Source organism: Podarcis pityusensis (genome assembly GCF_964106645.2).
Source record: "Podarcis pityusensis genome assembly, chromosome: 4".
Taxonomy (NCBI): domain Eukaryota; kingdom Metazoa; phylum Chordata; class Lepidosauria; order Squamata; family Lacertidae; genus Podarcis; species Podarcis pityusensis.
The window spans coordinates 78,374,723-78,435,670 of NC_138027.1; the positions used below are offsets into that span (position 1 = coordinate 78,374,723).

Genomic DNA, 60,948 nt, shown 5'->3' on the forward strand with positions numbered 1-60,948 from the left:
AAGGATTAATCTGACCCTGCCATCTTGTTTCTCTCAGTGGCTTAACAATTATACCTAAGTCTGATACAGTTTGCCCACACTAAGTCAATACAGAGAAATAGTTACAGATCTGTTGAACCAAACTGAAAAAACTAGTTGCTTTTAGAAAACACTTAGTGGGATCATTGACTACCAAACTTAAAGAGTGTGCATTGCAGGGCACAGAAAAGGCATGTGGGTTTACGTCCAGGACTCTGTCATACGCCACTTTCTTCGCCTTTCGTGTTACTCCCATTATCATAACCTTGACCACATAGATTCTCAACTGGTAATCCCATTTGCTCAAGCTGTCCAAGAAGAGCTTGTGTCATAAAGGCACCTGTAAGTCTCCTTTACTGGAACAAATCCCAAGGAATGTTCTCTTACAATAACCTCAGGCTCAGACCATCTCATTATCTGATGGTTTCATTACATCAGCATAACGTACAATCACTGTCATTTGTTCAATATGACTAACATCAGGTGTGCAGTCCAGAATAACTGAGTAGTATTCAGCTGAGTTTGCTAAAAAAATCTGCTTTATACCACCATATATATATATATATATATATATATACCACCAATCAATTCTATGGTCTATCTATTTTATATATGCATAAAAAGCCATTCTAATGTATGAATTGCTTCACTGCTCTGTGCCCTAACAGGCTGCCTAGTTGGCCTAATGATATCACCATCCGTTTTTATAATCAGAGGGGAAATTGTTTATTTTCAGTATAATCATGTACTTCTGAACCAGATGTTATTTGCTTATTGTCTCCTGAATAAATGATCAATTTGTGTTTATTCCAGTAAGCTTTCCTTTCTTTTCCTTTCCTTTCCTCTCTCACCTTGAAAACAGATGAATAAATGTGGGACTGACAGTCGTTTAAAACAAGTATGCTATGTGTAAACATAGCAATGCCTGAAACTTAAGTGTAACAAGACATAGGGCTCACTGTAATCATTTCGGAAATTGTCGCAAGTTATTAACTGAAGCCAACCTAAAGTAATCTTTTCTTTGTTTACAGATGTTACAAAATTCTAAATGATTTAGCTGAAAAGAGATACCATTAATTAGTTGGAGTAGCAGAATGCCCTTTCCATAACACTGTGTAAATGTGTTCAAAAATAAACATTTGCAGAATGCTTAATTTATGCAATCCATGTGTCCAGCAGCAAGGAAGTGATTGGGACTATAACATTACTGCACTACATTTCTAAAATTTCTGGGTTTTGCTATTTCATGTATGACTAGCACATTATGATGAGTGAGAGAATGTGCACAGCTTGTAAATTGCACAGAAGTTGCAGCTGTTTACTTTTCCCTGTTGGAAAGAATGGGAGCCTTGCATGTGTATAAGAGAGAGAAAAAGAATTCACTCAGGAACACCACCTGGCGAACCCCTGCTGACCCCAACCATTAAGAATGAATTTTGAGCTTATTTGCATAGCCTCACCCCTCAATGTACACAGCACCATTCTGGCTTCAGTTCTCAGTCACTCCAAAGTGTGACAGAATATTGGAAGAGTGGGATGGAGTGTTAAGAGTGAGTGTCTCCACCCCTATCATTCAGCCCAGACACTGAGGTCTACCTCTGAGGGTCTTCTGCTGGTTCCCTCCTCACTCGCTAGATCATCACCTTGTTGTGGTGAGTGGGCTTGCATGTTCCTATGACCCTTGTGAGCAAAGCCGTCAGGAGTCTTGTACTCCCAGCACGGTCACCCAAGGTGGTAAGGTCAAAGGGGAGGAGCTAGACAAAGAACGATCCAAAAAGTCCTCAACGGCAGAACAGGCGGAAGATAATAAGCAGTATGTTACAACGGCTGTGAAGGTGGATGAAGGCTGCAGCAGATGAGCATCTACCAGTCGCCATGATTACTCATGCCATCAGTATAGAACCTTACTGCGAAGACTGTGTGTTGGTCAGCGTGTACTGGTCCACACACATAAAACAAATTCACACACAGGCATCTTCCAAAAACGTGCTAAGAGGAAGGCACGCTTGGCAAACCCTCACCATGATCAACTCCCGCCCGGAAACCTGTGTCCCCACTGTGGAAGGATGTGTGGATCCAGAATTGGCCTCCACAGTTATTTACGGACTCATTTTTAAAACCGTGTTTACAGAAGACAGTCTAACTCAGCTATGAGTGATCACAGAAGAAGAAGAAGAAGAAGAAGAAGAAGAAGAAGAAGAAGAAGAAGAAGAAGGGGCTGGTTTCCTCACTGCAAGAAGTGAAGTTACATGGAACCAGGCAGGGGCCTTCTTGGCAGTGGCACCATCCCTGTGGAATGCTCTCCCATCAGATGTCAAGGAAAAAAGAACTACACAACTTAGGAGCTCTTCCAACTCTACGAGGCATGTGAGTCATGCGGGAGCACGGGCCCAAAAGACACACTTCCCTATTTTCCTCTGTGGCATGTTTAGGGTATGATACTGCCCACTGCCAAAATCACCCATGGGATGAGGGAGGTCAGAATCCACCCCACTGACAGGTTCCTGTTCACTCCCACCCCCGCTGTAAAGAATCAAGGGGGGAAAAGGGATGATGATAGGAAACTTCTAATGAAGAAAACTATTATATATAAGCACAGCCAACATATGAATCTAGGACAAATCATATAATATTGATCGGCAGGGTTCTTCATTTTATGTAGCAGTGACTATTTTTGCACCAACATAATACTGTTGCAGAAATGACCCGTCAGCAAATAGCACATATAACAAAGTTGTTGCCAGGAAATTTAGTGCCCTATTATATCTATGAGCCTGAAACATTACTGTGGAATATAAAAGACAAGAACATATAGGACCCAAAGTGTCATTATTCTTCAGAAAATTACTCACAATAAAGCAGGGATATAGTATATTGGTGAATAGGAGACAATGGGGACAATATTTGATACAGCAGCTCCTTAGATGATAACACCTGATAACAGAGGCCTAAGAAGTCTGCGGTGCGTGGAAGGAGTTTGTAGAACTGAATACATGTGAAAGAACTTGAAAGGCAACACGGCATTCTCAGTGGGTATACCTAAAGCTGTTTGCAAAATAGTGTCTTGAAATTCCCCACTAAATTTGTGAGCAGAGAATCTAGGGACAATTTCACCATATTTCTCCTGGGAAATGAAATATTCCCGGGGGGGGGGGTGCACAACTTTTTCCTGTTCTTCCTGCGGTTTTTAGGTTTTTCTCCTGGTGCAAGCAGCAGCAGCAGCTGTGTTACTGTCCTGGCCATAATTTTGCATTCTCTGCAATGTCCCAAATCTAGTATCATTCTGGGTCAATGAACCAGATTGGGGGAGGGGGACATGGTGCAGAATATTTAGTACCTTCTTGTTCTTGGTGTGGGAGAAAAAGAAAAATCCCAGGAATGTTCTCAGGAAATGTCTTCTGATAAATGTTGGCTCAGCTCGAGTTACACCTGAACTATGTCCACAAATGATCTGGTGACCCATGGAAGGCCATCAGAGGCTGCCTTTCGCTGAAAATTTAAGGTCAGTCCCCCCACAACAATAATTTTTGTGGAAGTTTTGAGAAGTTTAATACCATTGCCATTTTGGGTGGAAATGAGAGATACAACTAGATAGAGGAAGGAGAAGAAACACCGTATGTCTGGTCATCATTTCCTGAGCAAGTGGTATGGGGCACTTGACGGCCACGTGGCCAAAGTTTGGCCACAACTGTATGTTTCAGTGAGGAAATCACTGCATCAAGAAGAAGAGGAGGAGGAGGAGGAGGAGGAGGAGGAGGAGGAGGAGGAGGAGGAGTTTGGATTTGATATCCCGCTTTATCACTACCCGAAGGAGTCTCAAAGCAGCTAACATTCTCCTTTCCCTTCCTCCCCCACAACAAACACTCTGTGAGGTGAGTGGGGCTGAGAGACTTCAGAGAAGTGTGACTAGCCCAAGGTCACCCAGCAGCTGCATGTGGAGAAGCGGGGAAGCGAACCCAGTTCACCAGATTACCAGTCTACCACACTACACCACACTGGCTCTACAGTGCCCCATGGACCTGCCAAGCAATGCTCTCCAGTACAGAAGAGAGAGCCCTACTCCCTAGAAAGCAATACCAGGTTGCCATCTTTATTTTAAATGATCCCTGTGCCTCTGGATTTGACACCTCCCCCCGAATATTAGTTCACGCTCATGCTCATGCCCACATCAAGCACACCTCCACCTGCAGATTTGTGCATCTCAAACTGCTGTTAAAGGCACATGAAGAGAACAAGGCCATTCCCACCAGCCAAAGGCAGTGGTGATGTCCGGGTTGCGCAGTCGGCCCTGTTCCTTTCCGCTGCCTTTCCCCTTTCCCCATAATAGCTGAGAAATAAAAACATAATAAATGAATCGCTACCTATCAGGAAGATAAAAAGGTGGCTTAACTATATGTAACTAATTTTGAATTGATCTGCCGGAGTTGTTTGAAGAGGTAAGCGCTCCCGCGTGTCTGCAGGAGCCAAAAAGGGGTGATTTATCAAGCGCTAAGAATAACAAGCATGTTTACAAGCCTGCTATTATGTTTTAACTGCCAATTTCTCTTCCCCGAACTAAAGCAGTTTACTTTTACTATTATCTGAGCTAATTGGAACTTTCTTTCGGGGTAGGGAATGCAAAGCAGGTTGTCCCAGAAATAAAATCCACTTAACTCTCTGGAAATATTGGCCTTAAGACATCTTCACCTGAAATGGAATATGAGTCACTGGCCTCCCTCCCCCTGAACAAAAGTCTCTGCTTTTTAAAAGCCCTCCATCCACTTGCCTTTAACTGTCTCCAAGTGTATCTGTTCCCTGTGCCAACAAAGCCACTTCCGAGCTAGGGCGGAGGTGGGGTTACAGGCTTCACGCCCCTCCCCACCCCCGCGGGGCTGGTTTCAGGGAATCCTTGGATGCATCATCCCTGGCCCAGCCAATCGGCTGGGCTGGGGAGCGTGGCCTAGCTGCATTTAGGTCTGGCGCGGCCGAGGGTCTCCCTCTTTGCCGCGCAGCTTCCAGCCACAACTCCTCGGTATTGGTGGTTAGGCATTGGTAGGGGTATTGTTCTATTGTTATGCAGATGATGGTGGGGGGGAGGAAGCGCCATCACCTTCCCCCAAAACAAAGGGTAGTCCGGTAAAGGGTAGTCCTTACCGGTCTTCAAGCAAGCGGGCTGAAACTGGTTAGTGTTAGGACCAATGCCTAAGCCAATACCGCTCAATTCCTGTAATCAATAAAGTTGTGGCCTAATTTGATCCATTAACTCGAATTCTTGTGTCTCGTGTCTTTATTTCCAAGGGGGGAGGCGGGAACTCGCCACACAAACAGGCCTCTCTCCCACAAGATTCAGTTTTAAAACTCTTTCCCTACTTGGAGAAGCTCTTCCCCACCTCCACCATCTTTTCCTTGCTAACAACTGCAGGTTGTTGTTTTTCTTGCGGCATCTACTCTTTACATGTGCTAGCTCAGGAGTCTTCCATATTTTCAGACCTGCGACCCAAGTTTAATTCAAACATGCCGGGGGGGGCACATTTTTATTTTATTTTTTAAAAAAGTTACCATATATTTGTCATGAAAATTCTACTCAGTATAGATCCAGAACTCCGGGCATATAGTTAGCAGAGTAAAAACTTAAACACGTTGCAGGATTCCCCAAAAATAAACCAGAGGCAATTAATATTTCATCCAGCAGAGCTTTACTGCGACTGAAGGCAAATGGGCATAAGGGTCACAATCCAATACATTCAGGATTGGCACTGTCCATAAGAAATCCAGTTGCAGTAGACTTAACTCAAACTTAAAATAACTTATAATAAGTCTAAACCTTAACACTATATACAGAGCACTACACCAAAAGGAAGAGAGATAGAAAGAGAATACACAATCCAGGCTCCTTCTGGTCACTTCTTATAGTCAGCATGACTTTGAACAGAAGAGATAACAGAACCAGTTTATTATTTTTTAAAAAATAATATTTATTAAAAGTTTCAGAATTACAAAAAAAAGAAAAAAATAGAAAACAACACTACAATACATAAAAAAGAGGGGGGGAAAACAAAGCATAAAAAAACCAATACAACAATACAGCAAAAAAACAAAACAAAAAAACAAAAAAAAGACACAAATCCCATGTTACATATCTTTAACTTCCATTTGCTTGTTTCATTGACCTCCTCACACCTCCCTTTTTGTATTCTAGTTTAATTTGTTATTTCAGCAAATTCTTTCCATCTTTCTCAATTTTTATTAAATAATTTATCTTAACAATTTAACCTATTAATTAACTCAACAAATCCTTTCCATCTTTCCCCATATTCTGTTATTCAAATTGCCTTAATTTATTTAACCTTATCTTACCGTAAAATACCTTAGAACTTGAAACTTAATACTCAATTATACATAACTCCTTATATCATTTCTACTAAAGCCATATAGTTTCATTCCAACATTTTCCCTAATATTCATTAATTTTAGGCTGATTCCCTAAATAAAATTTTTTCTTAATAAATTTTCTTCCAATCTTCATCCAGTGTCTCTTCTTCCTGGTCTCGGGTCATGTCAGTCCTTACTGTCCATTCTATCTAGTCCATCAACCCGGTAATCTTATATCCGAGGCTCTTAAGTCTCTTCTATGTCCCTTCTGCAGATCTTCTTCTTGTTGTTTATACTTGCACTTTTCCTTGTCTTTTGTTGGTCTCTTTCTTAATTTCTTTCCTTTCTCATTGAGGAGTAGGTCTCTGGGAAGTTCCAGCCCAAAATTATCTCCATCTCCCTTCATCAAACCAGCCCATTCCCCACAGTCCCACTCCCCACAGTCATCAATGTAATCCAAAAAATATTTAAGAGCATATTTCACAGTCCCTCCAAAGTTAAGAACCTCCTCAGCTCCAGACTCCCCCTGGCCCACTCCAACTTCAATCTTCAAAGAGAGCGGCTTATGCTCCTGCAGGGCCTCGGATCTCTCCATTTGTATTATTTGAGGTGCAACCGCAACCTCCTCCATTATCTTCTGCACTTGCCCCATCAATACAGGTTCCTGAGTTGGTCCCTGAATGGTTTCTGTATCAATATTCCCTATTTGTCCACAGTTATTGACCATAACAGTCATCAAATCCGTTTTCTCATTCATCAGATCCATCTTCTCATGCATCTGTTCCAACAAAGCACTTGTCTTGCATAAAGCAAGCACCAAAACTTCCTCCCAGCTCATTTTTATTCAAGGTCAAAAGGACTGGTCCCACGATCTTAATCTCACAGCTGTGGAGTCCTCAAGTAGACTGCAGCAACAATTTAACAAGCTCCCTCTAGAGGAGACAATTTCTATTTGTATCCATCTTTTTAAGGCAAGTCCAACAAAGGAAAATTACTTTCATTTTTCAGATATTTTGTTTCTTTAGAATGCAAAAGGCAACATTGGAATCAGTTTATTTCTCTTCTTTAGCTATCTGTCAAAGTATTCCATTCACAGTCAATGAACCTCTCCAACAATTTCTGTCTCTGACCCCCCGTTCCCAGGTTTGAGACGGTGGAAGCTTATCTTTCTTCACTCCCTCTCCTGCAGGCTTAAACAAACCCCCCCCCCTTTTCTCCTGCTTCCAGGGGGGTTTTAGTGGTTATAAATGAAGGAAATTTAGAGTTTTTTAACGACTTTCCGGACTTTAGCTTACAAGGTTTTTGCTTCAGTCTATGTACAAAAAGCGGAAGGCGGACTTCCTGTTTGAACCTTCCCGCTTCGGTGCCAAATTAGGGTATTTCTTGATCCAATTTTCCGTTTCTACTCACGGGTACTTGTTTTAAATCCAGTTGTCCACAGGAAAAAGTCAGCGCTCTCCGGCAGTGGCTGTGCGGCTTCACTCCGTGAAAGTAGCAATCAGTTCGCAGCACCGCGCCGCTCACCCCACTTCACTCCGGAACCCCTGCTGGCCCAGGGTAAGAACTTCAGTACATAACACAGAGCTTTGTTGCTGCTGCCATCATTAGATAGTTGAAAGCCAGAAACATTTGTCAGTCTACTGCAGATCACCCAGAGATTTCCTAGTAGATCCTAATAACGGAAGAGGAACCCTGCTGGATCAGGTGAAAGGCCCATCTGGTCCAGCATCCTGTTCTCACAGTGGCCAACCAGATGTCCTTTGGGAAGCCCTCAGGCAGGACATGAACGCAACAGCACTACTTGCTCCTGCTGTGTGCACAAAGAACTGGTATTTAGAGGAATGCTGCCTCTGATTCTAGAGATAGTACACAGCCATCATGGCTAGGAGCCATTGATAGTGTTATCCTCCACATTTGTTCCCCCTAATTGTCTTCTAAAGCCATCTAAGTTAGTGGCCATGGCTGTCTCTTGTGGGACTGAACATAATTTCAGTATGCATAGTATGAAGAACTTTATTTTTTCTGCCCTGCCAACATTCAGCTTCATTCGAGGTTCTAGTATTATAAGATCTACCTTCTGCCCTATCCTACATACACACACACAGCATTTTGCAACAACCTAGAACCTGGAAGTGTTATATTATTCCACTGGTGTTCGGTCCACCACAGAAGGCAGTACATTCACAGAAGTTTAATGTGTTTTAGTGATAATGTTCTTTTGAAAAATCTATAGAGAAGCTATTTCTCCTCCATAGAAAGACCTATATACATCAGATTTAGGGGATAATTACATTCATTAGATTAATGGAAGAAAGCTGAAGTGCTCCTCCTACTCAGTATTCCTATAAATTATAAATAACATTCAATTTGCTGTAACTCCATGGAGGAGACAGTGCCCTTAATCTTCAAATGGATTTCAAGCTTGAGTTTTCATTAATCAGAGGGTAGGGAGGGGGGCAAAGAGAGAGAGAGAGAAAATGGTTCTTTCCAATGTATTTCATATTTTAGCAAGAAATAGCAAAGGTGACAGCAAGTCTTAGGTGGGGAATAAAAATAAAATCTTGCTGAGGAGAAGCCCACAGAAAGAGATTGAAGATTACTCTAGAGAACTTTCAGTAATGTAATAATATTCTGTGTCAAGAACAGCCTTAAGCCAGCGGTTCACATCTCATTATTTTAGAGGAGAGGCAGTCCGTGGTAGGTGACATTCCGAGATTCAAATCTGAGGGCACGATGGTGTTCTCATTCAGCTTTCTGATGTGGAGCTAAAGTCTCATGATGACCTGCCATATTTTGATTTAGCAAGCCATGGTGCGTGGCTAGAGTCACAAAGGCACTGTTTTTTTCAGGCTAATTCCAACACCACATTGGGCTTCTCGCTGATCTCGCCGCAGATAAATTGAGATAAAACAACTGGTAGAATTAAAGCAGCTAAAACTGATGGGATTATCTAGGAGGTAAAGAACTCTAAGCAGAGAAGAGGGGCAGAGAAGGAGCACCTGGGAGTACATTTTCTGCAGCATGGCATTCTTAAATAGACCATGCCCTGACCTCCTGAAGCAATTGGTGTGCATAGCAGTTGGTTATACAGCCAAAGGCCAGAGTGGAAGGAAGCTGGAGATTAGAACTGATGGGGAAACAATATCAACAGAAATTGGAACCAGGGACGTGATGGAATTCATGAAGGCTACTGGGCATGGTTCAGAAGTTCTACTGAGTTCAGTGGGTCTTACTTCAATGGGAATTAAGTCCAGGGTTCTTGAACTATTATGCAGATCACATAAATATGTGGATCTTTAGGGTGGCCAGAATCAAAAGAGGACAGGGCTCCTGCACTTTTAATAATTACGTGGAAATGAAACATACAGGGCAATGCTATACAGTAAGTCAGAAACGTACGTGAGGGTTACACTCTAGGGATCACACCTAAAGCCCAAATTGTGTATGGTCAGAACACATTGGGTTCAACAATGGGTGGGATTGCCCAAGTTATTTTCCCCTGATGTCTTTCCCCTTTTAATTTTTGAAAATATTGGAAAGCCCATAAAGCTGAATGCACACAAGTTCAATGTGTGCAAATTGCGGATTTACTGTACAGGTCTACTCAGAAGTAAGGCTCCATCTGCACTATAGATTTAAAGCAACATCACACCACTTTAAACCATCATGGCTTCTACCAAAGATTCCTTAGTTTGTGAAAGGTGTTAAGAGTTCTGAAAAGACCCTTTTCCCCTGACATATGTCCGGACAGAAATTGGAATATTGATTGCTATATGTTGTGTAAAAAAAGCTCAACAACTTTGGGGTTTTCCTAAAACAAAACACTCAACCATTTCTGTGGTTTCCATTTCCTACCTCACAGAGCTATAATAATTCTTGACTGTCAAAAAGTTCTTCCTGCTGTTTAGTTGGAACCTCATTTCTTGTAACTTGAATCCACTGGTTCAGGTCCCAGCCTCCGGAGCAGAAGAAAAGAAGCTTGACCATCCTTCATGTGAAGATGGTTATCCTATCTCCTCTCAGACCCCTCTTTTCCAGGCCAAACTCCCTCAACCATTCCTCATAAGACTGGCTTTCCAGACCCTTTATCATCTTGGTCTCTCTCAGTAAAGAGCTAGGTGTTGGTTGTTTGGTTGGAGGGAAGACTTGATCTTCTCTGGCTCAGGTTAAAACTTGGTCATACAAGAATGCGGGATGGAGGGAAAGACTGTAATCCTTGTTTCTTAAGCAAGCATTATGGATCACCAAGGTCATATCCCAAGCCAAGGAATTATGGCACTTGACATATCTACCGTATTTTTCGGCCCATAGGGCGCACCTAGTTTTTTGGGGGGGAAATAAAGAAAAAAAATTATTTCCCCCCCAGGCGCAGGGCTGGGACGGGGGAAGCCCGAGCTTCCGCTGACCCCAGCCCCCAGAACAGGCAGCTCTCCACAAGCCGTGGGAGAGCTGCACGAAGCCCGAAGCCTGCGACTTCGCGCAGCTCTCCCGCGGCTTGCGGATAGCTTCCTGAAGCCTGGAGAGGGAGAGGGGTCGGTGCGCACGGACCCCTCTCGCTCTCCAGGCTTCAGCGAAAGCCTGCATTCGCCCGATAGGACACACACACATTTCCCCTTCATTTTTGGAGGGGAAAAAGTGCGTCCTATAGGGCGAAAAATACGGTAATTATTAAGCAGACTACAAATATTTATTTTTGTACCTCTGATTTCCTTTTCGTTGCCCTTTCCCGTCCTGCAGTGTATTCCTTTAAAATGTTGTTTACAGAGCTACCTGCTTTATTGAAGATTAAAAATGCAAAATGTAGCCTGAAGCGCTTGGGTTCCCAATCCCTTTCTGAGCTACAAGTTGGGACCATCCAGCAGCTAGTCACCTTTTGCAACACTTTGGTATTTATAAACTATTTATACGGATATCCCACAGTTACATCACCGCCCTATCGTGTTCTCTGAATATACTGCTCTGCCTTGAGCCTGAAATGCAGCAACTATTTCTTCCCTTCTCTTCTCTTTTGTCCTTTGTTTTAAAATGTTTAAAACTCCCAGAAAGAAAATTCCGGACCTGCAGCTCCGTACTGCAGATCATAAAACCAACACAAATAATTTAGCTTGAATTTGTAAGTCTGTACCTGCTAGCGATCCATATTTCATGGCAATGTGCATTTTTTATGAAATAAAGAACAGCATTCCATTCCAGAACAGAAGGAAATGAAGAGAGACTATAAATGAAGAGAGTACGTTTCTGGGCACAATTCAAAGCCCTAAACGGCTTTGGCCCAGTATACCTGAAGAAGTGTCTCCACCCACATTGTTCATCCCAGACACTGAGGCCCAGCTCTGAGGGCCTTCTGGCGGTTCCCTCACTGCGAGAAGTGAGGTTACAGGGAACCAGGCAGAGGGCTTTCTTGGTAGTGGTGCCTGCCCTGTGGAACGCCCTCCCATCAGATGTCAAGCAAATAAACAATTATCTGACTTTTAGAAGATATTTGAAGGCAGCCCTGTTTAGGGAAGTTTTTAATGTTTGATGTTTTAGTGTGTTTTTAATATTCTGTTGGGAGCCGCCCAGACTGGCTGGGGAATGGGCGGGGTATAAATAATAAATTATTACTATTATTTTCTCTCTTTTTTAAGTGCAGCTCCTGAGTTTTCCTATTCAAAGTTCTTTGACTTCTGTTATGGATGAACCTTTCCCATACAGACCAGGTGAAAGGTACCAGCATCCTACTTGTGTCCACTCTGTAGAAGCTCAGGTATGGCTTGTTCTGGCTTGTTCTTTGGCTTGTTCTGCCAAAGGTGTTAAAAGCTTCCCATCTGGATTCTGCCTCCATAGGTCTGGGGAAAGGCTGTAGCTCCTTGGTGGAGCTTCTGTTTTGCATGCAGAACTTCTCCAGTTCAATTCCTGGTATCTCCAAGTAGCGCTGCTGAGAGATACATGATGTTGGGTTGATCTAACACATATTCCAGTCTGAGGCCCACATCTGCTTCTGGGCAACCTACCAGAGACCGCATTCCAGCAACAGGCAGGACAAGAGACAAAAAAACAACAGACATGGTCAGAGGCAAGAGCTGGCAGAAAGCAATGAATGTGAATTTTACCCTTGTACAGTAGGACAGTTTCTCTATCCTCCATCTAGGCAACCATAAGGCATTGTCCGATCTCAAGGACATAGTCCAGCCAGACAAAAACACTCAAAGAAAGTGCAAAGTGCATGACCCCTTCCATAGCTGTCAACTTACAGATTTGAAAATAAGGGACCAGCAGCCTCGAAAATAAGGGATCAGCAGCCAAAATAAGGGATCAACAATTACTTTGATAAAATACATATTTTGTTGCGTGCAAATGGCTTTAGATACCTATTAGGTCCATAAATTACCATATAGCATATATTCAACACAAAAAAAACCAGCAACAATTTGTTGTTGACAAAGGACAGCTGGACATAGAAAGGGCCCCATTACCTTCAGTAGCTTATTTAAGGGACATCATCAATAAGGGACAGCAGCGGGACATGGAGCTGAGATAAGGGACTGTCCCGCCAAATAAGGGACGCTTGACAGCTATGACCCCTTCCCATGATTCCTCCCCTTCAAACTACTGGCAGCTGTGTACTGTAGTGTTTTTAAGGTACTGCTTGCATAATATAGCACTGAACTATATATTTGTGGGGGAAATTAAGAAATAAAGAGTATATGTTTTACGAAGAGAGAGTGCAAAGAAGCAGGATCAATGAGGGATGTGACCTGCTTGGGGGAGAGTCAGGAGGACCAGACAGAGAGATCTACAGAGGAACCCTTTGGTCTGAGATTCCTCCTCTATCAATGCAGTCTAGAGGCTTTCTTCTGCAAGCCAGCTCTGTGTGCATTTATCTATATGCAGTGTATATTTCCAGAATGGCAATTAGAAAACCCCTTCTTCTGTGTGTGTGTGTGTGTGTGTGTGTGTGTGCGCGCGCACGCGCACACGCACCATATATATCATATGGTTACCGAATGACAATTGGAGGACTTGTTCCTCATTTGTAAGCCTCTTTCATCCAGATAATTGTATACATCGCCTAGGCAAGGATTTGCTATCTCCCTGCAGAAAGGCACACAAGCGAATCCCTTTCGCGTTCTTCTTTTTTCCCCCTGGATCACAGCCACTGCTGCTGATTCCTTTCGAGAACAGGCATACGATTCAGAAAGGAAGGACCCCAGTCTGTGAATATAAGTGGTGTTTTGTTTACTCCTCTCCACGTCCCCTCTCTCTCCCCCCCCCCCCATTTTCATACTCAGTTCAAAAGAGGATATTATCACTGTTAGAGAGTCTGCGCAAATGAGATTTGGAAGGGAATTAAATTGGCCACACGCAACAACAAAAGAAAAAGAAAAATGGAAAGTAGGCGCTTGCCTCTTACTTAAGCTACCTTTTGCATTTGGAACAGGGGGACTTTGGCAAGGCAATATAAGGTGGTGAGCAACTGAGCTGCAGATGTCATTGGCAGACCCCTCTAGAGGAGGAGGGGAAAACCCTCTCCTTTCATAAGAGTTGCACAAATGTGCAGTCAGCCATCTCCTAAAAGGAATAAGGGCGGAATTATCCAAGAAGTTGGCAGACTGCCATGTTGTTAGAAGGATTAATATACTGTATGCAGAGATACTGTATTCATATTTTGATTCCAAAACAACTTCCTTTTTTAAAAAATAAAATAAAATATTATTATTTTTAACGGCAGCTGAACCTCATTAGAAGGAAAAGGCTGGCGTTTCACCCTTCGGAAGAAAGACAAATTGTGGAAGCCGTCCCTAGAAGAAAGACAAATTGCAGGAGCTGTCCAAAGTGTCAGCTAATGGGGCCCCTTCCGTGAGGAGGAGATGGTTTGTGTAAACTTTTTAATTGGCTACACCAAGGCAAGATCAAACCCTCTAAACGTTTTTGCTCCTCGTGATAGATGAGCTCGCGGAACCACCACCAGAAGGCTTATTCTCCAGGCGGGACAGGGGGCAAGGGAAACAAATAGCTTGATTTGCCTCCATGTTGATTTGACATTTGAGCGGCAAGAGTCTTTTTCTGCAGTCGCCTCACACAGCCCAGACTTCAGACACATCCCCTTTTATTTGCTCCAGCTACCGGATCCTTGTCAAGATTCTTTCTCCTACAGCGCCCTCTGCTGAAAGGAAAGTGGCATGGAAAGGCCAGTAAAATGAAATAACCCCAGCCATTCTCCCTCAGAGCCTAATAAAGATATTGGATTTGAAATTAGGGCTTTAACTGTATTGATTAGGATTCGTATTAGATCACTTCGGACAAGTTCAGGCAGGCAATCCTGCTGCCAGATGGCCTTTCGTGTCAAAATTCGGCCAAGGACTTTGACTATAACGGCCATGATGTGTTTTAATATTGCATTTTTTGACATTCTTGTTACCTGCCCTGGGATCTTATAATGAAGGGTGGGTAAGAAATCAACTTTTTGTCATTATTATTAATTTGATGATCAGACTTAACTCCACCACACCTAGTTAGACAAAAAGACACGTATTCACTACCATAATCTATTTACGTTTTGCTTGTTTTTGTAAAAGACAAGGCTACAAATCTTTTTTATTATTATTATATTTTATTCCGTTTCGATACTTTTAGCTTATGCAGTCAAAACACAATTTTGTCTTTTCTCTTGTTTTTGTCGACTTCCCACCCCTTTCTCCATGGAGTTGTTTCTCTCCTTCTGCTGCAACCAATCTTCTATCTATCAAATCATAACCACAATATTATTATCTAATTACTTCTGTTGCCATAGCTCAAAGCCTACTCATGAGTTCATCATACTATAATATTTCTTTAAATAGTCCAAAAAAGGCACCCATTCTTCCATAATACAATCTTTGTTAGATTCTCTTAATTTTGCTGTTGATTTTGCCAATTCTGCATAGTCCATTATCTTGACTTATCCTTTCTTCCTTTCATTAGAACGTCTCCTTCCTCCCATTTCTGCACATATAGAATCCTAGCTGCTATTATTACATATATAAACAGCTTTAACATTTGGGGTGGGGATTTCTACCCCTATAATCCCCTAACAAAAACATTTTAAGCTTTTTATATCTATAGGTAAAGGTAAAGAGACCCCTGACCGTTAAGTCCAGTCGTGGATGACTCTGGGGTTGCGATGCTCATCTCGCTTTACTGCCCAAGGGAGCCAGCTTCTGGGTCATGTGGCCAGCATGACTAAGCCACTTCTGGCGAACCAGAGCAGCACACAGAAACGCCGTTTACCTTCCCGCTGGAGCGGTACCTATTTATCTACTTGCACTTTGACATGCTTTCGAACTGCTAGGTTGGCAGGAACAGGGACCGAACAATGGGAGCTCACCCCGTCGCAGGGATTCGAACCGCCGACCTTCTGATCAGCAAGTCTTACGCTCTGTGGTTTAACCCATAGCGCCACCCGCATCCCTTTATATATATATATATACAATCACTTTAAATATATATTTTTTTATCTCATTGTGTATCATTTCCCAAAATGCCCTTGCTTTCTTGCAAATCCACCACGTGTGAAAAAAGGAAAAGGGGAAAAGATCCATTTACCTGTTTGCACTTCTGACAATACTACAAATCATAAATAGCAAACTCATGAGAAAAATACCCCCAAAAGGTTGCTGGCAGGGCCATCTTTAGCATATGCGCCACAGGGATGCAAAGATCCGCCCAGCGCCCCAAATTGCCCCGCACTCCTTGGCCATCGTCCTGAGCCCCTGTGGCGGGGAAGAGGCTGCCTTGCGGCTGGCCAGACACTGAGAGGAGCTGCAGGAGGACTGCAGAGAGGTGGAGGAGGACAATGAGGAAGGTGAGGGCAGCAAATCTCTAGGGCGCCACCACATCAGATACAAGATCTTTGCTGACTTCACAGAGAGTCGCTTCCCAGTGGAGGCAGAGACACTCCTTCCCCTTGCTGCTGCTACTGCTACTGCTGCTGCCGCCGCCGCTTTCCCTCACCTTCCCTGTCATCATCCTCCACCTCTCTGCAGTCTCCTGCAGCTCCTCTCAGTGCTTGGCTGGACGCGAGGCAGCTGGCACCCCCGAGAATTTGGTGCCTGGGTTCCCCACACGCCTTACACCACCAGGTAAAGATGGCCCTGGTTGCTGGGTCAATGGCCATTGTCTGGTGGACCACACAGTGTTTCCCTGGTTTCTTGTTGTTGTTTAGTCGTATAGTCATGTCCGACTCTTCGTGACCCCATGGACCAGACCACACCAGGCACTCCTGTCTTCCACTGCCTCCCACAGTTTGGTCAAACTCATGCTGGTAGCTTCGAGAACACTATCCAACCATCTCGTCCTCTGTCGTCCCCTTCTCCTAGCACTGATGAGTCATGCCTTAACCATGAAAGTGTAGAGAATATGCACTTACTCAAACATTCTAAAGCACATCAGTGCATGGAAATCCTTGGCACAGGGGAGATTAAACAGATTGTGCCAGAAGACTGCAGTTAAGAAGACTTCTCTTCAGTGTGCCCATCCACCTATGGATAAAGTTTGGTATCTCCATCACAAGCCACTTGAGGAAATGGAGACTTCATAAATCAAATTATTTTTTTAGCAAAGAAGAATGCACAGAAGAACAGAAGTAGAATGTAGGAAAGGGCTGTCAGTCGTGGAGCTAATTGGAATTGATGTCTAAATGGTGTGCTGTTAGTCAGTTTAAAAACTCTATTGGAGTAGCTCTTGTTTCAGGCTTCGGCATCAGTTGTGTCTCAATTAATTTGAGTCACAGGAAGTAACAATGGAGGCCGGCAGCCAAGCCAATTATTTACAGCAGGCAGACAAAGATCTTCTGTGCAAAGGCATGCAGGGAAACAGAAATTTACAGTAGGTGAGTCATGAGCCTTTTCCTGTGAAATGTAGATTTACTGTGCAGAACCTTTAAAAGGGCCATGCAGGGCGGCGCATGCTGATCTAAGGCCAAAAATACATACTGGATGAGGTCATTTCAAGGCTGTTAGCTTACTATGGAGTATTGCACATGAAAGATATTCCATTTGCCTGCTAATGCAACACACATGTTAGTTAATGTCTCTCATCTTTATAGTTTTCAGGATTATGTAAGACACACAGCAAATATTCTTGGTGGGGGTCAGTTCTACCACCAAATAGCTTGGTACGGTTGCTGCTCATGACCAGGACAGTTAGTGGTGGGTGAAACCAACCACAGATCTCTTGCCATTCAAATCTGTCTCTGGAAACTGTTGAAAGAAAGAAAGAAAGAAAGAAAGAAAGAAAGAAAGAAAGAAAGAAAGAAAGAAAGAGCCAACTGGTTATAGATGATATAGATATAGATGACATAGATATATAGATATCCCTCCTAGACCAGTGGCTTCCAAGTGTCAGGCTGCTGCCACCACCTCCTGGCTGCTTGCCCAGGAACGTACAAAGACAAGGGAATGTTTCTTACCGTCCTATTTTTATTCAGTATTTACAGAGAGAGGCTATAGAACCCAGCCGCTTGGATAATGACATTGCCCCAAGTAAATCTCCACACACGCCCCGTCTCGCCTGCTTCCTCATTTGTCATCCCTACAGGTGCTGCTATGTGCCATTCTCCCATACCTTAAAGACCCATTCCAATGCAAGGCTACCTACAAGCACAGATAGCTGAATACTCAACTCGGTGTAATACAGTCATACCTCGGGTTACAGATGCTTTGGGTTGCGCAATTTCAGGTTGCACACCACGCTGAACCCGGAAGTACCAGAACGGGTTACTTCTGGGTTTCGGTGCTTTGTGCATGCGCAGAAGCGCTAAATCGCGCTTTGGGCATGCGCAGAAGCGCTGGATCGTGACCCACGAGTGCGCAGACGCGGCGCTGCGGGTTGTGAACGCTGTGGGTTGCGAATGTGCTTCCTGCAGGGATCACGTTCACAACCCGAGCGTCCACTGTAAATGCATTTTTCAAAATCACCTCCCTATCTTTCGGAGTATCTGCAGACTCAACCTATCACCAGCCATTTCCAAATCCTGAGGTCCTGAAGGGACGTCGTTGGGTCCCAGGCCTCGGGCACTTTCTTCCCTCAGATTTCACCAGTAGTGCTTACGGCGCCAGGACTGTTGGCATGGGAAGAAGGTGGAATGGGAGTGGAACTGGACAGAATGGGGGCAGGGCCAGGGTGGAATGGGGCAGGTGGGCTTCCACATGCTCTACCAATGCGCTATGGCCCAGAACAGAACCCGTGCATAAATGGGGGTGGAGTGGGTTGCCTGTACGATAGAACAATTTATATCAATTGTCCCACCCATTTCTGCCTGTAGCTTCACCCACTAATGGCGTGCAGTCCTCAAAAGGGTGCCCAGAAATGAATGTAGTCGCCAGGGTGCAAAAGGTTTCTCATCCCTGCTCAGGTCAATGCCACGTAAGCGGAGCACATGTGGCAAGAGAAAGGTGAGACCCGCCAGCGTCAGAAGAACCAATGAGAGGAACCCAGTGACCACAATATGCTCCTCTCCAGCAACCCTCACCCTCATACTTCCACACTGAGTCGTGGTTTGGCTTCGAATTGCACAAGAGCTGTGTTGTGTTTAATAGGGCTTTTTGCTGTGTTAATATCCATACCATAACAGCCTCTGTGTGAAGCAGCTCTTGCTTGTTATATTCCATTCAAAGAAGGAAGTAGGATGCCACACAGTCACGAATCTTAACGATCTTTATTTTCTGCCTTCTCTTTAGATTCAAAATATGCTACTTTTGTCCAGCAGGGGGCACTATGCTACCTATTTTACTGCTGCTTGTATCGCACATAGCAACTTTTGTCATGACGTTTGGGGAAAGAACTATGTGTTTTTTAAGTTTCCTGATAGACAATATTGATAATCAGTATGACTCTTTTTTTTAACTACATACATGAAGCTATGTGGCAAATTTGTTCCCAGCTCAGAGGTAAGAGGCCATTTTGAAATTTAACAGCAACCTAGTGACCCAGTAAGTCGTTTTAACAATTCCAAAGTCTGTTGTGTTCATTATTCCAAATGTCTATACCACGCCTGGTTGTTTTAAGAATGTGCCAGTGTGATGTAAATTGTATGTTGTATTTTTATGCAGTGAACTGACCTGAGATCTACAGATGGAGGGCTGTAAATATAATGAATAATAATAATAATAATAGCTTCACAACCTGGTCCGAAGTTTGGCCCTGCTGTTAGCCAAAGTGAAGCCACTACCTCTGGCAGAAATAGAGATGAGGCAGAAAATTGATTCCATTCGCATTTAAATGCAAACTTGCCTAACTTTCACTGTTCGAAACAAGATGAGGACTGAAGCAAAGCTGCAAGTTGCACTTCTCCAGGCAAGTACCATTTACAAAAATGCATATGCTGAAGTAAGGTGACACTAGTCAAAAAAAAAGGACATGCAGAAATGCATTGTATTGTGGGCATCTGCATATTAAACAAGATTGCATTCAAATATGTATATTAGGAGAATTTTGCAGTAAAATGCTGGTGGGTTTTCATGAGGACTTCTTTTAAAAATGCAAACTGGGCCAGAATGTGTAAAAGACCTAAACTTAAGAGTAGAAAAATGAGAAACTGAGATGAACCAAAATGGACAGACTCCCCGCCAATTACCTCTGTTGTCCCTAATCTGGCCTGCTGCCTCAGGTGTGGCAGACAATGCTGTCCTGTCACCAAAGGTGAAGCAAGATTCAACTGCCAATTCACTTGACTTCTGCATGATGCCTTCCTTCACCTCAAGCGTCAAAATATTATTGGCCTGCCCTAAAATCTCACTTTAAGTATTCTGCAAGGCGAATGGATTTTATATGGAACTATACAAGTTCTATAGGTATAGATATTGGTATAAGGCATTTTGTTTTGGTCAGTACTCCCAAACCTCAGTGTAACTCCACCCCCTCCCACAAACAAACAAACACCCCTAATTCCACACATTCCAGGGCCCTTTCTTTCTTTCCTTTTGCTCCTCACTAACCAAACACCCAGACGTCTCCTCTCCCACTTATTTCCTTACCCCCCTGAGCTCTGTGCCTGATCAGGAGTCATCAGCTCTCATGGAACTGGCATCCAGTAAAGTGTGCAGATGTTCCCGTCGGGATGATTTGCATGAGAACAAAACTTCAAATGTCGCATGGAAAAACCACGCAAAAGTCACAATTCAAAGCCTCACTGCCTCATCTGAGAAATGCATGAGGCAACGTTGTCCAGGAGTGCGGCTGTTTTTATCCCATTGGCATTTGTGTTTGGCAATGCTTTGTTTAATGATTTTATTCAATGTTCCTAACAAAATAAAATAAAAGCACATCATAAATCGGAGGGTGTTTTTTTGTTTCGTTTTTAAAGCTTTGGAATACTTTTTTTTAAGCCTCATGGTTCTGGTCTGAATTTCAAACAGAAAACATCGCTGAAGATCTTAACATAGGGTTACCAGACATCCCCAGTTCCCAGGGACAGTCCCCAGATTTGCAAATCTGTCCCCAGATTTGCAGATCTGTCCCCGGGAAACGTGGCAGTAGCAGCCTCAGCAGCCCAGAGCCGGCCTGGTAGCGCAGTTGGCTCTGGCTGGCTTCAGGAGCTGCTTGCTGCCCCCGCCACTACTGAAGGGGAACCAGGGACGTCCGGTGGTACAGATCTCCTGCCCCTTTCCCCCTTTGTTTTGACAGATCGGGGGAGGCTCGGGAGTCACGGGTGGGCAGGCGCCGCCCAGGAGGGGCAGAAGGCACATGGTTTCTCTGCCAGGCAAGGTGCAAAGCCCTTCTTTTGCACCCTGTGAAACATAAATGTGCAGAGGTTTTTTTTAAAAAAACTGGGCAACAGCCACCCACCTGTGACTCCCAAGCCTCCCCCAATCAGTCAAAACAAAGGAGGAAGGGGGCAGGAGATCAGGGGAGCACCGTTGCCCAGTTTTTTAAAAAAACTGCGCATTTATGTTTCACAGGGTTCGAAAGAAGGGCTTTGCGCCTTTATACAATATGCATATGTACTTGGGCCCAGGGTCTTTTGCCTCACCATCTCCACTACTGATTCCCTGTTGCTAAGGTAAAGGTAAAGGGACCCCTGACCATTAGGTCCAGTCGTGGCCGACTCTGGGGTTGCGGTGCTCATCTCACTTTACTGGCTGAGGGAGCCAGTGTACAGCTTCCGGGTCATGTGGCCAGCATGACTAAGCCGCTTCTGGCGAACCAGAGCAGTGCATGGAAACGCCCTTTACCTTCCCGCTGGAGCGGTACCTATTTATCTACTTGCATTTTGATGTGCTTTCAAACTGCTAGGTTGGCAGGAGCAGGGACCGAGCAATGGGAGCTCACCCTGTCGCGGGGATTCGAACCACCGACCTTCTGATCGGCAAGTCCTAGGCTCTGTGTTTTAACCCACAGCACCACCCACGTCCCACCCGTGTCCCTGTTGCTACTCAGCTTCAAAAAAAAAAAAAAAAGTGTCCCCGGATTTATTGAAAAAAATCTGGTAACCATATCTTAACAGTGATCTCAGTTCTCCAAGTGGCAGGACTTACCGCCGCCAAAATGGCACCCCCACAGACCTGCATGGGGAAACGTCAAGGGTTGCTGAAGTAAAACAACAACAACAACAATTAGAGAGAGAGAACACCTATGGGAGCAAAAACCAAAAAAGGAATAAAAAGCAGCCTGTCTTACCATGCTCAGTAAGGCATGGAAAGCTGTGGTTCATTACAGGGAAAATAGAACGGAGTATCTTGAATGATGAACTGAGGAACTCCTCGCTGAACCATGAGACAAGGTGAGGTGACTGCCTCAGGTGGCAGGATCCACAGAGGCAGTAGACTAGGCCTTCAAGGAATGCATCGCCTGCTTCAGTGGTGGTAGCGACAGTTGAAGTGCTTTCCTTGGAGGCCAGATTTAAAAATTAACCGCCACAGTGGCCTGTTGGCAAACAGGAAGCACTGCTGGTCTTCTTCCACACTTGCTCTCGATGTAGATTTTTATACTCCCCCCCCCCTTTGTTCCTGATACAGATCTTCACTCAATCCTTCTTCTCTGGCTTGGTGAGGCACCATTTTGTTGTTTACCTCAAGTGTCAAAAATGCCTGTTATCATAGTCATTTCTCTTGTAACTTCACATGGACTTGAAGGTTGTCCTCAGATAATAAACTGGGCTCAGAACTTGTAGGAAAGTTGTGACACTGTGTACAAAACTGCAATCTGAGTAACATCCTCAGAGTTAGCCGAAACAGTTAACTAATAACATTTATTGAGGCATAAGCTTTCCTGGACTAGAGTTTAGTTAATCAAATGCATGAAGTATTATCCGTGCTTGACAGGAGTTTTTCTCTCAGGATCCCAGAGTTCCATTCCTATCAAAACTGAGCAAACAGGAACAATAACAATTGATAGCTTATATGCAGAAGTTGGCAGACATCCTGAAGGAATTACTTTAAAGGTATTTCAAGAAAGCTAGGCATTGAAATATTTCAGCATACAATTTTTTTTAAAAAATAAATATTCCAGCTCAATGAATAAAATGTTTGCACAACTCTCCTCTGCTTCATTTGGCTTGCTTGGCAGTAAACTGATGGGAATCACATCAATGCAAACATGAAAGAGAATATACCACTTCTTACTTTGCTGCAAATAAAGAAAATTGACAGTTTTAATATCAAGCATGCAACATTATAATGTCTGCACCCATGGGGGAAAACTACTTTCCCCTCTGTCAGAAAAAAGCAGAGTCCAAGAGTACATGATTATACCTGTGCAAGAAAGTGGAGAAATTTCAGGGTATGATAACAGAATTGTAATTGGTCATTAGGTTTTTATGAATAGGTGGCAATCAAATGATATGCCCTAAAGTAATCATCCTGTAAAAGATAGCAAAACTAACTTAGCTGCCCAAATTGAGGTTGGAAGAACACAGAGATTTCCACAGACCTGGATTGGTATCTACTTATATGTGCTTTATGTGTACACATCCTCTCTGTGTGTCTCTGTCTCTCTCCGTCTGTGAGAGGTGCTCCCTTACTCAGTTGAGATGAGGATGACTTTGAAGCCATTAAAAAAGAACTGTCAAGATAGCACTCACATTGCAGTATTGTTTGTGCTTCTATAATTCATACAAGTTCATAGCTTTGATTGGAATTTTGATGGAACAGGTGCCCTGATTATTGTCATCTGGACAAACAAATTTCAGGTGGCTAGCTGAGTTCTGGGCAAGCTTCCATCCATGTTTACCATTTTGTTTTTGTTGCTGTTTGTTCAATTGCCTTTGTAGCATAGTTTTCCTGTCTTTTCATAGACCCTGTGAAATTATCCTGTTTTGCTCTCCATATTTCCTCAGGTCATTAAACATGCTTGGCTATATTTCCTTTTGTGTTGCTGCATGAAAGATTGATGTGAGGAAGGGCGGGGGGGGGAGCATGTAACAGACGAGTCGTTGCCAGATAAAAGATTTTGGCAGAGAAAAAGTCAACTGACATATCTTAGCCCTCTTTAAAACATTCTTGAGATTCTGGATCAAATTTGTTGTTTTTTTCTTTTTAGAGCGAGGGCTTGTTTCTTATTTTTGCATCCCAACATTTGATTTATTGATAATACATGGATGTACAATGGTTTAGTTGAGTCCGGTTGCAGCATTATGAAATCTTCTAAAACTACAGCAAAAGAATTAAAAAGCAAAACATTCAGGGGGCTGAAATGAAAGATCATAGGAATATATGAAAACACAAAGCTGCCTTATATTACACCAGGCAATTGCTCCACCAGGTTCCCTATGTCTCTTAAGCCTTCCCAAATTACAGGTAGTCTATTTTATTGTTGCTGTTTTTAATTCTTGATAGGGTTTATGCTTTAACACTGATTTATTATCTCTATAGGGTTTTATGTTCTGTTTCTGTATACCATGTATTCTCTGAATGTAAGGATGTTTATAAATTCTGAACTAAATATACAAAATATTGTCTACACTGACTGGCAGTGACTTCCCAGGATTTCAGACACAGAGTTGTATCAATTGCTGCACCAGCAGGGTTCCACTAGTACAATGGGACTTCTGTTTCCTCTCCGCCCCAAGTCTGCTCTGGTCCCCAGCCCTCCAGAGATGACTTTGTGTAAAGGTTCTGTAAGTAACAGAAGGCTGTTGCACCAGTGGAATTAAAGCTTCAGATATGGCCCAGACAGTCTTTCTTAGCCTGAAGATGCCAAGGTTGGAACCTGGGACCCTCCACATGCAAAGCAGAGGCTTTACCACTGAGCTATGGCTCTTCTTCATGTTCTCTAATTTTTTGAGACAGCAAAGGGAGACAGGGAAACAAGAATTTCAATGTGGGGCTCATCTTTTTCTCCACTTACCTACCCTTTGTCACCAAGAATGACAGGCCCAGGGAGACAAAAGGAAAGCAATGGGGTGTGTTCTGTTACAAAAACAACAAAGTTATTTTTCCTTCAGATTATTTAAAAAAAAAAAACCTAGGGCACAAACCCTTCTTTGACAAATGCTACCCTCTCACCACCCCTTTGAGAGTACTGGATAATGTCTTTCTGACCCCCCAAATTGGCAGTCTCACTCCCTGGCTTGTGTGTATAGGATTGCTCTTTTAATAATGTTTTACACAGACTTTCCAACCTGGTGTCCTCCAGATGTTTTAGACTATGAGACCCATCACCCCAGATTATTGGCCATGATGGCTGAGGCTGATGGGAGTTGTAGTCCAAAAGGTCCTCACGGTATCAAGTTGAGGAAGGTTGCTTTAATAGACTCGTTCTATAAAGAGGGTCTCTTATTAAAGTGAGACTCACTTATATCATGGGATGGCTAACCTGTAGCCCTCCAGACGTTGTACTACAACGTGCATCACCCCTAACCACTGAACATGTTGTCTGGGAGTTGGAGTCCAGCAACACAGGTTTTGAAGCAAGATTAATTTTAACATTTTCTCTTGAAGACTCCCCCCCCCCCCCGAAAAAAAAGCAGATCTCACAAATCCAGTTTAAAAGCTTCAAAAGTAAATGCATGGGACACTTTGCTCTCTGTCCATGGTGCTGATTAGCTGTGTGCTTTGTATATCTCCAGCATATAATAAGCAGAAAAGACGAATAGTGTTGTTTGCACCTACTGGAAAACAAATTAGGTATATTACATAAACATATTACATCCAATTGCACAGGCACTTCTGGGGAACCTCAGCTGCATATCTTTTATCTGAATTAAGCCATAATATGAATATGGTATTTTTAAAAATTACAAAAGGAATCGAAATGGTTGAGTAGCTTTGGGAAGATTAGTCCTTGGGTGTTTGTAGTAGTCACATTTCAGATATATTGTAGCTGCAATCCTATACCTATTTACCATTTAATTTAGTGGGACTACTTCTAAATAGGCATGTAGAGGATTGTGCTGTAAATAGGCAGAATCCAGACTAAGTTAATTGCACCCAAGTCCTGCCAAAATCAATGCAAAATGTTAGTTATGGTTTAACTCATCTCACTGGTGTTAATGGGAACTAAGTGTGAACAACTTGGACTGGACCCAGCCCAATGTATCCAGTCTTCACTTGCATCTTGGTCATTGCACTTCTTTTATCCTCTTTTGTGATTTCATTGTTGTGTGCCTATCGTATCCCTTTTTGTAACATAAACTTGTGGTATCTTGAAAGGCCAGATATTGTAATCTGATGTACAAGCTTTTGTTTTTAACAGAAAAGGCAAGAATAAAGCAAAAAAGGGAAATTCACAAAATCAGCACAGTTTTCCTCAAAGGTCTAGGGTAGGTCTAGACCCATGGGCTAGATCCCAAAGCAATGTTATCTACACCCTGTCAACACTACTAAATACTAATCAAGGTGTGGATGAAAAAACTGCTGATGGAAAAGGACATTGTTTTCAAAGTTGTTCAAGACAGGCATAGTCCATGCATGCTCCAGACATCCAATATTTGCAAATATCTTTTCCATCAACAATGTTGATCTCAAACCATCTGACAGTAGCACATCATCAAAATGTATAAATAAAATATCCATATCAACATAATATCAAGAAAACAAAAACAAGTCATGTGACTGTAATTTGTTTTAATATTGAATTTTAAGTTGTTGTACCCCACTATGACACCTGATGGTGAAAGGTGGGTTAAAAATGGAATTCATTTGTTCATAACAACAAGTTCAATAAATACATGAAAAATAATTGAACAATATAAAGATTCTAAATACAAAAAAGGTAGAGTGTTAATACATGTAAATGTAGAGGGGCAAGACTAACATTCACAGAATGAGGAGTGACTACCGTATGATAGATCTAGAGCACATGTGACCTAGATGCAGAAAACAAAATGGTAGTACAATTGGCTACCTAAACGACCCTGGCCAATTACACTGAGTGCTTTCAAGAAAGGGCAAAAGAAAAAAAATTCATGGGGTATGAAACTAAAATAGATTGGGGGGGGGGGCTAATCCTGCTTCTAAATGGATGAGCAGTGCAGAGACCAAGTTGAAGAAAGGGTTTCTTCTGGGACAGGAGTGGAGAAACTGGTCCTCCTGGTATAGCTGGATCTCAGCTCCCATCATCCATGACACTTGACCGCACTGGCTGGAGCTGATGGGATCTGAAGGGCAACAACAACAGCTGGGTAACCAAAGGTTCCCTAACCCTATGGAGCATGAGTAACAGAAAGGAGAGGGCCCTTGTGAGACTCTGGTTGTGAGGGGTTTCTGTCAGTAAAAACTGATAGAATTAGCCCCCATGCTGAATATAGGCAGCCCTGGCATGAGTAAAGAATGGAAAAAGAAGCATGATTTGACTTTGACTTTGTGAGGCTTCCTTGAACATTAGCTGAAAGGATTTCAGGTTCTTGTAGGTTTTATGTCGTCTATTTGAATCACACAAGGCCTCTCATGTTTTCTCATTAGGTCTAACAACTGTGTCGCTTGCATAGCTCCAGTGTATACATAATAAATTATGAACCACTTTTGAAATATGGTTTTGTAAAAAGCTTTCCGGGCTGGGGGGTGGAAGAGGGGAAGCATAGAGTCTCTGTGTAATTTGTTTAAAGTTATAAAAGCAGAGGCTGCGACAACCTCCTAATAAATCTGTAGAAGCACCACTGTACTAAAAAGCAGCTTTGTGAAAATAGACTAATTTATGGCCTTTCTGTCTCACTTCTTTATGGGCACTTCCGTCTACAGCGTCAAAAAAGAATACAAGTGGAGAAGACCTGGAAAAGCTGAGTGAACCAGGTCCAAATTAAATATTGAAGATCCATGTTATGAATCCACATGTTTCTCCTCCCTGTACAAACTAAATAAGCAAATCTGTTCTCTCTATACAGTGGGGCCTTGGTTTACGAACTTAATCCATTCTGGAAGTCCGTTCTTAAACCAAAGCATTCTTAAACCAAGGCGTGCTTTCCCATAGCAGCGGGGGACTCAATTTATAAATGGAACACACTCAACAGGCAGCGAAACATGTTCTTATTCCAAGGCAATGTTCACAAACCAAAACACCTACTTCCGGGTTTCCAGCGTTCTTAATCCAAGTTGTTCATAAACTAAGCTGTTCTTAAACCAAGGTACCACTGTATATGGTTCTTTATTCTCCTCTATCCAGCACACAGGTATATGCATGCAGGCCCTCTGAAGTATTATCCGGATATGCTTTGGGCATGGTCAGCGAACAGTACTGGATAACAGGTATGAAAAAAAATATAAAGATGTGCCAAACAAAGTTTGGGCTGTTGGCCTTAGGCTTTCTGTGAGGTGAGGAGTGGCATGTCAGTGAGGTAACTGGGCTCCCATGATGAGGCCCTGTGCATCACAGCTGTCATGTAAAGCGATGAGGCCTTTGGGCAAGGCAAACATCATACGCTAAAATGGTAAAATGGCTGCACCAGCCATTTGTCCCACAATGATGATGATCAAATGATGAGGGGAGAGGGAAGGCCATCATAAAATCCTTCACAAGCCCTCCTTGCAATTTTAGCCCAAACATATCTTTCTGTTAGCATCAATTTAGGGCCAATCACAAAAGGTGAAGGGAAGGGGCTGGTCCCCTTCTAATTCCAGTTCTGTCCTTCCTTCAGCTGGCTGGGTGGACTGTTTGCTTAACACTACAAGGAGCCTCTCATCTCGCCCTACTCCAATTGGACTGAATGTGGAGAGGATAACGTTTCCACTCCACAACCCAAGATGGTCAAGCACAACTCTTTTTAATCTCTCATTTAGGACAAAACAAAATGGCTATAGCTCCTCTCACCATTTGCAATGCTTTCTCCTGCTCCTTCCCTCATCCGCTGCGTAGCACACCCTGAAATCTGTAGACCATAGCAGGTGAGGAAAGGATCCAATGACAGGACCACGGAGTGAATAGGGAAGAAGAGCTGCAGCAGTTCTCATCTACTACTTTAGTGAACGATGAAAACAGTGAAAGGGTGTGTCCAGGATCCAGATTGTGAGATGTCAACCCTAGAACAGGGGTTTCACCCTTCAGATAAGTGACAGGTGAACCTGTAGCAGAGGTTAGGAGACTTGGCTAATTATTGTTAGTACCCTAGCTCCTTCTTAACTATGCTTTTGGGGAGTTTGTGGCTTAGTTCTAAAGTGTGCAGAGCATACTAACAAAGATCAGTCTCTCTGCACAGCCAATCACCATGGCTAAAGTAAGGCATCTCAGTCTTATTATTGTATTTGTTATCAAGTATAGCCTACTTTTCCTCCAGAAGGAGATCAGAGCAACATACGCTAAAAATACTAAAACAATATAAAACAAGGAATGGCAAACTACGTGTAATCAAATTGAAAACAGGGCTTTCGGTTAGCATGGACTTTCCCATTAAAGCCAGGTTTACGAACTTTTTGGGTGGCAGATGCTTAATTTAAGAAATGCTTTACAGCAGAATTATCAGAAAGCATACATACATACAGAACTAAGGCCGCAGACTAAAATTGCGGCTTCCAGGATGTCATTCATCTTGAGTGTCCCAGTACAATTTCTTTAAGCAACTACAGAGTCCCCAAAGAAATTATCCGGCCATTGATTAGACAAACCACCTGCCTGGAATTGAGGGGGGAGGGGAAGAGGAAGGCATGGAAATGGAAAATCTTTCTGAAAGAAATCAGCAGTCACTGATTGCTTTGAGGGAAGATGTGGATGGGCTCGTGTGCTCTTGGAGTCCCAGGGAGTCTATATATCATAGTGATGAGGTTCTTGGTCATAAACTCACAGAGAGCAAATGAGACAGTTTAGTTGCTTCTTTCATTTGGGTAATAGTCTTCTACTCCATATGAAGAACTAGAGCACACTAGAGTACTTTGCTTAAGCCTGTTTTGTGTAGGATAACTTATCAGAATACTTGCAAGGGAGGGGGTGAACCCAAAACACCTGCCACATACCTTCTTTGTGTATATTTTCACTCTTTTTCCATGTTACATAGCCTTATTTAAAAATGAAAAATGTTGGTCTACTCCCCTGGAAAGTATCTGTTCCATCACTTAAGGGTGCATAACAGCCTGCACCATAAAGGAATTGAAGTTTGCAAGGGATGTTCATCTAAGGGCACTTATTCAGATGTCAGTTCTGTTCAAAGAAGTCAATAAGCTGAATGTGCTGAATGTCTCACCTGAAAGATCCTATTTAAAAAGCCACATAGACTTTTGTTAATATGGCAGGTCAGGAACAGGGCGACATACAGGATTTTGCAGAATTTGTCATTTGAATTTTTAAGCTAGTTTTGTAAGCCGCTGTGAGAACGCCTGTGTGCAATACAAGTGCACAATTTTAATAAGGGAAAACAAATGTCTGTGAAATGTAAACCAAGAAGCTGTAATCAAGAAGCTATATATACTTTTGTCATTTCATATCTATACAGCCAGTCCTGTGCATGCAAACTTGAGCAGGTTTCACTGATTTCAGTGGAAACTTGTATCCACAAAAATGCCCTTAGGATTTCAGGCTAGTATGGCAATAAAGAAAACAAGTGCAATACAACTTCTTGCAGTATTATTCTTGTTTGTTCTGTTTATCTCGAGCCAAGTGCCTGGATAATGTGCCCTTGCACCTGAAAACTGCCATTGTCCAGGCAGCCTGGATCCGAGCCCTCTTAAGAGCTGACTAGGTACAATTCAACCACGTGAGACATGGGCTTCCTCTGCCCATACTCCACACAATCTTCATGATTGCCCACCCCTCCCACTGTAGACCTTCCTCTTCCTGCCTATAGCCTGATCAGCAGTGTCCCTTGCACAAGCAAGGACTGCAGGCAGGAAAATGAAGGGTTAGAAATCAGAAGCCTGAGCCATGGACAGATATTCATATATAAGGATCTAACTTTTGGGAAATAACTGGTGGATGCCAGTTAATTCTGAAATCCCACTTGTGTGGGAAACTACAAAAGTAAAAAAAAGAAAAGCTGACTGCCTGAATTAAATAATGTGGGGCTCGACTCACTCTTTAGCCAAAACAGACCCCAGTAGAGTTTAAAACAGAAATACGTGCAACATTTGCAAAGTGTGGGAAATATAGGTTGTTAGACCTGTAAATATCCCAGTGTTAAGCACTGATAATGTGCTTCCCCACCTCTACCCATCTCAAAGTGAATAGACTACAACCTTAAGTAAGTTTAAATGCTTTACTTACAGTAATCAGTGGTCTCACCCATGCATCATTGAATGCTACAGCAGAAACAACATTGGTAAGGTATTCTTGGTTATGAAATACAGAAGTTTGGAGCCTCAGCCTCAGGCATCTGCTAAGTTACATGGTTCAAAGAGGGAGGGGGAGAGAGAGAGAGAGGAACAGGAAACAACCTTTGCTTCCTCCCTCCCCAAAGGTGAGAAGTCATGACCAATCTGAGTCTTCTCTACCAATACAGAACTTTGTGATCCTTAACCCCTTTCTTACTGCTGAATATGTACTGTTATGTTTGGCTGTGTTAATCTCCCACACTAACAACCCAGAGAAAGATGCCCAAACAATCTGGGATAGTAGAAGCACTCATTTTATGATGGGGTCACTAATACTTAGCTCCATCTGGAGGTATTTACTATCTTAAAGCAGGGATGGGGAACCTGTGTCCCTCCAGATGTTGATAGACTGCTAAATCTCATTTAACCAACTTTCATTTCAGAAGATGACCATGGGCAAATGGCCCACAATGGTCCCCGCATGGAAGTTGGTGAACAGTGCTCACCTGCATCACCAATAAGTACAAAATTTAAAAGGGCTCTTTAACCTCATACGTATTAACTCAAAACTAAGTCCTGCTTTGCTCAACGGGACGTACTCCCAGTCTCTGCATCTACACTCCTGCACAGCTGCTATCTCGTACACTGGGAGTAAATATTCAAGCTTTGACTGGGTCTTCTTGGCAAATGAAATAGGTTCTTTGAGAATGAAAGGAAATTATAGGAGATGGTTTGCCACAGATTTTGCAATTTTATGGCAAAACACTGACAGCCAAGTTACTGGGACAATAAAGAATCCCCACAGTGATGTCAAAATTCCTGAATTCAGCAAAAGTAATATGAGCACTCTTTCCTTTTTGTGGAGGCAAATCAGGATAAAAATCTAATAAACCTAATCATTTTACTTAAGCCACTTGAATGTTTTCGAACAATGTTACAAACACACAAATACACACACACACACACACAGAGAGAGAGAGAGAGAGAGAGAGAGAGAGAGAGAGAGAGAGAGAACTTCTACTGCTGACAAAGTCTCCCTTTCCTGATTGCTTAGTCTTGGACCCTAAAACTCACCCCTTGGCATTTTGTCTCATGTTCCAGTCCCACACTCATTGTCTTTTTCCACTCTTCTCTTCATTCTCTCCCCCACGTAGCAGATCACGCTCTGTTGAGTCATCTCTGCCCCACAGCCCCCATTTGCCCTGTGACGTGTTTGTCCCAGCTCTGACGGATGCAGCCTCCGCACCCCACTCCTTTATAACGGAATCGCCTCTTTTAATCCAATAACCACACGCAGGCCCCCAAACGAGCATAGGTTCAATAGGAGGGGGAGAAGAAGGGAAACAGCATCTGTGGCAGTGGGCTGGGTAGTGGGTTAATCCAGGCCAAGGGCCTTCTGTTTTGCTGTTCCTGATCACCTCCTGAAAGAATTGCTTCTCCCTTGAGAGTGGAGCCCTAGGTAATTCTCCCACTGAGAATGGCTGATGCTCTGACTGCCTCCATAGCTGTAGTCTCACAGAACCATTGGGAACGGGGTGAAATAGAAGGGAAGGCACCAGTTCCCCAAAAGTGAGGAAATTCAGCCTCTTAGGGAAAGGAAGATGTCTGGCTTCCCTTCTGTGCTACACAGGACCCTGGATGTGTACAGACTAGCCTGAAATTCTCGTAGGACTGGAGCTCTTTGCAATTGTGCCTGTCCCTTTAAAGAAAGGGAAAGCTGCTTCTCACACTCTGCCTCTGTGGGTGAACACAAGGTGCTGGGATTGAGCTGCTTGATGCCAGATCAAGGGAAAGTAGAGGCAGAGCTCAGAGGAAGAAGGGAGAAGAGGATATCTGCTGGAAAAAGAGGTGAATTGGGGGTGAGGATAAGTGAAACAAAAGGGGGGAGTTGGGAGGAGGTGATAGTTGTGCCGGGAACAATGCCTGTTTTTGCAAGGGTTGTGAGTAATCCAATAAATCTAACTTGTTACTGACGCTAGTCTGGGAGTTTAGAAATTGGCTGTGTAAACTCAAATGTCACCTCCGGCAACCTGCTTTTGCTCAAGCGTTAGAAGCTGATCAACAATTTCTAAGGAAATAGTCACTAATGATGGGGTGGAGGGAAAGGAATTACCAAGCCCTGCTTGGATGCCCCTGCTTATGTCAGCTAATTGGATCATACTTTACTCTGATTCTTACGGAGACTTAAATATTTATGTCACACAGAAAACCTTTCATGGACATTCTTGTTTTGATCAAAAACACACTTTTCGATTCCATGTTAAATGTAGGTTAGCTGTGAAAGCAAAAGTAAATTCTGAAGGAATGGGGGGAGACAGACTAAGGTACATCAACTTAGTCTGTCTCCCCCCATTCCTTCAGAATTTACTTTTGCTTTCACAGCTAACCTACATTTAACATGGAATCGAAAAGTGTGTTTGATAATAGTTGATAATAGTTCTACTCTTTTCTGTCATTCGTTCGTGTGAGCTATTGATTTTGTTAGATTCTATTCACACTTTAAATCTTCTAGTGATGAGTTTCTTTTAACGGCAAACTTGAGGCAGACCTTTTCAAGGGACAGAAATGTCATTCTTATGAAAATGAGAGCTACGCTTGCAAAAGTGGCAGAAATAACTTCATTTCTGACCTTCATTCTTTGAGCAATAATTTAATTGTTTTGTGATAGTGGTTTTTGGTTAAGGAAGCGTTGGCTCTTTTTTAACAAAAAAAGTAAATGTGCTCACCATTGTATACTATTTTAAGCTGCTTTTTTCATATTCTTGAAGTTTATGGAGAATTCTTTGATTTTGAACTGACATTTCGGTTTTATCATCTATAAGAAAGATTTAAATAAAGTGACTTTGTTTCAACCAAGTTTCTAGCCGACACTTTGATTTTTAGATTGAAATATTTGTTTGGAGATGTTACAATGTTTAGGAAATGTGTGTGGATTATCTGAAACATAAAACAGGTTACATCTGAAGTAGCATAATCCTATCAGGATGAACTGTAGGATAAGACAATCATGTTATTTTCTGATATGGACTCAGGGTTGTTGGGGTTTTTTGCCATGTACAACTGATATGCATAATATGTTATTACCTTTTGTCTAGCTCTCATGTTAATGAAATAGCAATCCAGAGAAGTGTCAAGAGGCTTCAACATGGCTTTTCATGTGGCGGGACTGATTGCTATCATTGTGTTCTACCTGGCTATCCTCTTTGTTGGAATATGGGCTGCATGGAAAACCAAAAACAGCGGTAGTGATGGAGATCGTAGGGAAGCTATTATAGTTGGCGGAAGAGATATTGGCTTGCTGGTTGGTGGATTTACCATGACGGGTATGTTCCTCTCTTTTTACCTGTTATTCAAGTGTCTACATCCTTCCTCTGACATGAATTTAAATGTACGCCGTGCAAAGGCACAACTTCACGGTGCTGCTTAGCTGCCAGTAAAATTGCATGCCACATAAATAGTTCTGACAGGAAGGCTTCAACCAGTTGCTTCTGAGTAGTCACACTGAGAACTGTACTCTTGTGTGTTTTCTTTTCACCACTGGAAAATGCACCCCACTGGGCTTACTGAATAATGCAGTATGAACAGGTCGATATAACCATGATTTATAGAATATTCCCCCCTTGTTGTTTGTTATAAAAACTAGCTAATGAATGAGTCGCATCTCCTGTTACCTTCACAATATCCAACAGGAGCCAGAGCAGTTTAGCAACGCGGCATGCATCATATGTATATAGCTTCTGAATATTGCAAGGAATAGGACAATCATGTTGCATATAGGGAAGGATCAAAATATCATGCAACAGATGCCATTGTAGGTGCACCAAGTTAAATCTAAACCAAACGTAGCCATCAACTACAGTAGCGCTTCACAAAGAATTTCACTGGGCCAGCCTTATTATAATTTAACCACATACTGTAATTTGGGATCTCACATGCTGATCTTCAAAGCAACTTAGGCAAGATATTTTCAGTTAAGCCAACGTAGCTAAGTAGTTCATGCAGTTCAATCTGGTACATGTTTACTCAGAAGTAAGTCTGACTCTGTGTCATGGGACTTAGTCCCAAGTGAGTCACATAGGATTGCAGCCTTCATGTTGCATAGATATCAGAAGAAAAAGATGGGTCAATATACACGTCTACTTTCCTATACACAATGTCAGGCCGCATTGACTCCATTATGACATCATCAGAGAGGGCAAAGGAGCCGAACGGTGAGTCATCATGCACCAAAATGTTTAAAATGTTTGTGGCTGGGCCTTCAGTTACAAGAATTGCCAAAGTGACATTTCAGATTGGTGCAAAATGGCATGAGATCTGAAATGTCCCCACTCTACTTGTGATAAAGGGCTTTGCTTCAGAAACAAGATAATTCATTCAAAAGAAAAACCATTTCAGTTCCAAATTTAATTATTCTTTCAGTGTTTTCTTCCCTTCTTTGTGCAGTCAATTTCAGGTTTACGATTAAACTTGTGCAGCACTAATTTGCAAATAAGTGCATAACTTTGTTGAACAAATGAGTTCCTGTTGATTTCATTGAAATTTTCATTCAAATACAGGCTAGGTTGGGGTTCAGATTTGTAACTGGGGAGGGGAAATAGTATATCAGTTAAAGCAAGAAAAAGTCTGCCTTCTTCCACCATTTTGATTAAAGAATTGGAGCCTTTATTCTCCTTTTACTTCAAGGTGTAATTATTGCTCATGATTTGAAAGGCTGCCTATTGTGAACAAAAATTCCAGAGTAGCGGCCACATTAGTCTGTGGAAGCAAAAACAAGGAGTCTTGAAGGCTAATCAATTTATTTTGGCATTAGCATTGATGAAGTGGAGAGTCACAAGACTCTTTGTCTAAAAGGTTAGATTCTGGAGCCATGCACCCAGGATCCCCAGCCTTTTTAGGTCCAGGGACACATTTTAAAATCTAAGAAACAGTTGTGAACACCACAAAATACCCGTTCACAGAAGAAAAAGTGGTGATACTTTGAAAAACAACACCTCAGATAGGCAAAACATACACACACATGCCTCACAAATGAAAGAAACACAGACCAGAAAAACAGACCATGCTTCCACAACTAAAAACCTCCCCTGGATAACTTAAATTTTTAAAAATTTGGGAGGGAAGAGGACCTTGGTGTATGCCATGGGAATTTCTAAGGTTTCCAGGGTGTCTACAGCTGCCACATTAGAGACCCACTCATACACCATGTAAAGAAAAGAGAATATTTGGTAGGGTTATAATTCCCGATTCTGCTAGCATTTATACTTTTGCAGTGTAAGTAATTATGCACTGATTTTTAGTGTGCAAATTGTAAAATAGCATTCAGGGGGATGTTTGCTGATCTGTGTTTTGTCAGCCAGGAATAAAAGGTTCTAACATTTCAAAGGAAACTAGATGCAGTTCTGTCAACAGAACTGATTGCCAGCCGTGAAAATGATGAGAATTTTGCAGGCAGTTTCGTCAGGAGAAACACCAGCTGTCTACTGTGATTAGTGATGTTAATAAATATTTAGAAAGTGGCAAAATGTGTTCAATGATACCTATAAGACAAATAGGAATGCAAAACATCTAAATTTTAGAAAAGAATTCAAAGCTAAATGTGTCTGTTCGCAAAATGCAAACAAATCCTACTGGCAGGACTAAGAAGAAACAACATATTTAAACAGATATAGATGCAAGGAATAACAAAACACATTTAACTAGCACCGCATATATAATCGTTTTTCCTAGTATTAAAAAAAGAGTTAAAATCTCATCTCCAAAATAAATGAACTTCCTGAGTTTGGAATTGATTGCATTCCAATAAAATACAGATGCATACTTTTGTCTACAATTCAGCTACACATTTTGTCTACGCACCCAAGATAGTCAACAAGCTTGTTCTTAGATTGTTGTATTCTATTTGCCCCACAAGCCAGAAGCTGATCCACAATAGACCCCATGGACTGTAATCAATAACAATACAATCCTATGTGTTTACTCTGAAGTAAGTCTCACAGGGTTATATCCAACTAATATATTCAGAGTAGACCTTTGAAATGAATGCACCTAAATTAGTCATGTCCTTTAATGTCAATGGGTAGGGCTCTGAGGAGGAGACTGGCATTGGAGACAACTCTCTGTGTTAAACGGGACTTAAAGAGGCAGAAGATTGCAGTCTGTTTCCTTCTCTCCTTAATTACATACCCTTTTGTGTTGCTACGTCTTTTCTTCCCTTTTGTTGACTGAATTTGTAACTTTATTTCAACATAAGATTCCCTAGTTTTAAAATATCCTGAGTTACGATTACCAGGGGAGGGGAGGGACCGCCTTGATATTAAAATCAAAACTCTGCCATTTGTCGCCCTAGCAAATGCTCTTAAAACCAGATGAAAGACAGCTCCAGATTCAGATACCTTTTTCTATTTGCTAAGTTTATACCCCAAACACCAATTGCGGGTGTAAGAAATGAGCTCCTAAAGAAGGCTGGGGGAGGGGGTTGGACATTTTAAAAAAACTGTTTTGTTTTATGTTTGCTGAACTGGGCTTCTTGTGAGGAAGAATTGTAAATAACTACTACAACAATATACAATGAATCTCTATATGGCATAATGATAACAGCTGCATGCTTCTGGCAATATCTATCTGTAACGATAGGAGACAGACTGTGGCTTGTAGAAAACCTGGGCTCTATTGAGAGTCTCTGAGGTAAGCATGCAGTTCAGCACTGCTTAAGGGAGATGGAATAATCTTAGCGCATGGATTGTGGGAGGGATGAGTAAATTTGTCTGAAAGTGACTTGGGAGTCATTCGCACTGACAGGAATGTTTTTGGCAAAGTATTGAAATTGGCTGTAAAGCGGGTCTGGTATTTGATAATCCTACTGTTGAATAGATAACAATAAAGTCATGGGGTGAATTCTGAGGTTAGTCATACTCAGAGTGAAGACACTGAAATCAATCTACTCATGTAACAAATCCACTAATTTGAAGCTGTCTAATCTGAGTATTACTTAATAAGGCATCACCCTAGGTGATGGTGTTCTTTAGTGGATTTTAAAAAAACAACAACCCCCAAACACCTCAGATATCAACTGAATACTGATAAAATGAAATCAACCTGAAGAGTCAGCAGTTCTGCGCTTTGGTAATTGGCAAAATCACTCAGCAGATCATGTCTGTGCTTCACATAATAAAGAAGATTAAGAACCTACCCATATATCTATCACACACACAAAAGATTTTTAGCAGCATTGACCATCTGTGCCATCCCATTGCATTTTCTTGACAGGCAACCATGCTAAGTACACAACAAGCTTCTCCACCATGACCACAAGCAGAGCAGAGAGCAACATGAGTTTTGCTATTATTTGCCCCTTGCAACTCTTCCATTGTGGGGAGCATGTACGGAATTAGTGTTGGGATACATGCTTCACACAACCTCTGTTTATGTCTGTTATCCATCACTAAACCACCAGAAACATGGTACTGGATGAATGCTTTATTGTATCCCTTTCAGTCTGTGGGGATTTTATCTCGCAGTGAGTCAGGAACTAGGTGGTGGTGTGCAGTCTGATGATAGACCAGCAATTGCCTTCAGCGAGATCACAGGAAGAATAGCTAGCCACATTATATTATGATGCTATACTACGTCAGGCTTTGCTTCTAGCTTACATCACTCTACACTCTGCTCTCAACTCTGGCTTTGTCTTTCTAACTACCCACAAGTTGGGGGAGGGCGCCCCACCCATTTGCCATCTCACACAGTTCCACTTCCTTTGTTCCCCCTAATGGCCCATCACCCAGGCAATCACCTCATCAGGAAGCTAGCCTGGCTATTCCAAGAACTAGAAGGAGACCCAGGCAAAGGATCTCAGCATACAGTCTACTCCTCCCCCACCAAACTCATAACAATAACATATCTGTTCTGTCTGTGAGCTGCCTATGAGCATTCAACATCCCCCACCCCCACCTCCATTTGATGGAGACGCCACTGAGAATCAACTCATTAGCTGCTCAGGAGAGAGTTACATCACAGATGCTGCCATTTCCTCTGTGTGTCCAGGCAAAACATATGAGTAAAGCCAAAGTTTAATTCAGCCATGCATCTGAAATAAAATAGCAAATGACGTCAGGATTAACACATGGGTGGGTGTACTAGATTATTACAGTTTACTTCTCTCTCTCTCTCTCTCTCTTAGTTATCTCTAGTTCTGTAGAGTAGCTAAGGCTGCAGTACCAAGCCACTTACCTGTGAGTAAACCTTGCTGAATTCAATAGAACTGATGTCTTAGTAGATGTGGCTGAGTCTGTGCTGTAAATCTACTATGAATTCTTTAGCCGAGATGCGATTTTTCTTCCTCTCTACGATTCTGTGTTTGATGCACAAATAAAGGATGTTGTTTCTCTTTTTCCTGTCTATGACATGCTTTAACGCTTATCTCCATTTCTTCAGCCACCTGGGTTGGAGGTGGTTACATAAATGGGACAGCGGAGGCTGTGTATGTACCAGGCTATGGGCTGGCCTGGGCCCAGGCACCCATCGGATATGCACTTAGCCTTGTCGTAGGTAAGCTGGAGTTATGACCCAAGCCAATGTCAAGTTTAATTGAAACAGTATAGTTAAAGCTTAAGCTAAGATGAATTGTTTCACTGAGCCCACCAGCTAGAAGATTGACTGTCTCCTTGTTCCTCTTTTCATTAAGACATATTTCTGGGAAATGGGCAGGAGGGACTCAGCATTTGAGACATGACATGGGACCTATGTTTAACTGGCCTGCAGTAAGAGATGGGGCCTCTCCAGACATCAGTTTACTTGTGCATTCTTGATGATTTCCTGCTCATGATGTTATTGGGACAGTAAGACTCATTCCCACTTTTAACACTGTTTGGGGCAGTCACACTTCTTCAACCTGAATCAGTGCATAATCTCATAACTTCCTGCTGAAATCCTGTAACTTGTCATGCCACAAATGTTTTGGTTTATTTTTGACCGGTTTTTGTTGCACTATAAGACAGCAATAATGTGATAGCAAGACCCTTGCAATGTGTTCTTAAACAAGACTGCTGTTATATTGCAGGTATATTCTGCAACTTTGTTCTTGTCTTCTTTAAGAACACATTGTAAGGGTCTTGGAGAGGAAGGGAGCTTTAATGCAATTGTCATAGGTATTCTCTGCAATGTGTACTTTTTTTCAGTACACCTTTGTGATGATGAGTAAGGCTGCCAGCAACAAGATCCAACCCCATGACCAGATTGCCATTTCTTTGGCAGTAATTAGTAATGGTGCATTGGACAGTTTATGATGGGTAGAGGGAAAGCCCTAGTCTGTGCTTAGACACCAGTTATGTTACTCACAAGCTTAGTAATGTAACAGCACATCAAAACTGCTAAGCACCATCATCATTATTTGGTTGCCTCCACCAAACTAAGGAATTCATGAGAATCCAAAATCTTTTCAATGCTTTCAGCACTTCACAAAGTTAACATTTTTGCTTGCATCCTGAGACAGAATGCAATTGGGCATAATCTGAATTTGAATGGTGCAATGATTTACTTCATTCAGGTCTGTATCAATGCCCCTTAAGGAAAGAACTGTTCCAGAGTCTTGAATATGAGAGGGATTTTCCTTCTTCTCATCTAGATGAAAAGTAATTTGTAGTTGATACATTCACTTCCCCCTGTGTGAACACGATGTTTTCTCTCAGAGACAAGAACAGGAATCATCTGCCTATGTATGGTTGTGAAACATGCCCATATGTTCAAGGTGGTACTTATAATCAAAAGCTCATGGTCCCCTTTGCTGAATCACCACCACTTACCAGAACGGAGGGGGGTGGGGCAAGGCAGTGGGGAGATGAGTGTGGTGCAAATGCACTGGCCTGGCTCCACCAGTCCATTTGCACTCCACTGACCTTCCTGCCAGTCCATCCCTTTCCCTCTCCTCCCAGCAGTGACTCAGCTGTCAGGAGGTCAGGTGAGCACTGCAACCCCAAGACACCACTACTGGTCCGCTGAATATCTGAGGTCTTCTATTAAATGGAAAAATATATTAAAATAGTGCAGAACCACAGATTTTGATTGATTACTGGAGATGGGGCTTACATGGAACCAGGCATGTCTGAGATCACTTGCTATTATTCATGTCTATTGTCTTTCTCATGTTTGTTGCTTCAGGTGGCTTGTTTTTTGCAAAGCCCATGCGTTCCAAAGGCTATGTGACAATGTTGGACCCCTTTCAGCAAATTTATGGAAAACGAATGGGAGGGCTTATCTTCATACCTGCCGTAATGGGGGAAATGTTCTGGGCTGCAGCCATCTTTTCTGCATTAGGTAAGGAATACTATGTCATAGCATGGAGCCAAGAAATCCAACCAGTGGCTCCAGGACAACTATTGAAAAGTCATCAATACAAATGCTAACAATCCATGTGGTATAGAGCAGTGGTCTTCAGCTTTGGGTCTCTAGATGTTGTTGGAATACAACTCCCTCATCCCTGATGTTTGGCTAAGCTGGCTGGGCACAATGGGAGCTGAAGTATAGTAATATCTGGAACTCAAGCCTGAAGTACACTGGCATAGAGAAATGTATAGCTAAACCCAAATGCTCACCATAAAATCATGTGACCCTAGCCATGTGGTGATACTTGTTTATCAGAAAACTGACTGCAAAAAAACCCATTATTATTTATAGTAACTTTTGAGAAGATTCATCATGAAAGGCTTTAGCTACCCAACTTGTTTTAATATTAAAGAGATTACATTGCAATTGAAAATGCTCTTGTTGATTTTTAGCAATTCAGCCTTTGTTGTGAAGAGCTCAAAACACAGCAATGATATCTTTCATTACTAGTGTTTGGCTATTGTACTTTGATTACCATAGAAGATTTCATGGGAATATTTTTTTAAATAATTCTGCTGCATGCAATGAACTGGGACTGATCAAATAATGTAGAATACATACAGTGGTACCTCGGTTTACAGAGACTTCAGGTTACAGACTCCACTAACTCGGAAATAGTACCTTAGGTTAAGAACTTTACCTCAGGATGAGAACAGAAATCATGCGGTGGCAGGTTAAGAACAGTTTCAGGTTAAGAACGGACCTCCGGAACGAATTAAGTTCATAACCAGAGGTACCACTGTATATCTTTTAATCTGAACTAATGATGTGCAATGCAATCCTATACAGATCTACTCAGAAATAAGGCCCAATGAGTTAAATAGAACTTACTACCAGATAAGTATGTGTAGGATTGCACCCTTAAAAATCTAGGATCCAGTTTGGTTGGTAGAGGAGCTAGTGGCATGTCCCACATATGAAAGAGTTAACATGGGATATGACTACTACATACCTAAAGCATTGTCTGTGCACACATAAACCTGTGTATGTGCTATGTCTGCCTTTCGTATTTTGTATAAAGAGTGTGGGAGAGTGTGTTTTTATCATGTGTGTTTGCACTTCTCTAACATGTGAAAAATATCTTTTTTTCAACCGGTAGTAATGAAACTGCATGATGCTTTCCATTGAAACTTCATGTACAAAATTATTATCTAGAGTTTTTAGTATGAAATCGCTGAATTTCAGTCCCTGGTGGAATTTTGTATCTGAATGTTTTTCATTTTGTTGCAAGAACCAAGTTTGATAACTCTTCTAGCATGGGGGGAAACCCTTCAGATGAATTACTGTAAGTGACCTTTGCAACTTTTGCTACTTTAAAAAGCACACACACACACACACACACACACACACACATCAACTGCACATATAAAGTTGTTTGGTGTTGCACTCTTTTAAAAATAAAATAATCAGCCTTATTTCCAACTGTGCTCTGATTAGCTGGAAATCAATGGGGAACTTTTTAACCATAATTTTATTGCAAGTGCTCAAGAGTCTGAGAATAACTGCATGCTGAGGTGATGGAAGCTGAGTGGCTTAAACAACTTTCAGGGAATTTAAAACGTGTTCTTTTTATTTAAAAAAACCACACAGCTCAGCTCAAACTTAATAAAGGTTTTCTGTGGTTTCACAATGAGAAAGCGAGCACTGTGAATGCCTTTCAACCTGGTAGGCTCATAAAAGGGCAACTTGTAGACTAGGAGCTAGGTGGAATTTATCAGTTATGAGCGTTAAGGCAACACAATGCATGGCTGAAATCAACTCCGAGATAGGACCTTGGAGAGCAACATTCTCAAGTATAAGTTGGCTGGTCCTTCCGATCCACTTAGTGCTGGTTCACTCATGCATGTGTGATCATGAATGCTCAGAAAGACAGATTTAACACCACAGATAGAACTGACAGATCACCTAAAATGCAACATTTTAAGTGGGGTCAGGTAACCCCACTATTCAGTGGCAAGCCATCAAGTGCATAGCAATTCAGTGCAGTGAAATTGAGCCATAGTGTGCATGACTGTATAGTGCTAAAGAAAGTGAACAGCAAGTTGTCATGTGAAGACTCTCCATCAAAGAGAGGCTATAGGAGGTGCAGCTGCCATATAACATTATTGAATGTCATAGGAAAAGATCTCTTCTGGGTGGCTAGACTTTTTAAAATTCTAAATCTAGTTATCAGATCACAACTCAAGGGATCCTGTGGGTGGGTGTTTAGGTTCTATTTCTGATGGAATGATCTCCCCTCTTCCCCCACCCCAAATGCACTGCTCTGAGAGCTGACGAGAGAGAGAGAGAGAGAGAGAGAGAGAGAGAGAGAGAGAGAGAGTGCTGATGGAGGTGAGGAAAAGGGGGGAAAGCAGAGGGACTAACTCCCGCTAGCACAACTATTTAGTTTAATCTGGCCCAGACTTTTGACTTACAACCCCAAAGCAGATCAGAGCCTACCCCTCTAGGTATGCCTTTAGCATTTTATCTCAGAGACTGGAGCTGCCTTTAAAGTTTGAGTAAAATATGTCAGCATGCGTTGAACACTTTTGCCTCATAATGACTTTGTGCAAGTTTGGAGAGTTTTGTTGTCACAGAGCTCAGGGTTCGCCAGATCTTTCTTCTTCCTTTTTTTCTGTGTTTTCTTCTCACAACTCTACATGCAGGTGTCCCTCTTTCAAACAAGATAGTTTGTGGTGATAGTGCCTCGTGCAGTTCTCCTGCGTGGCCTACAGAATTTTCACACCAGCGCTGAATGCTTCTAATGATAGCCAGTGGAGACTTTGAAACACTCTGTCATGTGGAAGAGCAACTTGGCAGCGGTAGTTTTGAGAAAATACCATGTGGATATATTCTCAAGAAGCAACCACTTTTTTTTAATTAAGAAATCGTGTATCTCAGACTTCTGAAAAGACATAGTTGCAGAATGAACAAAAATGCAGAATGCACAAAAAGTATACATTTCCTACAAAAGATTAGACTATTTCTGAATCTGTCTTAAAAGATTCCAGCAAGCAATAGTGTTGTTTTAGAAACTGGGGAAAACTGAAACACATTGAAAAGGGTGTGCATTTCTAAAATAGGTTTGTTTTCCTCCCTTAACCCCAACCTCTGCTGCAGGTGCCACCATAAGTGTGATCATTGATGTCAATATCAATATATCAGTTGCTATTTCTGCCCTAGTTGCAACTTTGTACACACTGGTGGGTGGACTTTACTCAGTAGCCTATACTGATGTGGTCCAGCTGTTCTGCATTTTCCTTGGACTGGTAAGTTTCTGTATAATATTTATGTGTCTGAAACTATGGTTGTTTTGCAAGTGCTTTATTTAAGCCTGAATTGTGAGAGATGTGCTGCACAACACTGTGGGTTGGTGGAAGGAGGGAATAATGTTCTCATCAGTCAAACTGTACAGGTGTAATTATGATTATAGTATCTGTAGTATGTGCAGAAGGAACATGCCTTGTTCCTATGCAACGTTTATTATTAATAATAATAATAATAAAAATTTTTATTTATACCCCGCCCTCCCCAGCCTAGGCCGGGCTCAGGGCAGCTAACAAGTGATAATAAAAACAAGTTGAATGAATACAACTTAAAAACAAGATTAAAATACAACAATTAAAATATTGAAACATTAAAATATTAAAATGCAGCCTCATCACAGGAGGAGAAAGGAAAAAGGAAAAAGAAAGAAAGAGGGAATCAAATTGGCTCCAAGCCAAAGGCCAGGCAGAACAACTCTGTCTTACAGGCCCTGCAGAAAGAAATCAGATCCTGCAGGGCCCTGGTCTCATGAGGCAGAGCGTTCCACCAGGCCAGAGCCAGAGCTGAAAAGGCCCTGGCTCTGGTTGAAGCTAATCTAACTTCCTTAGGGCCCGGGACCACTAGGGTGCTACAGTTTTAACTGACTCCTATTGGTCAGGAAAGAACTAGAACCAAAGATGTTTTGTGCCCACCTCTTTACAACAACAGGATAACCTTACCCCAATAGCAAAGCTTCCACTTTGAATACTAGTACTGTTCCCACAGTGTTTTTCAAACTTGGGCCCTCAGCTGTTATTGAACTACAACTCTCACCATCCCTGACCACTGGTCTTCCTAGCTAGGAATGATGGGAGTTGTAGTACAACAACTGCTGGAGTCTCAAGTTTGAGAAACACTGGACTCTTTGTGATTCCCCTGTGACCCTTAAAGCTGGACTACTATAATGACTTGTGTGTGGTGCAACCCATGATAAGTAGTGGTAGACACAATTGTCTTTTGATAAGAGTGATTACTAGACCACTGCTCTGTTCCTACACTGGATCCCTATTATGCTTCAGGCTCAAGTCATGAGGCTGGCTTTGACCTTATATATTTTTGACCATTTATATTTTACAGATATTATTTCCAAAATTAATCAGAGCAACATCTTAACTTTGTGTTTAATGCATGTGCGAAGGGTGCACAGAGAAATGTCCACATTCTTTCCCATTGGAAACTTAGCAGAATCAGAACCCAAGTATCTTCCAGAGATATTGCATTGCTGTTTGATTTTGGCTTGATGTTTTTTCAAAGGGGAGAATTATTATTTTTATTTTGTTCGGTCTATCGTTTTTAAAGTTTGTTTAGTTCATTTTTAACTTGTGTATGTGTTTTGGCTGTAAAATACTGCATAGTGTGTCCTCACTCTTCAGAATATCCTACACAATACATGCACAGGTCTTTATCAATCTCATTCAAGGTAGGATGGGTATTATACCTGCCCTATAAGCTCAGCTTAGAAAATATCCTGTCTGCAATATACTCATTTTATGTTTCCATTTGAATCTGTTGTTACCTATGTTCTGTGCCAAATTTTATTTCTAGTTGAAAGAAATCCTGGTACTCAGAAAAAGTAATGCCTGTATTTTGTTAGTTATAGAAATCTATATTTGGACCTGAATAACTGTTAAAAAGAAAAAGGGAAAAGAGGAAAATATTAATTAATCAAATATTGCTGCTATTTCTTCATTATTTCCTTAGTGCCCAATTTTGAATGATAGCTTCTCTTTTATTTTAGTGGATCAGTGTTCCGTTTGCCATGTCCCATCCTGCAGTGACAGATATTGGATACACAGCTGTACACACTGTCTTTCAAGAGCCTTGGCTTGGAAACATTAAAAAACCTGACATCTACAAGTGGATTGACAATTTCCTCTTATTGGTGAGCGCTCCTGTGACAAACCATGGCCTGCCACTCACAGTCTTACTCTATGAACTCTACAATTGCTAACCAACTAAGCAAGAGATGCTCAATAACTGCTTTTTAATTATCTAACCATACGTTGAAGCAAACCACACGCCACTTAACAATAATCATGCATTAATGTAGCAGCTTTGAAAAAGTGGACAGACACCTCTGTTGCAGGTGACTTAGGAAACTCATATTATGATTGGATTGGCTGGATACTGAGGTACATTAGATGACTGAATCTGTAATTAAAGGGAGTGGGAAGGTGGGATATCAATAGTCAGGAGGAGGAATATGGTGGCACTTGATAGATTTTTTTTAGAAGAAGAAGAAGAAGAAGAAGAAGAAGAAGAAGAAGATTGGGTTAGAGAATAAGTTAAAGAAGCTTAACAGTGATTAATGCAAAATGATTTCCAGTTCCAGTTTCCATAGCATCTTGTATGAAGGATTATTATTATTATTATTATTATTATTATTATACCCCGCCCTCCCCAGCCAAGACCGGGCTCAGGGCGGCTAACAACCAATAATAAAAACAAGTTGATTAAAATAAAATTTAAAAAACAAGATTAAAATACAACATTAAAACATTAGGATGCAGCCTCTTCACAGGAAGAGAAAGGGAAAAGAAAGAGGGGGAGGGAATCAAACTGATTCTAAGCCAAAGACCAGGTGGAACAACTCTTGTCTTACAGGCCCTGCAGAAAGAAATCAGATCCCGCAGGGCCCTGGTCTCATGAGACAGAGCGGCAGTCCCGTAGGTACGAGGGTCCTAGGCCATGAAGGGCTTTAAAGGTCAAAACCAGCACCTTAAATCTGACCCTGTACTCCACCGGGAGCCAGTACAGCTAGAAAAGCACTGGGTGAATATGCTCCCATGGCAGAGATCCTGTGAGGAGCCTCGCTGCAGCGTTCAGCACCCGCTGGAGGATAGAATGGAAAAATAATGAGGGAGCAAGGAAAGTAGACTGGTAGATAATTTGAACAAGACTGGAAATGAGCAGGGTTTGGGGGGGGGGGGAATGCTGTGCTCGAGAAGAGAGCTTCAACACACCATAACAGGGTACACTATGTTTCTTGAGGCTTGCCACATCTCCCTTTTACAAGGGATCTCCTCTCTGGGATTATGCTTTGTTCAGAAAGAAGAGAGCACAAGTGTTCCTGATGTTAAAAGACTGAGGAGTTGACCTTTCCTGCTGTGTTTTTAGCAAGTGTGGGGTGCTGAAAATTTGCTTCAATGTTCTCCTCTGATACTGCTCTCTAGACACTTGGGCCAAGGAGCAACGGTACCTGAGCAAATCTAGCTTTATGGGAGCAAACACCCTCTTGCCTCAATTCCACATGTTGCCATCAGAAGAAAACCCTTCCAATATTTATTTTTTTAAAAAAATTTGAGCTGAAGGTGCAGCTATTTCATGATTACAGGTTTAAATACTGGGTGAAATCGTTCTGAAGTCGTAAAAGAGTAGCTTGGCATGTATTCAAATGAACTCAAATGATCTTCTGTTAGCCCAGAAATGATGGAGGGTTTCTTTATTTTTCCTTGCAGACGTTAGGAGGAATCCCATGGCAAGCATATTTCCAGCGAGTTCTCTCTTCCTCTTCTGCTACATACGCACAAGTGTTATCCTTTCTGGCAGCTTTTGGATGTCTTGTGATGGCAGTGCCTGCCGTACTCATTGGTGCCATTGGCGCATCAACAGGTACACTGAGTGTCCAGATCGCCGTTACTTAAAGCAGTGGGTACGAAGGGAATGACCTTACTGCAGGGATGGCGAAGAAATCCAATTCAGTTCTCATTTAAAAGGAAATCCGTAGAATTTGCACTTTCTGAAACAATATGCAAAATGAAACATAACTATCCATAGAAATTTGCACGTATCCCAATTTTGCAATACAGTATTCGGACAATGATCAGGACCACAGTGAGTGGTGAAAGGGATTAGCACTCTCCCTTCTGTTGAAGATGTTTTTTGACCCACTAGGGAAGCTGGTACTGGCATCAATAGCAGCTTCCTTTCTGGCACAAACAGCAACTTTGTAGGTGAGGGGGGAATTTCCATCGGGACCATGACATGGAGGGAAAGGTCCTCTGCGCTGCAGTCTGGATTTGATTCCCCTTGAAGTTCCTTTTTTAAAGCACAGAGAGATGCATAGAACATTTATATTATCACACGTTAAATGTGTGGATGTCCCCAAGCTGAGCCACCTACCAAGCAAAGGCTGAATCGAGGTTTTCTAAGGGTCAAATTGTCTATTAAATGTGACCATACATGTAGCAACCAGTTTGAGCCTTAGAAAATCTGTATTCAGCACTTGCCCACACTTGGGGTGGGGATATGGGGATTGTTTGTTATATGTATTTTTAGAAACTGGAAAATAAAGTAGTATATATATATGGGTATCTTGGGAAGTTTTTCTTCTCCCCATCCCATCCCAAAATCAGATACATGATAGATAGATAGATAGATAGATAGATAGATAGATAGATGATAGATAGATAATAAATATAGATAGATATGGACACACACACACACCCCATACTTGGAAATACTACTCTTATAAAAGAAGGGTTAATGCAGAGGTAGATAACATCAGACTCAGGGCCAAGACATAGTCTCCAGGCTGATTTATCTGGTCCTCAGTTGTTTCACTGCCTCATTGCTCCTGCCAAAGCAACACCTCTCCTTGCTTTTGCCTCACACCCTGCTTGAGAGTTTTTGCCTAGCTGGAAGGTGTCCTTGAACAGTGACAATGTGTTCTGCTTGTCTGGAAGGAGAGGTGAATTGGTGTAAAAACCTGAGTTTTAGGTGAGTGCGATGTAGCCTGTTGTCAAAGGTAAGAATCACATCCATCAATCCACCCAACTTTTGTCTCCGGCCACAACCGCCGCTGGCAGTGGACACCCCTGAAAAAGTTTCTCCAAAGTGAAATGCTCCAAATGGGGCTCCAAACGCTGCCCTCAGTGCAGAAGTCAAAGCTTCATTTGTGCTGATCTGGTCATAATACTCGTGTGCCTGCATTACAGATTGGAACCAGACAGAGTATGGTGATTCAGACCCCAAAGACAACTATGAAGCTGACATGATTTTACCCATCGTCCTCCAGTACCTTTGCCCAGTGTATATCTCCTTCTTTGGCCTCGGGGCAGTGTCTGCTGCTGTCATGTCATCTGCCGACTCTTCCATCTTATCGGCGAGTTCCATGTTTGCCCGGAACATCTACCAGCTTTCTTTTCGGCAAAGTGTAAGATTCACTATTTCAACCACAGTTTCGTTCTGCGATAGGATTAGCCATGCTGCCAATAGTGACTGGTGGCACAATGAACACAGAAAGAAAAACGAGCACTTAATTGTTTCTGAGCTGCACAAAATATAGAGATATGAGCAGGGCTTCCCCCCCCCCCCAGCTTGAAGTCACTGGAACTTAGTTCCAGCACCTCTCAGGTGGGTGCCATTGCCATTCCAAGAGAATGTGGGAGGTGCTGATTGTGACCTCTTTTTCTAGAAAAATAGCCCTGGATATAAGGAACCTACAACTGTAGCTTCTGATGCCCTGAAACTCTGGGCTGTGTGCAAATGCCTGCCTGCTTCTACCCATAAGGAACAAGGGAAGGCAATTCAATGCCTTGAGCACACATTAAATTGGTACACAAAGAAGGCCGGATTTTCTTGGTAAACTCAGTGGTTGTATATTCTGAGCAATGATCCTCTGCCTCAGTTCAAGCTACCTGTTGAAGTTGATTCACAATCCTCCCCTGTCATTTTGCTGTGGCGCTGCACTGAGCTAAGTCATAGTTTGGCTTAGTGCATCTTCCAAATCTGGGATCACTGTTTAGGTCTCTCCAGATTAACCTCAAGCTGCAACCAATGTTTGTTCTATTGTATACAGCTCATGGTCTGTGATATTTCAAGACCTGTTCTTGACTTCAGTAATATTAAGTGCCATGTCCTACAACAGGATTTCCTCTCCAAAGCTCTGTAGTCATTGGAGATTTGAAGAGTGAACTTGATAAATATCAGAATCCTTTCAGGTCAGTTTGGTTATGGATGTCTAAGATTCAAGAGTTTCTTTTCCGCTAATCGCGTTAAATCTATATAATTCTGTCCTTTATGGATATTCCTGTAAGAAAACTCACTGGTAGAAAACAATGTTTTGTTCCTTTCTTTTACAGGCGTCAGACAAAGAAATTGTCTGGGTCATGCGAATTACCATTTTTGTGTTTGGAGCAGCAGCAACAGCGATGGCCCTACTAGCTCAGTCGGTCTATGGGCTCTGGTACCTCAGTTCTGACCTGGTTTACATCATCATCTTCCCCCAGCTCTTGTGTGTCCTCTTCATCAAAGGAACCAACACCTACGGCGCCGTTGCAGGGTATCTGTTTGGTGTCATACTACGAATTACTGGAGGAGAACCGTATTTGCACTTGCAACCCTTGATTTTCTATCCTGGTTGGGATCAAGAACAGCAAATTCAGAGATTCCCTTTTAAAACATTAGCCATGCTTACCTCTTTCTTCACTAACATTGGAGTATCCTACCTGGCAAAATACTTATTTGAAAGCAGCACTTTGCCACCCAAATTTGACTTCTTGGATGCCGTTGTTGCGAAGCATAGTAAGGAGAACATGGACAAGGCCACTCTTGTGAAAAGTGACAATATTGTTTTAAACGAGTTGGCCCCTGTGAACCCTCGACACAGTTTGACTCTAAGCAGCACCTTCACAAACAAAGAGGCCTTCAGTGATATTGATTCAAGTCCCGATGTATCCGCAGCAGAAGATAATTGACAACGGCCCCACAGAGGAGAGAGATCGCTTTCACATCCCCCACAATGCAACAGGGTATGCAACAAAGGGAGATCAGAGGTGTTTTAGTTGAGGGAGAAAGAATGGACAGGGAACAAACAAACAAAAACCACTGCACAATCCTCTTCAGCTCATTTCTAGGAATAGTCTGTGGAATAAATTGTTGTGTTTTACGATAAAATGCACTGGAATAGAATAAGTTGCTCTACTAGCATTTGAATGAAGCCAAGTAACTTAGTATTTGGGAGGGGAATGTTTGAAAATAAAAAGATTAAGTAACTTTTTTATTTTAAAATTACTTTTATTCAGGTACCTGAAAGAATCAACTATAGCCATAATGAATGTTCAGCATCTGGTTCGGAGGAAGTGTAATAAGCAATCCCTACTACAGATGAACAGAACCCCCATGCAATTCATTTGTTGCTTGGTTGTACCATTTCAGTGTGTAGGACAGTATTGAATGTTTCAATTAAACTTGGAAATGAACTGCGAATTGGAAGGGCAATTGGAGAGGCATCACTCCATTGAGTTTGGGTCCATCTGGTTTAATAATAATAATACTAATAATTTTATTATTTGTACCCCACCCATCTGATTGGTTTATTCAGCACCTCAGCTGCTAGGCAGTCCTCCCCTGCCAATCCTCCCTCCCAAGCAATGAAAACCTTAATTTTGCAAAGGGAACATGAGCAACCAACATCAGGGAGGGTTCACTACATAAGGGAGGAAACTTGTGGTGCTTCCTTCTAACTGAAACTGATGCTAAGGAGTGTTGTTTCCCGCTGGGAATTAGGGAGTTTGTCATTTTCTCCCTTCAAATTGAATTGGGAGGCGGGGGACGATGACTAAAAATGCTATGCATCTCAGCCAGTATTTGCTGATCTTCATGGGTTTCAATTCATGAAGCAGAGAAAACTACAAATCCCATGATCCCCTGAGGAAAACTATATTTCTTGGCTGCTACTTCTAGCTAAAAGCACCCCTGACTATGGGCCATGATGGCTGAGGAATGGGAATACAGTGCAAGGCTTAGATCTCCTCTTGCCCTAGCCCACTGATATTCCATTTAGGAGAACAAAACTACATGGAGAGATCCATTCACAGATCTCTTACATAGCATATGATTTGATTCCGAGTAGATCCGATAATGGGATAATGAACCGTGCTAATTGTTTCGTTTCAAAATTAAATGATGCAAATTTCCATCCAAAAGTATTTCATTTTTATTAACATTTATTAATATCTCGGGAGTTCCAGAAGTTCACTCTGAGAACTACTTCACCCTGCCCTTTATGAAATGGGGGGCAGGGGGAGGGGGCAAATAATGAATTGCTGTAAATGTGCTTTCCTGAGTGTCAAAGCAAAACTATGGATAAGTTGCGGCATTTTTAAGTAATCAGATTTTTTGCAGCTTGGTACATTTCTAGTGTAGCAGGTTCCCACATTTCTACCCAGGTTTATCATGGCTCAGCAATCAGGACTCATCTTCCTGTATCGCAACAGGGAGTATCTTAACAACAAGAAGAAAGTAGGAATGTTTTAACCCTATCACACAGTATTTCAAGTCAGGACAGCTGGCACAAGGTAGACGAGAAGGAAGCAATATTTTGCAGTGGTTTCCCTATGTTTTCTGTGAAGGCACCCTCACAACATTGATGGCCGAAGGTTCAGAGGGCCTCCCTAGTTGCATAGCCTTTCCTATGGCCATCTCTTAAAATGATTGTATGAGCATACACTGTTGCACAACAGGATGGCCTGTAGCACTTCACGGACAAAAACCTTGCCGTAGCACTGTTCAGAGCACCACAAAAAGCTGGCAAATGATCTGTAATCATTCTGCTGTATGTGCCAGATGGGAAATCTTTGAGCCGATTGGCTGGGTGCACATTTTTGTCACCTGTATCCAGAGATATATAGAAAGAAATGTACAACCAAAGACTGAAAGGTGATTCTTGTGCTGAGTTTTTCAGGTGCTGGGAATTTCCAGGACTGGGAACTGGCCGCTCTTCCCTCTATGACTTTTTCATATCTTCACTCAAAACATTTAATGCATACACTGGCCTGACAGCAGAATCCACATCTGAAGTCAAGTCCATTCTGAGGGTCGGGTAGGCAGCAATCTGCGTAGTCAGACAGTTCGGAGGACAGAGAATCCACAGGACCAAGGGTCCAGATGGAAAGCAGGAAGCAGCTAGGTAGGGCTGGGAACCCCAGGCTGCTGCTGAGAGCTACATTTAAGAATGATGGAGCCAGCTAGCTCTCACCAGTGCCATCTCTCCCATTTCCTCGATAGCTGATCAGCTGAAGGTGGAGTCACTCCGCCTTCTCCTCTTCAGGCTGCTGTTCAACAGGCAAAGCTGACTCCTGGACCAGGACAGGCCCAGTCCATGAAGGAAGGATTCCCGTAGGCTCAACAGAGACCTAGTTCCATCCCTGCGTTTGCACCTGCAGGCAGGGAGGAGGGGTGAGAAACAGGGTCTCTTGCAGTTACAAAAATCCTCCATTTATGTGGGCACTGTGCCCGTGTGGGACTGGATTACGCTCTTTCTTATTTTTATCCGTTGTTTGTTCTTTCTGTACATGAGTGAGAGGGAGCCTCCCCGCCACAGCTTCAGATAACTAGCAATGGTTATTGAAACTGTATGTCTGTCGCACTGCAACAGCCCATTGAGCAACATGGCGCAAGGGCTCAGCCAAGTGGGGTTTTTAGGGTAGGAAAGGCTCAGATATGGACAGGAGAGCCAAGCCCTGTAAAGCCCACAGAGTGGGTTCTCCATCACTCCATCCTGTGCCCATTGGAACGGGCACCCATTGGGTGACCAAGAACAGGTGGAACCAGAGGCAATAGCAGTCAGAGCCAGCTAATGCTAGTTTCATCCCCTTGCTGCGTTGAACAAGAGAAGCATTGAGACTTTGAGGGTGGTAGCTGATAGGCATGTCCTGGACAGGTTGGTTGAAAGAGGGGCAGGTGGAAGTTGCCTGGGGGCAAACTGAGGTTGGTGGGGCAGTGCCCCATTTGCCCAAACTGATCAAGTTTCACTGCTATTAACAGTGGCACAGCTTTGCACAAGCTAGAAGCTGCAGGACTTCTTTTTTCTGCAATGCTAAGACAAGGGGATGGGACTAGGTTCTAAGCCTGTCCACAGATGAGCCCATGTCAACAGTACAATATTATTTTATCTCTTGTTGCCCTCAAGGGCTGGTGATAGATGTACATTACTAACCTTACGAGAGCCTCAAATGAATGTAAACGTTAACGGTGTTAATCATATACACAGCAACAATAAGATCTTAGCCTTTTATTTTCATAGAGTATGGCCATTTAATCTTTGAAATGTATCTAAAATATTTTAAATAGTAGAAAGAAAATGGTCAAGATCACCTGTCTACCCTTCAAGCTGATTTGACTGAGTAAAACGTGCAACTCATCAGTATATAATTGTAAGTCTGCTATTTAAACAGGGTAGTAATTGTGGCTATTATTTGTTAATAGATGTATATTTTTGTCTGTGTCAGAAATATATTAAAAATGGTTGGATCTAATAAGAACCATGCTGTAGATGTGTAAGTTTTCTCTCTGCATGTGCAATGTATTTCAATAGTGCCCAAGAGGTTCAGAGGGGAAATGTCAAATATTGTCTAGTTTTGGCTTTGTTTTTGTCCAGCTATTTAAAAAATATATACATTTATTTTATTATTAAGCAACGTGTGTTGTGTCTGACATATAACGAAACATTTTGCTCTTGAAATATCTGCAGAGTTTTAAAGAAAATAACACCTAGGATTCCTGGTCATTTATGGCTATCAGACAGATTTCTAGATAAAATGCCATTTTAGCTTCCCAAAAACTCTGTGAGGTAATCTAGGACGTTTGTGAGAATGTAAGTCTGAGGCCAACAGTGAGGCTGGCTAAGTGTCTACAATTCAGTCTAATGTGGAAATAAAATCGTTTCCTATCTCTGCTTCCTGGCAAAGGTAAAAAAAGAGAAAGTGAACCAATGCAATGTATAAAGACTTCTTAAGCTAGAAAATACAGTTGTTTACTTTGACGAGCAGTTGGTAACACAACCAACACAGAAACAAGACATCTTCCCTTAGAGTTCATGAGGTTATCTTTTCATTCAATAACCATAAACCAACCTCACACTTCACCCTAATTTTGCCTCAGTGAATACAGATTCCTTTTTCTTTCCCTCACTAATTAATAGAGACATTACCTCTCTCGTGGACGCCAAATATGTCAGAAGGAAGTAGGTAGCCTGCAGTTAAGGGGCTTGTTCTGTATTTTCAATTAAGGATCTCCACATTAATTTGAAATAATAGGCAGAGAAAGCATGGCAGCTTTGGCTAATACGCTGCCGTTCTCACCTGCCATGCATGCACCGTAATGAGGGAAATCAAGTCAGCAAGACTGACACAAGAGGACCACTGACATGAATAATGGAACTTGTAACAAGCTGTTCATGACAGCCAATGACTTTCTCTGGTCTTTGTCTCATGACTTTATCTCCTGTACATTCATGTTCTGCCCAATACTCACCCCAATTAGTATCTCTCTGATATAATATTCACTTCAGGAAAGGCTGAAAACTAGTATCAAGACTAGATTAAGATGGTAGAGATGGTGGGGTCCTGGGCTTAAGCTTGTGATGGAGCCTCATCAGGTCTGGGCCAAGATATTTTGCCACCTGAGGCAAAAGCAATATGGTTTCCCCTCCCCATTCCACATATAGAATGCCACTGGACTGGCAGCTGGATCTTACTTCAACACCAGCAATGGGACTGCATTCTTCCACCGCACCTGAAGCACCAGGATAGTTTAGAGACCCAGACCAAGCTATGTGGCTTTCATATTCAACTCTGTCCTCCAATAGAGGTCAATGGCAGCTATCTCAGGAACTATAGCTAAGGAGCTACCACTGCTGCCTGAGGTGGGTACCACACTCCATAGAGTCAGGCCTGAACTTCACACATCTCTACTCTATAAGCCATGGTTTCGTAAAATTAACACACATAGTCCTCATGTCACACGTACACCAACACCACAAACATGCCTTTTCTGCTGAGCTTTGTGAAGATTTGAATAGGCTGTGTGCAAAGTAATAGCCCTCCAGTTGGCATAGCTGTCAACGTTTCCCTTTTTTAAAGGGAAATTCCCTAATTCCGAATAGGATTCCTCGCAAGAAAAGGGCAAAGTTGACAGCTATGCCAGTTGGCCCCATCGTCTCTCAACATGTCATGGTGAGCTTCCTTGGGGAGAAGTGGCAGTGCTTCGAGAAGTGGTAAGCAGCTGAGTCTGGTACCCTTTTCATTCCCTACTATGTCCTAGTGCCAGATCCATAGAGGTTCTGGCATATAGGTTGGACTCAAGGGATGCCCATCAAATTTGCAAATGACACCAAACTAGATGTTGTAGAAGACAGAATCAGGATTCAAAATGACCATAACAAATTAGAGAACTGGGCCCAAACTAACAGAATGAATTTCAATAAGGTTCTGCACTTAAGCAGGAAGAACCAGCTGCACAGATATAAGATGGGTGGCACTTGCTAGTGGTACATGTGAAAAGGATCTAGGGGTCAACATGAGTCAACAGTGTGATGCAGTAGCAAAAGAAAAAAGAGAAAAAGATGATGCTATTCTAGGTTGCATGGGACGCGGGTGGCACTGTAGGTTAAACCACAGAGCCTAGGACTTGCCTATCAGAAGGCCGGCGGTTTGAATCCCCGCGACGGGGTGAGCTCCCCTTGCTCGATCCCTGCTTCTGCCAACCTAGCAGTTCGAAAGCGCGAAGTGCAAGTAGATAAATAGGTACCACTCCGGCAGGAAGGTAAATGGTGTTTCCGTGCGCTGCTCTGGTTTGCCAGAAGCGGCTTAGTCATGCTGGCCACATGACCTGGAAGCTCCCTTGGCCAATAAAGCGAGATGAGCGCCGCAACCCCAGAGTCGGTCACGACTGGACCTAATGGTCAGGGCTCCCTTTACCTTTTACTATTCTAGGTTGCATCAACAGAAGGATATTGACAAGATGGAATATGTGTAGAGGATGGCAACCAAGATTATAAAGGGTCTGGAAACCTAGCCTTATGAGGAACAGTTGAAGGAGCTGGGTATGTTTAGCCAGGAAAAGAGGAGAGTTAGAGGGGAAATGATAGCCATCTTCAAATAGCTCAGGGGCAGTCATATGGGAAAATGGAGCAAGTTGTTTTCTCCTGCTCTGGAGGATAGGACCTGAGCCAATGGCTTCACGTTACAAGAAAGGAGCTTCTGACTAAAACTACTTTTTGACAGTAAGAGCTGTTTGACTCCCTCAGGAGGTGGTGGACTCTTCTTCATTGGAGGTTTTTAAGCAGAGGTAGAATCTGTCATGGATGCTTTAGCTGAAATTCTGCATTGCAGGGGGTTGGACTAAAAGACCCTCAGGGTCCTTTCCAACTCTCCAATTCTGTGATTCTATGAAATCCATAGCAAGGGGGGGGGGTTGCAGCCCAGCTCACTTTCAATTACAATATTTCTTTATTAAATGCCCTACAATGCAAACGCAATGTAAATTTGTCAGCGCAGCTCAGAGAGTAATGGCATGCCGGTTGCATTATGACAGAGGATGTCATAAAACCAATATTCAGAAAACACTGAAGTCAATACAGAAGACCTGACAGCTGAAGTCTAGCCTACAATATCAGGAGTCTGGTGAACGTGTATTTTTCCCGAGCGGCATAATGAAGATAAACAGGTGAGCCTGACTGCTTGATGAATTCCAGAGATGGTGGGGTTGATAAATAGCAGTTATCCAATTAGCAGAGGTAGGTACAGAGTGTAATTTGATATTGAAAAATTAAAGCCGATTTAGAAATACATTATTCTTGATCATACACTGAAACAGATGTATCTTACAGCATGGGGAGGCCTCTTCCACTCAGCTACACTTGGCAGAACGAGGCAACAGACATGGAGACCGTGGAGTATGGGGTCCACATTCCTTTGGTGCAATCTTTCAAGGGCCACATGCCAGAGGTGAAAGGTCGGAGTCAAAAGTGGGTGGGGCAATTAATTTAAATTTTGCCTTTGTGCAAGATGCTAGTTTCTAGATGCACCCAAACAACTCTAAGCAAGAGAGTTCAAGGACCCAGATGTTCAGTGGGGCTTGTTCCATAGCCAGGTGACTGGGAATAGGACCGCAGCTCATAATATATTAGCAGTTCACTTACACCTTGTTTTTGTTTGCCAATAGATCTGCCTTTCCCAAATCACTGCACATCATTTTTTAAATTATTATTTTGCAATTACAATACAAGCAGTTTAACTGGATGTAACATGACTTTGATTCAAGATGATGAGGTCATGCCAGGCTCTGACAATGGAACGTTTTAGTCTCAAACACTGATGCTGACATGAATCCAGCCCTGCTGTTTGACAGCATGAGGATGAATGGACTCTTCATGTACAAAACCATTCCATGGGGCTGGAGATCTCACACTAGAAGATAGGCAGGGGCTTGTCCTTAATAATCCCAAATGCTGGAAAACAATTTATCAGCAATTGACAAGAGAACACGTTGGACTGTTCATATTAGAGGCCAGAGCTATGAAGCCCCAAGGCAAGGTCTGACAACCAAACAATCCTCAAGAAAAAAATACAAAATAATAATAATAAGGAGGAGGAGGAGGTGGTTTGGAAAATTATCCTAAAAGGCTCAAGAACACCCACCCCATTTCAACTTGAGATTTGACTGACTTCTCTCAGTCTCCTTCTTTCTGTTTACCTCCCCCCCCCCCCCAATTTCTCTTTCTTCCTCTCCTGCAAGTAATAATCATAGTGCTGGTGGTGCAAGTCACTTTTGGTCAAGTTGATACCCAGTTACGGGTCACAAGTGACCACCCACCCAAGTGAGATTCAGCAGCTTAAAGAGCTTCAGATTAATTCATCACACCAACAGGCTCTCTGCTGTTCCACTGTAGGCAGCTAAAAAGTCTGACACCATTCCCACAATGCTTTCACTTCCTCAAGTTAAAGTGGATGGCTTAAGGTCACTTTCCTTAAAGCCTTAAGCTTCTTATGTATTAGCAGTTGTTTTTTCGGTGTTTAAGAGATTGGGGAAGATTTTGCAGTTTAGTTGTTTCTTACAGAAATCAAGTGACTCCAAGCAAGGAAAATGAGGTATAAATCACAGCCATCAATTCTGATCCATTCGCAATCAAAGCTTCAAATGCAAGGTCAATGCTGAGAAGGACATGGAAGATTTTGCAGGATGAAGATCTCCCTCCCAGTACATAAAAGCAACATTGACGCCTCAATAAATCATGTATTGTGTAACATGATTTCATTTTGGATATTATTTTCTACCCACTTTTACTGGGTTAATAATTGTTTTCCATGCAGTATCATATAGCATTTGTGGGGGGATGGCTAGTAATTGTGGGTTTAGATGTATTTGGGGTTTAGATGTTGCCCTGTTGTATTCCGTTACATTTGCATGTTCATTTTAAAGTGGGTGGGGTGATGTGAATTGCTTTTATTCACACTTAGATACACTGCGGGTGCATGGGGTGTTAGGGGAGGGGCGGTACCTCTGGTGGAAGACATGTCATGCTCCTTCTGGGGTAGTTAGTCCACCTTTGGTCTCCACCTTGCACTCAGTTCTCACTTGTGGCTCCTAGGAGCTGTCAGCATGCGACAGGGGCCACATCCTAGGAAATGGCTGTGATTGGCCAGCGAAACCAGGTGAAGGTAGCCAATGGGTCTCAAACCTTTGGTGAGTTAGGGACTTCCCTGAATCTGGATTGAGCAGATAAGACCAATAGTGGATTAAACAGTCGAGAAGACAGTTTCTGCACATGTCATAGAGGGAAATGAGGGGCAGATGAGGCTTGTCAACCTGAGAAGGTAGCCCATCTAAGAGAAGGAATTTGTGAGGGCTAGGTCCACCCAAAGTTGATGGGCATTGTCATTCAAATGGTGTGTGCATGCCACATCACATGATCAATTATGGGGGGGGGGGGGGCTTACCTAGATATTTTATTCAAGTTCGCATCCCTGGGCTGACTACACTTTTAGCTGGAGTCTTGCAGCAACTCCTTAACCGAACCTGCTAACCACTCTACGTACCTTCTCTAAACAAACACTCCTGTGAATATTGTTCTATTCCAGGGAGAATCCCTGTACTTTCAGATACCCTTATGCATCATTTCTTACATTTAGCGAAGAGCAATGTGTATTTACCTTCACAAGCAGCTCTGATAGCAAAGAAGAAACAAAAGCTGATCTCTGGCAGCGTTTTGTTAACTGCTCGGCCTCACAAAGTCTTGTTTTATAACATGTCGGGAGCTGGTGGGGAGTCTGAGAAAAGAAGAGCCCCAATTTTTGCTGCTTGCAAACTGTAAATACAGGCGAGCTAAAAGTCAGATGAATGTCTGTCTGGAGGGGGCTTTTAAGATGCAGGAGCCTTAATAAGCTCATCACTTATAAAAGCTGAAAACCTGCCTAGGGGTACACAAGTGAATGACAAAGGCATCATGTGGCTGCATTTCTCTTAGTGGGTAACCTTCCAAGACTCAAGGCTCAGCTCATTTTGTGAC

At 42.4% G+C, this 60,948-nt stretch overlaps 1 protein-coding gene across 6 annotated transcripts; it reads left to right on the forward strand.

Annotated features, from left to right (window-relative positions):
• Positions 1-22,250: 22,250 nt before the first annotated feature.
• Positions 22,251-55,074, forward strand: SLC5A7 (solute carrier family 5 member 7). 6 transcript variants are annotated; one of them, XM_081003103.1, is made up of 10 exons: positions 22,251-22,373; positions 27,925-28,007; positions 34,091-34,318; positions 39,426-39,539; positions 41,148-41,303; positions 44,472-44,620; positions 46,396-46,539; positions 48,116-48,269; positions 49,595-49,812; positions 50,741-55,074. In XM_081003103.1, the coding sequence occupies exons 3-10, from the start codon at positions 34,141-34,143 to the stop codon at positions 51,353-51,355; spliced, it is 1,728 nt and encodes a 575-aa protein (XP_080859229.1). In that variant the 5' UTR covers positions 22,251-22,373; positions 27,925-28,007; positions 34,091-34,140; the 3' UTR covers positions 51,356-55,074. The 6 variants fall into 6 exon arrangements, 5 of the variants coding, with proteins under 5 accessions (XP_080859229.1, XP_080859230.1, XP_080859228.1 ...); XR_013985381.1 differs by lacking the exons at positions 22,251-22,373; positions 27,925-28,007 and adding an exon at positions 30,306-32,843 and having other exon boundaries at positions 50,741-51,409; positions 51,683-55,074; XM_081003104.1 differs by lacking the exon at positions 27,925-28,007 and having other exon boundaries at positions 22,276-22,373.
• Positions 55,075-60,948: the final 5,874 nt, after the last annotated feature.

Excerpts from the sequence above, each read along its gene's own strand:
- SLC5A7 (XM_081003103.1), top strand. The coding sequence starts at position 34,141 with ATGGCTTTTCATGTGGCGGGACTGATTGCTATCATTGTGTTCTACCTG. Across the intron at positions 41,304-44,471 it reads AGCCATCTTTTCTGCATTAG|GTGCCACCATAAGTGTGATC; the intron begins GTAAGGAATACT and ends CCTCTGCTGCAG. Across the intron at positions 44,621-46,395 it reads TCTGCATTTTCCTTGGACTG|TGGATCAGTGTTCCGTTTGC; the intron begins GTAAGTTTCTGT and ends CTTTTATTTTAG.